Here is a 72,089-nt window from a genome sequence, read left to right as displayed (position 1 = left end):
TTTAAGTCTCACTTACTCATCAATCACCAAGTAGCAACATCACCTCTATACTTTAAGCAAGATCACTCACCCTCTAAAACTTTCTCCTCGAAAGCTTAGATGTAAGCCAAGTGACCCACTTTAGTTTACTTATAATATTGCACTCAAATTTACAGTTCCGCTCTGAACAAATAAAGCGCTCTCTCAATTTCATAAACTAACTTAAACAAGTTGTGTATATAAAAAATAAAATAGGCTTGTTAAGTTACAACCAAATACAATCACTTTTCACATAAGCAACCACATATAAAGGGTTTTCAATTATCTTTATAATGGTTGAGATCTCCTTAATATTAAACATTCATCATGATCCAAACTTTTAAATAAGAGAACTTAGATTTCATGTTAAGATTTTGATTTGATCCTTACTTGATTTGATTTCAACACATTCGAGCTTTAAAATTGGGCCATAAACACTCATCAAGGTCTATAAAACAAAATTCCATAATTTTGCATTTGGTGAGACTTTGTTCTTGGTTATTTTTTACTTTTCTTTTTCCCTCAGCTTTGTGAAGCCCCTACCTTGTCTGTTTGTGAGGTCAACATCTCTCTGGGATTTCGTCGAATCCAAATCTTGGTGGTCGATGGTAACCTCGCACTAGGTCTTTCCCTAATGCCCATCATGGTCGATTTACGGAGGGTACTTTTGACCTTGGCTCCTCTACCATTTGCTTTTTTATCAATGTTGTGGCGATTTCAACCTTTTTTTGGGCTTCACATTGGCACAACCTACATTGGAGATGAACATGTCATTTAAGCTAGTTACAACGACATCTCGGTAGATTCCCCCTTCCTCCATGCTTGGCGATGGTGATAATGAAGTTTGGAGATAGAGTTTCTATAAAGTTGTGTTTTTTGGGCTTGTTTTGTTATATTTATTTGCTATTTGGTCTCATGTTTTCTATAATGGCATTTTTTTTTATGAATGAAACATTTTTTAGCCATAATGACTTATTTGGTCCTCCAACACTATAAAAAATTTATTTTAGCCCTTTCTTTAATATTTTTCTCTTTTAGCTCTTGAACTTGTATTGTTTGTCAAATCACCCCCACAATGGGTGGAAAAGTTAACGTCTGTTAACTTTGTTGATGTGGCATACACGTGGATGTCACGCTAACAATTAATTAATTTTTGTAATATTTAAAAATTTTAAGAAATTCAAAATATTATAAAAATTATTAAATAAATTATCAAAAGGTATAAAAATATAAAAAAATATTTTTTAATTTCTAAAGATTAATGTAACAGACCTAACCAATATCCATTACCAAAAATAGGGTTTCAAAGTATTACCAGAATTTACAGATTAAATACAGACAATTCATATCATTTATACAATCATATCAGGAATCAATCATAAAGTCCCTTACAAGAGCTCTCGAGGCCGAAAACATTCATTAGAAACAAGTCAGGACTAAACTGGGTACTTAGAGAATTTTTTGCAAAATTTTAAAATTTTTCCAAGGTGCGGGAGACACACGCCCGTGTGGTCAGGCCGCGTGGGTATTCAAAAGAAGGCACACCGCTGTGTCCCAGCCCGTGTCCATACCCGTGTAACTCTCTGACTTAGGTCACTCGACCAAGTCACACGCCCGTGTGCTAGGCCGTGTGAACATAATAATTTGCATTAAATAGGTGTAGGGGTCACACGACCAAGCCACATGCCCGTGTGCCAAGTCGTGTGATCAATTATGAGCATTCTGTTTTGAAATTTTAAAGATGCAGGGGACACACAGCCAAACCACACGCCCGTGTGCTAGGCCGTGTGTCACACACGCTGAGACACACGCCCGTGTCTCTGCTTATGTGGATGAAATAAGGTCATTTCTAAGCCATATTTCTCACCCAATTTTTGACATAAACCTATCACAATAAATTGCACATTTACAAACCATATCAAATCCCTCAAAACATGCTAAAATCATGTCTTAAACATGACATACTACCACATACAACCAATGTGCTCTTAAGCACCTAAAATTACAATTTATAATTATGTCATCCTAATACTCATATTTACCTAGATACCAAATGCATATATGCATAACCAACTCATATTTCAAGCATGATAAACCTACTTATATATATACATCAAAACATATTGATCATAAGCCATTTCAAATGGCTATTTACAACCAAAACATTTATATGCCAACATTGACCAATTAACCTATACATGCCATTATTACCAAAATTATTTTTATATTTGTACCAAAATGGGCCGATGGATAGTGTGATGATATCTCTGCCAAGCTTCCTGTTAGGGGTGAGCATTCGATCGAATCGAATCGAATCGAATCGAAAATTTTTGAGTTAATCGAGTTTTCGAATCTCATTTTATCATCCTAACTTTATTTGAAGTTTTCTCGAATCGAGTCGAGTGAGATGGAATTCGAATCGAATCGAATCGAATATATTTGTTCGAGTTAAATTTTAAAAAATAATTTTGGGTCCTTGTAACCATTGTCACCCATCGTAATAAAATTTGTCCACCTTAATCAAATTTTTTATTAACTTTCATCACCTCATAATTTATTTATTAATTTTTATATATCTTGGTTAGCTTATTTGTTTGCTTAGTTGATTCAATTATCTTGATTCTTGCCACTATGTATTTTGGAATTAAAATATATTAAATATAAAAATATGATTTTTAATAAAATTTATTTTAAAATAAAATTTGAAATTGATACCAATATAAAATTTTAACACGAATATTTTATGACATAATTAAGAATTCAATTTTAATATAAATATTCAATATGACTAAACAATTTAATAATATAAATAATATAAAATGTGAAATTTAATTTAATAATATAAATAGTATATATAAATAAAATTATTAGTATTTATGTTTAGTGATTTTTTGGATAATTTTGATTTTTATTTGAGAGTAAAGGGTGAGAAGTAAAAGTTTAGGGGAAAATAAAAGTTTTGGGGAATAAAAGTTTGACGGAAAGTAAATAGGGGAGTAAAATTTTGGAGGAAAATATTAAAAAAAAATTTGGAGGGGGGAGGGTTTGGGGTAGATGGGAGGTGGGATGGGAAGAGAATAAAAGTTTTAGGGAAAAGTGGGAGGAGTAAAAATTTTGGGGAAAATAAAAGTTTTGAGGTTTTGAGAGTAAAATTTTGAAAAAAATGAATGGAAGAGTAAAATTTTGATGGGAAATGGATTTTGGGTAGATTGGGGGTTGGGAGGGGAGGGGAGTAAAAGTTTTGGGGGAAAAGTGGGAAGGAGTAAAAGTTTTGAGGAAAAGTAAAAAGTTTGGGATTTAGGGTAAAATCAAAATATTATAGTTTGATATTCGAATTATTCGAATTATTCGAGTTATTCGAATTCGAAAACTCAACTCGATTCGAACTCGAAATTCGAAAAAAAAATTCGAGTTGATTCGAATAACTCGATTAACTCGAATAACTCGATTCGTTTAACTCGAAATTCGAATTTTTTTCGATTTTTTCGAGTCGAATCGAATTTTGCTCACCCCTACTTCCTGTAACAGCCCGTTTTCAGTAAAATCAGAACAGTGGTTTTGGGACCACAAATCTGATGTGAAAATTTTTAATTTTTTATTATTTTAATTTCTACAACATAATAGTAAAGTCATATAAAAATTTCATTAAGAAATTTTATCGTTTGCATGCTTAATTTGATAGAAAGGACTAAATAGAGTAAAATGAAAATGTTGTGTTCTAATAGCTAAAGGTGTCTAATAGCTATAGAACTTTAAAGTGGAGGCCCTTATGTAGTAATTAGACCATTTTTTATTTGAGCGAACAAAGATGGACATTAAATAGGTGAATTTTTAAGTTAAAAACAAAGGTTAAAAATGTAATTTAATAATTAAAAGATAGCAAAATAAGTAAAACAAAGTTATCATCTTTGTTTATTTCCATCCACCACCGAAAATAATAGGAGAAAAACACCATCGATGCATGCTAAGTCGGCCAAGCTTGCAAGCTCAATTGGTGAGTGAATTTTGATCTGTTTTTAATGATTTCTATGTTTTTTGAGTCATTGTAGCTTAACCAAGCTAGCCCGGGGACTAATGTATGAAATTGTTAAAGTATTAAGGTTTTACCATTGATGAATGTGTATGTGTTTTGATGTTTGATGATAGAAAATGAATGGTTGTTGTTAGATAAACAAGTTTTGTAAAGTGATTTTAGTTGAAAATGTCAAATAGGGATTAAATTGATAAAAGTGAAAATTATGTGGTGAAATGTGTGACTTAATGAAATATGTGGGCTGCTATAAGCTTGTATGATATTCGGCTAGCATGGGTTAAAGTTGAATAATTTCATGAATTTGCATATTTATGAGCTAGGGAGTAAATTGTAAAGAAGTCAAAAGTATAAGGGCAAAATAATAATTTTGATAAAACATGAATTTGGATTGAATTGAATAGATTAATGATTAAATGAGTTAAATTTGGTTATATAGATCAAGAAAAACAACGTACAGAATTAAATCAGGGAAAAGATAAAGTTTTGTACTGAACGATCGTTTTCCTTCGTACGAGTTTGAGGTAAGTTCGTATATTAATAAGCTTTAAATTATATGTATGTTCACATACCTAATTGAAATATTGGTTGATACAAAACTACGAAAATTTTTGACGAGATATCGGTAAGTGCATGGATCCCGGTTGAACCTTAGGAATAGATAGGATACAAATGACATGTCATTAGGGGTTATCGTGTTTTGGGTGCTGGTCCCTTACGTTCTATTGTGGCTGAGTTTTTTCGCATGTGCTACGATTACTCGACAGTTTGTGTGAGCAGTACCGTATAGCTACATCTTGACCGTCAGCTTGTGTGAGCAGACCCAGTGATGGCTCGAGAGTGAGCATCTATATGAGATATGAGATAGAGATGATTTCGACCATGTATTTGCACTTAGTGTACGAGATACCCAAGTATCTGATATTATTCCAAATGGTTCAATGGGCACAGTGATGTTATGAGAGTATATTATTTCGATATGATCCAGTACATGTATGTATGTGAATCATGTGAGAATTGAATCTATGAGATTTGTGATTTCATGTCTAACCTTGTGGATGAATATGTGTTCGGCTTGTGCATCAAATTGAGTTGCATTATGCTATGTTTAATCACTTAAATTGTGATTAAATGGTAACCTTAGTTTTATGTTATACGAACTTACTAAGCTTAATTGCTTACTCTGTTTAATTTTTTGTGTTTTATAGTGATTCGGAAGCTCGCTCGGTTTGGAAGTTGTCGGAGATTGCATCGCACTATCAAGCTCTCATTTTGGTACTTTTAGACTTTATGTATTTTGGTTATATGGCATGTATAGGTCATTTGGCTAATGAAAGCCTACATGTTTTGTTATGTAATTAGCCATTTGATTTGGCTTGTTTTGGTATATATTGGTTTGTATATATATGTGTAGCTAGCCTCATTTTGTAGTATGTATGATTGCCATGGGAATGCCTTGATTTTTCTTTGGTAACTTGGTAAATAATAGATGAATTTGATAAGTGGTAAGCATGTTATGTTTAGGCAAGATAGTGCATATATGCAATTGACCATTTAGGTAGCTTTTGGAGGTGATTTTGGCATGTATTTAAATGATCATTTGAGATGCCTAAGAGCTTATGATTGTTGGTAATGAAATTGTATGATTTAGACTTGGTTGTGATTGGTTTGAATACCTATTGATGATATGGTTATATGCTATTTGGTATATGTATAGGTTATCATAAAAATTTTGGGTGAGGAATGTGGCTTGAAACATAGCCTATTTTCTCCACACGGGCAGAGACATGGGCGTGTGCCTTAGCCGTGTGTGACACACGGCCAGGTGACATGGTTGTGTGTCCCCTGTAACTTCTAAAGGAAGCAAGTAGGTAGCCTCACACGACCTAGCACACGGGCATGTGGTTGGCCATGTGACCCAAGTAAGTGAGTTACACGGGGTCGGACACGGGTTGGGACAAGGCCATGTGATCCCATTTCAAATGCCCACACGGCCTGAGACACAGGCATGTCTCTTGACTGTGTGCAACACACGGCCTGGTCATACGGGCGTGTGTCCCCTGTACTTTAAAATTTTTCAATGTTTTCCCAAAATTTCCTTGAGTTCACAATTTAGTCCCGAATTGTTTTTAATGATTGTTTTGGGCCTCGAGGGCTCGTGTTAGGGACTATATGATTGAATTTGAATGATTATTGCTTGGATATGAGAAATGAACATGAAAATGTATAATTGTTTAAGTGATAAGTCTTGTAATGCTTTGTAACCCTATTTAAACTATGGATACGTGTTAAGGGTGTTACATTTATTGGTATAAGAACTACGATTTAGTCGATTCTTAGACTAACGTAGCGTGTGTGAGTCTAGTTATACATGCCTTATTTAACCTGTGATAGTGTGATATCTCTTGACAATTTTTAAATCATGTTTTCATATAGTAATGGATTGTAATCGAGCAAAATCCGATGATGTAGAAAGTAATGCGCCAATCTCCATTCACAGAACAGTGCCGTCTGGCTCGAGACCGTATTTGAGGGTCATGGAGGAGAGGCCAAAGAATTCTTCTTCCAAATGATGAATGAATGGTTCTTTGAGTTTGTCCGAACAAATTTGGTTGCTCAGCAACCTCCACCCCCTACCTTTTTCCCAACCGATTCCTGTAGCTCCTCAAGGTTTGGCATCTTTGTGCATGAGTAAGCCGCCTGTTGATAAAATTTGAAAATATGGGGCCGAAGATTTTAGAGCTACAGTTGATAATGACCCTGAGAGAGCCGAGTTTTAGCTTTAGAATACGATTCAGGTTTTTGATGAATTATCTTGTACACCAACGAAATCTGTTAAATGCGATGTATATCTTCTAAAAGATGCTGCATATCAGTGGTGGAGCACTTTAATTTCTGTGATACTAAGGGAACGTGTTACATGGGAATTCTTTTAGATGAAATTCCAAAAGAAGTATATAAATCAGCGGTTTTTTATCAAAAGTGTAAAGAATTTCTAGAATTTAAACAGGGTCGTATGACCATAGCCGTGTTTGAAAGAGAACTCGTTAGACTGAGCAAGTATGCCTGAGATTGCATTCCAACTAAAGAGATTATGTGTAAACATTTTGAAGATGAATTGAATGAGGATATCAAACTTTTAGTCAGAATTCTAGAATTGAAAGAATTTGTTGTTTTGGTCGATAAATCACTCAAAGCCGAGGAGCTTAGTAAAGAAAGGAGAAAAGTTGATTCTGAGGCTAGAGATTTAAGAAAGAGGTTAATGGGTAAATCAAATCATTCTTTGCCTGAGAAATTGAAGGATTTTATAACCGTTCGACTGCTTCAGTGGGGTATTCCAACAGAAATCATGGAAAGCATCACGTAAGTACAAAAACTCAAGCCACTTCAGTAGCGAGTGTAGGTAGTGTCAGGGCAAACAAACCGAAGTATCAACAATGTGGAAGACGGCATTTTGGAGATTGTTGGATGAATAATAGAGCTTGTTTCAAATGTGGCTCATAAGAGCATTTTATTTGTGATTGCCCTGAGTTGCCCGAGAAAGACAAACTTTCAACTACAAGGTCGAGTAATACAGTTGCTAGAGGGAGACCACCTCGAAATACTGGAAATGTGAATAGTAGCAAAGGTGCAACAAAAGATTCTGCTATGAGATCTGAGGCACGAGCACTAGCCAGAGCTTATGCAATTTGCACTCATCAGGATGCATCAACGCCAGATATTATCACCGGTACTTTTTCTATTTATAACACTGATGTAACAGCTTTGATTGATTCTAGATCGACATATTCATATGTCTGTAAGAATTTAGTGTCTAGTAAGAGTTTACCGGTTAAATCTACTAAATTTATGGTTAAAGCATCGAACCCCTTAGGTCAGTATGTCTTAGTTGATAAAGTTTGCAAAAATTGTCCTTTGATGACTCGGGTTACTGTTTCTCGGCCGATAGACGAAAGACTATTGAGTTGAAATGTTAGAATGGTAAGACTCTTCGTATTGAATCTGATGATTCCAGTGGGTTGCCTATTGTGATATCAGCTATGCTAGCTCAGAAGTATGTGAGGAAAGGTTGCAATGCTTACCTTCCTTATGTACTGGATACAAAAGTGTCTAAATCGAAGATTGTATTAGTGCAAGTGGTTTGTGAATATCCAAATGTGTTTCCAGAAGAGTTACCTAGGTTGCCACCAGTTAGAGAAGTTGAGTTTGCTATTCAGTTAGTACCGAGAACATTGCCAATATCGATAGCTCCGTATAGAATGGCTCCTACAGAGTTGAAAAAGTTGAAAGCTCACTTGCAAGAGTTAACAGATAGAGGATTTGCGCGACCTAGTTTTTTGCCCTGGGGTGCACTAGTTCTGTTCGTTAAGAAGAAAGATGGGTTAATGAGATTGTGTATCGATTATCGACAGCTCAACAAAGTTACAATAAAAAAAAATATCATTTATCGCGAATTGATGATTTGTTTGATCAGTTGAAAAGTGCAATGGTATTTTCAAAGATTGATTTACGATCTGGTTATTATTAGTTGCAGGTTAAAGATTTTGATGTACCGAAGACTGTGTTCAGAACCAGGTACGGACACTATGAATTTCTTATTATGCCATTTGTGTTAACTAACGCTCCTGTAGTATTTATGGACTTGATGAATGGAATTTTTAGACCGTATTTAGATAGATTCGTTGTTGTATACATTGATGATATTCTGATCTATTCTCGAGATGAGTCTGAACACACTGAGCATTTGAGGATTGTGTTACAAATGTTGAGAGATAAGCAACTGTTTGCTAAATTCAGCAAATGCGAGTTTTGGCTCCGAGAAGTTGGATTTCTAGGACACATTATTTTAGCAGAAGGCATCCAAGTAGATCCGAGTAAGATTTCAACTATTATTGACTGGAAATCGCTCAGAAACATATCCAAAGTCAGAAGTTTTTTGGGATTAGCTGGTTATTACCAGAGATTTGTAAAAGGGTTTTCGATGATAGCTACACTGATGACGCAGTTGTTACAGAAAGATGTAAAGTTTGAATGGTCTAAGAAATGTCAACAGAGTTTTGATTAGTTGAAAGCACTGTTAACCAAAGCATTAGTATTGGTTCAGCCTGAGTCGAGTAAAGAATTTTTGATTTTCAGTGATGCGTCATTAAGCGGTTTGGGATGTGTTTTAATGTAAGAAGGGAAAGTGATAGTTTATTCTTCCAGACAGTTAAAACCGTATGAAAAGAATTATCCGATACATGACTTAGAGTTGGTCGTTATTGTATTTGAGTTGAAAATTTGGCGACACTATTTGTTTGGTCAAAAATGCCACATATTTACGAATCATAAGAGTTTGAAGTATTTGATGTCACAGAAAGATCTGAATTTGAGACAGTGAAGATGGCTCGAATTGCTAAAAGATGATGAGTTAGTCATTAATTACCATCCGGGGAAAGCAAATGTAGTCGCGAATGCTTTGAGTAGAAAATATTTGTTTTCTTTGATAGTGATGAATACACAGTTGACTTTGTCTGATAATGGCTCGATTTTAGCTGAGTTAAAAGCTAAACAGATGTTTCTCCAGCAAATTTGTGAAGCTCAAAAATTTGACAATGAATTGAAAGATAAACAAGTACAGTGTGAGTTGACTCCTGATCCAGAGTTTCAGATTGGAACCGATGATTGTTTGTTGTTTTGAGGTAGAGTTTGCGTGCCAAGAAATCCTAAGCTTATATAGAAAATTTTGCAAGAAACTCACAATGGTAACTTGTCTGTTCATTCGAGGAGTAATAAGATGTACAATGATTTGAAGCCGTTGTTCTGGTGGTCGGGTATGAATCGTGATATTTCTGACTTTGTAACGAAATGTTTGATTTTCAGCAAGCTAAAGCTAAACAACAAGTACCTTCAAGACTATTGCAGCCAGTGATAATACCTGAGTGAAAGTGGGATAGAGTTACGATGGATTTTGTATCGGGATTACCCCTATCTCTAAAAAAAATGCTATCTGGGTTATTGTTGATTGTTTGATGAAGTCTGCACATTTTATTCCAATACGTACAAACTTCTCACTTGACAGATTAGCTGAATTATATGTTTCAGAGATTGTCAGATTGCACGGAGTGCCAGTCTCTATTATTTTGAATACGAATTTGAGGTTTACATCACGATTTTGGAAGAAATTACAAGAAGCTTTGGGTACACGGTTACATTTTAGTACTGCATTTCATCTTCAAACCGATGGTCAATCTGAGAGAGTGATTCAGATTCTCGAAGATATGCTTCGTTGCTATGTTTTAGAGTTTGAAGGAAACTAGGAAAAATATTTATTGTTGGTTGAGTTTGCATATAATAATAATTTTTAGTCGAGCATAAAGATGGCACCATATGAAGCTTTATATGGTCGTAAATGCCGAACTCCATTGTACTGGACTGAGCTTAGTGATAAAAAGATTCACGGGGTGGATTTGATCTGAGAAACCAAAGAGAAAGTGAAAGTAATTCATGATAGTTTGAAAGCAGCTTCAGATCGTCAGAAATCGTATGCAGATTTGAAATGTAAAGATATTCAATTTCAGATTGGCGACAGAGTGTTTCTAAAAGTATCACCCTAGAAGAAAATTATTTGATTTGGTCGTAAAGGAAAGTTAAGTTCGCGATGTATCGGGCCGTATGAGATTATCGAGAGAACAGGGCCAGTGGCATATCGTCTAGCCTTATCGTCAGAACTAGGAAAGATTCATAATGTATTTCATGTGTCCATGTTACACCAATATCGATTAGATCCCTCGCAAATAATTTCTCCGGCAGAAGTTGAAATTCAATCTGACATGTCGTATAACGAATAATCGATCAGAATTTTGTCCCGAGAGATTAACTAGTTAAGAAACAACAACATAGCTTTAGTGAAGGTTCATTGGCAACGTCACGGCATTGAAGAGGCTGCATGGGAACTCGAAGAAGCTATGAGAAAACAATACCCTAACCTATTTTCTAGTAAGATTTTCGAGGACGAAAATTCCAAATGGGGGAGAGTTGTAACAGCCCGTTTTTAGTGAAATCAGAACAATTATTTTGGGACAACAAATCTGATGTGAAAATATTTATTATTTTATTATTTTAATATCTACAGCATGATAGTAGAGTCATATAAAAATTTCGTTAAGAAATTTTATTGTTTGCATGCTTAATTTGTTAAAAAGGACTAAATCGCATAAAATGAAAAAGTTGTGTTCTAATAGCTACAGGTGTCTAATAGCTATAGAAATTTAAAGTGGAGGTCCTTATGTAGTAATTAGGTTTAATTGAGTGGACAAAGATGGACATTAAATAGGTGAATTTTTAAGTTAAAAACAAAGGTTAAAAATGTAATTTAATAATTAAAAGATAGTAAAATAAGTAAAATAAAGTCATCATCTTTGTTTATTTCCATCCACCACAGAAAATAAAAGAAGAAAAACACCATGGATGCATGCTAAGCTCGGCCAAGCTTGCAAGCTCAATTGGTGAGTGAATTTTGATATGTGTTTAATGATTTCTATATTTTTGGAGTCGTTGTAGCTTAATCTAGCTAGCCTAGGGACTAATTTGAGAAACTGTTAAAGTATTAGGGTTTTTCCATTTATGAATGTGTATGTGTTTTGATGTTTGATGATAGAAAATGAATGGTTGTTGTTAGATAAAGAAGTTTTGTAAAGTGATTTTGGTTGAAAATGTCAAATAGGGATTAAATTGATAAAATTGAAAATTATGTGGTGAAATGTGTGAATTAATGAAATATGTGGCTATTATAAGCTTGTATGATATTCGACTAGCATGGGTTGAAGTTGAATTTCATGAATTTGAATTTTTATGAGCTGAGGACTAAATTATAAAGAAGTTAAAAGTATAGGGGTAAAATAATAATTTTGCCAAAACATGAATTTGGATTGAATTGAATAGATTAATGATTAAATAAGTTAAATTTGATTATATATATCACGAAAAACAATGTACGAAATTAGATCGGGGAAAATATAAAGTTTTAAACTGAACGATCGTTTTCTTTCGTCCGAGTTTGAGGTAAGTTCGTATATTAATAAGCTTTAAATTATATATATGTATACATGCCTAATTGAAATATTGGTTAATACAAAACTATGAAAATTCTCGACAAGATATCGGCAAGTGTATAGATCCCGGTTGAACCTTAGGAATAGATAGGATACAAATGACATGTCATTAGGGGTTACCGTGTTTTGGGTGCTAGTCCCGTACGTTCTACCGATGGCTGAGTCTTTCGGCATGTGTTCCTGTTACTCAACAGCTTGTGTGAGCAACACCGTGTAGCTACGTCTTAACCGTCAGCTTGTGTGAGCAGACCCAGTGATGGCTCGAGAGTGAGCATTTATATGAGATATGAGATAGAGATGGTTTCGACCATGTATTGGCACTTAGTGTGCAAGATACCCAAGTTTCCGATATTATTCCAAATGGTTCAATGGGCACGGTGATGTTACGAGAGTGTATAAGTTTGATATGAACCAATACATGTATGTACGTGAATCTTGTGAGAATTGAATTTATGAGATTTGTGATTTCATGTCTAACCTTGTAGATGAATATGTGTTAGGCTTGTGGATCAAATTGAGTTGCATTATGCTATGTTTAATTACTTAAATTGTGATTAAATGGTAACCTAAGTTTTATGTTATACGAACTTATTAAGCTTAATTGCTTACTCTGTTTAATTTTTCGTATTTTATAGTGATTCGAAGGCTTGCTCGGTTTGGAAGTTGTCGGAGATTGCATCGCACTATCAAGCTCTCATTTTGGTACTTTTAAACTTTATGTATTTTGGTTATATGGCATGTATAGGTCATTTGGCTAATGAAAGCCTATATGTTTTGTTATGTAATTAGCCATTTGATTTGGCTTGTTTTGGTATATGTTGGTTTCTATATATATGTGTAGCTAGCCTCATTTTGTAGTATATATGATTGCCATGGGAGTGCCTTGATTTGTTTTGGTAGCTTGGTAAATAATAGATGAATTTGATAAGTAGTAAGCATGTTATGTTTAGGCAAGATAGTGCATATACGCAATTAACCATTTAGGTAGCTTTGGGAAGTGATTTTGGCATGTATTTAAATGATCATTTGAGATTCCTAAGAGCTTATGATTGTTGGTAATGAAATTGCATGATTTAGACTTGGTTGTGGTTGGTTTGAATACCTACTGATGATATGGTTATATGCTATTTGGTATATGTGTAGGTTATCGTAAAAATTTTGGGTGAGGAATGCGGCTTGGAACATAGCCTATTTTGTCCACACGGGTAGAGACACGAGCGTGTGCCTTAGCTGTCTGTGACACACGGCCAAGTGACATGGTTGTGTGCCCCCTGTAACTTCTAAATGAAGCAAGTAGGTAGCCTGACACAGCCTAGCACACAGGTGTGTGGCTTGGCCGTGTGGCACAAGTCAGTATACTATATATTTTTCACACGGCCTAGTACACGAGCATGTGGTTGGCCATGTGACCCAAGTCAGTGAGTTACACATGGTCAGAAATGGGTTAGGACACGATCATATGATACCATTTCGAATGCCCATACAGCCTGAGACACAGACGTGTCTCTTAACCGTGTGAGACAAATGACCTGGTTACACGGGTGTGTGTTCTCTGCACTTTGAAAATTTTCAATAGTTTTCTAAAATTTCCTTGAATTCTCAATTTAGTCCTGAATTGTTTTTAATGCTTATTTGGGCCTCAAGGGATCATGTTAGGGACTATATGATTGAATTTGAATGACTATTGCTTGGATATGAGAAATGAACATGCACATGTATGATTGTTTATGTGGTAAGTCTAATATTGCTTCGTAACCCTATTCCGGCAATGGATACGGGTTAGATGTGTTACACTTCCAACCCAACGAGCCTCCGAATTACTAAAAAAACAAAGGAAAATAAAACAGAGTAAGCTTTTAAGCTTAGTAAGTTCGTATAACATTGAATTTAACTTACCAATTAATTCACATTTAAGGTAAGCAACTAAACATGCTCAAACCAATTTGACCAAATGTCTAAACATATATCCTTATCAAACATGTTGGTCATATAATTCATATAATAACTCATAATCACAATGTATCTTTCAGCTCATTTTTCAACATATCAAGTAATATCGTTTTCATGTATTTCAGGCAGATACGGGTAATAATTCATTTCGTACTTATATTGTTTCATATCAGAATTTTTCCTGTTGAATCATTTAAAATATCGATGGATACACGGGTAGTACACACTAAGTGTACAAAGCTTTAAATCCATCAATTCATATTATATCCGTCAATTCATATTCAGGAATGTTTATGTGAGCATATAAACAAGTAGCTCTTTCGAGCCATATAACGGGAAGCTCATATGAGTTGTATATTGGGAAGCTCATAAGAGCCATAAATCAGGAAGCTCATGCGAGCCAATTATCGGGAATGTCAAGAGAGCCATTAATCGGGAAGCTCATGAAAGAGCTTTTAATTAGGAAACTCGTAAGAGCCATATGTTGGGATGGTCCTTAGAGCTAAATAACGGGAAGCTCATGAGAGCCAAATATCAGAAAGCTCAAGAGAGCCAATGTCGAGATGCTCATGAGAGCTAATAACGGGACGCTCTTGTGAGTTGCAGTGTGTCCGCAACACATGCAGGACCACAACCAATTGGGAACCCTTAATGACAATGTCATTTATATCCATCGAATTTCCAAGTTTCAAACGGGACTTTGTACTTGTCAGATATGTGATCAATAATATACATGGCATTTTCTACAAATCACACACACAACAATATTAATTTCAAATCATACAAATATACAATTTAGTTACTCGAACTTACCTCGGTAATTATTCGTGTATGCAAAATCTACTAGTCCGACACTTTTTCTTTTCCTCGATCTAACTCCGTATTTGGTCTATCCGGATCTAACTGAGCCAAATAAGTTTGCTCAAAATCCAAATTTCATAGCTAGGGTTTCCATATATTTTTATTTGGGAAAGATGATGAAAGAAGATGATATTAGATTTTTTATCATCTTTAATTATTTCTCTTTCCTATTTAGTCCTTTTCTTTTCTTAAATTTCCAATGATGAATCATCACACTTATCTACTAACTCCATTAATTTGTCTATTTACCATACAAGGACCTCAAATTTTGAATTCCATAGCTATTTGATACCTATAGCTACTAGAATCCTGCACTTTATGCAATTTGGTCCTTTCTATTAAATTAAACATGTAATCGGTAAAAATTCTTTACGAATTTTTATACGATATTTCAATCATAATGCAGACTATGAAATAATATTAAAATAATTTTTTTTGGACTCAAATTTGTGGTCCCGAAACCGCTGTTCCTATTTCACTGAAAACGGGTTGTTACAATTAATTAATTGCTGATGTGGCATATATGCAGATGACATATCAACAAACTTAATAGATGTTAACTTTTCCATCCATTTTGAGGTGATTTGACAAAAAATACAAATTCAAGTGCTAAAAGAGGTAAAAAAAATAAATGAATGGTTAAAATGACTTTTTTTGTAATGCTAAAGGGCCAAATAAGTCATTATGATTTTTTATTCAGTGAGCAATAAAAGAAAGTGTTTGCGACTAAAATTAGAAAAAAAAACTGCTTTTTAAAGTTAACTAGGGATTTAGGGGTTTTTTTCAAATTGAGGGAAATAAGTCGATTTTGGAGAGAGAAATAGAAAATGCACCCTGTAGGAAACACACACCTTTCACCTTCCATGCGGCGAGTGTATAATCACACTCGAGGACATAGCACTATAACTCGGTCTGCCAGCCGATGAGCCAATCATCACGGGATCAACGGTCATTCCAGGTAAAGTGGACCTCTGCAGAGCACTGTTAGGGAAGGTCCCGAACAAGTTTAAATGTGGTTGGACATCGATCAACTGGATGGAGAATAATTTTGACGAGCTCCCTAAAGTTCGAATGAAGGAGGTCATAGAACAATATGCTCGAGCATTCATCATTAGGTTAATCGAAGGCATTTAATGCCCAACAAATCTTGAAATTTGGTGCACGTAAGGTGGCTACTGCATCTAATAGACTTCAATGAATGTGGAAAACTAAGTTGGGGATCAGCCATCTTGTCCACGTTATGTCAGGAGATGTGTTGCTCCACTGTACCGAATAAGATATCGATCAATGGTTACCTACTCCTACTGCAGTCGTGGGCCTGGTGGCGACTACTGTTTCTACGTCTTAGAGCGACCGACCCATACATGTTCCCGTTGGTGACAAAGTAAACATCATTTATTAATAAATACGTAGTTTGTACAATAATTTTATTTATTATAGGTTTCGACTAACATATCGCTTGTACAGGTGGAACCATGAGCCAAGTTATATGGAACTGCCCGAAGAGATGGAAGACTTTAGGCTAGTATTAGTCCAACACTCAGAAGCCGGTGCTAGTTACTTATTCTTTCGAACTTATATTAAATACATAATGATTCGTAAAAAAAATTCGTACATAACACTATTTACAATTTTGCTTTTTAATTTGAATGGATGTCGCACGCCAACACCAATATCATTTATTACATCCTGCTGGAACTGTTGGAAAATCCGGAGATGTGGGACACCAAGGTGTTGTTGGTAGTTGGAAACACGAAAATATACACACTTTTTCATGCCCTTTTTGACTCAAATTCATGCAAATTCGTAGTAATTCTTATCGAAAAATATATAATAATTATAAAATAATTAATTTGTACTTAATTTATTAACATGTTGAATTTTAATTAATTTTATACTAAATTTTGATTAATTTTGATCATTTTCGACAAATTTGCACAAATGGAGAAAATTGGCTCGGCAGACACTACTAGAAGCTCAAAACTGAGAAGCAACTTTTGAAGCATCAAGGTGAATTAATTTTTTAGCCGAAGACGGTCCAAATTATGAATATTAATTCATAATATTATTAATTTTAATTTTAATCCAATTTATTTTGGGTTAAATAATAATTATTAATTAATTATGAAAAGAGGCCCACTTGAGTTGAACCGAGAAAGCTGATACAACCGAGCACTGGGCTACCAAAACCGTCCCACATGCTAACCCAATCAGCTTGTTTGGCTTGCAAAACAGCCCTTGAAGTCTCCTTGAATTTACATTCAAACCCCTCCACTTATCATGCCTTCCTAGATTTGCCTCTACCTTAAAATAGCAAGTTTGAAACCTTTAAACTTGCCACATGTGTGGCCGGCCATGGGGGACTCTATGGCTGCTGGTTTTTTTTATTTTTAGTAGCCTACTCAACCTATAAATACCCCCTTGGCTGCTTATTTCAAACACATCTCAAACCCATTCATTTCTTCACTTTCTCACTTTTCTCTCTTCATTCCCTTCCGTTGTTCTTCATTTTCTTCCCCTATTCCTTTGCCGATTTCACCTCTTGAAAAAAATTCATTCAACCTCCATTTGGAGCAGCATTCAAGTGTTCGTGGAAGCCTTGGTTCAACAAGAACAAGCGAAAAAGGAGGAACGGAGCAAACTAGTCAAGCCTCGAGAAACACTGGATTTGATTCTTACTCCTTATCCTTATCCTTTTAATTTTATTGTTGTTATGAACATGTCTATAAATATTTGTGATGTTGATATGTTTAATTTAATTAATATGACTTAAATTTATTTCGTGTTAGGCTGATTGCATTTCATCTACTTGAGTTATTAAAATTGTGTTTGTGTTGTTATAGGCCTCGGTAAGATGTTTGATTAAGTAAAACCATGACTAAATTATTCTTGCATTACAATTTTAAGCTAACTAATGAATTAATTATTTAAACGGATTGAAATTGTAATTAATTGACACGATACTTAATCAGTGCATGTTTAATCATCTAAGGTAGCAGAGGGTTAAATTAGCAACGGTATCTAACGATACATTAGCCTTGCATAACTTGCAAGATTATTGTGATTAAACTGTTTGAAGGTAGAAATACATTGTTACCTCACGTAATCTTTTATGTGCTTATGAGATTGAATTAATTGTTTGAATTGGCATAGAGATATGTACAAGAGATTATTTTAATTTCATATATATGTATGTGCATTAACACATTTGCTTATTGAAATTTGCTTAATCAGTTGAATTGATATAGAGATATAGTCAAAAGATAAATAAATTTTTGGTAAGTATGTTCATAAGTTAGCAAATTATTGAGTTGTCATGAATTTATTCATAACAACATAAACATGAGTTTAATAATTGAAGTTAAGAAATGTAATTAATCTAGCACAATTATGTTATCTTGATTAAAATCATTTTTTAAAATCGTGCATTGGAACTTTTATTTTATTTTTATTTATTTTACTTAGTTAAATTCCTAGTTTTTAATCACCTCCTCAAATCAAAATATTTTTCTTCACCAAAGTGTTTTTAAATTGTATTCATAAATAATTCTTTTCACAGTCCCTGTGGGTACGATAACTCGACATTTACTTGTCACTTTATTACTTGTTGCGATTGTGTACACTTACACATTTTCGTCGTTCTACTAGTATACGTGCGGTGGAAATGCACGAGTTGGACTGGGTGTTACAGCAGTTCGGGTAGAGGCAACGAATTCTGCCACCACTGCGAGACCTGAAACAGCTGCACAAGGTGGACATGCGGGGGAAGAACGACAATGACTGAGCGCAGTGACACATGGAGCACATCGAGGCTTGGGAGCATAGGATGCAATCCTTACCCATCTGCGAATGATTTTTCTTAATAGACACAACGGTGGATGTCGAGTACCTGCTATGGTTCAGACTCACCGGTAAGTCATATCTGCTATCGTCAGATGAGAGAAGAAGAAAATTTTGGTGCAAGAGGAAAGAACGACAGCCACAGTAGTAGCATAGAAGAGGACGCGGTCACATGATGGGATCGTCATCGGCCCTGCCAGAAGAAGCGTCGCCTGTGTGTACGTAATATACAGGTCAGTTCACTCCACTTATTCTAGTTCATTACACTAACCCCATATTTTTTTCACAAGCACCACCACATTACGGACCACAGTCGAAAGTGGTCAGTTATTCTATTCTCGCAAGTATGTATTTCCCTACACCGACGTCTCTCGCATACTTCACCCCCTACCAACCCAGATGTCGAGGCATGCACCACTACCGATAACAATGCCCAGGGCAATACCGACGTACTCGAAATTTGGGGCACCTTACGTTTACTCGCTTATAGTGACTCAAACATTGCCCACATCACTATCTTACCAGTGTGGGTCATCGGCGCAACCATCACCCGCTAGAGTGACGGATACATTATGAGAGGCTAGGACCACATAGCAATTGACCACGGAGGACGAAGATGAAACTGGCGAACCCGAAGACGAAAACTAGGGGGCATTGGTAGGTGGGAGTCCCAGCGGCGATGACACTGAGGAGGAAGTCTACAGGCCCGCCCATTCGGATGTACGCAGAAATCCTTTATGCGACCATCATCCACCATCTTGCAGTACACATTCTTCTCGACGACACGGTTGATGTATTTTTGTTGTTCTTAATATTGCGATGTAAATATATACAAAAGTAAATAAATAAATAAATAAACTGTTTCGTTCGAACATTACGTTTGTCTTTGTTTCTGTATAATGTGAGTCATGTGTAAGTTAACAATACATAACAAATTTCAATTTCCTGATAAAAGAAGCATTGCATCCACAATAATATTTGGAAGAAAATAATCCTATCAATGTTGAGGCTTCAATGTATCTCTGTACAAATAACATGTTCTCTTCGTATGTCTTGGGTTTCTATAATACCCGTATAATATTTGTTGACTGTTCATATCCCGAATATACATGTTGTTCCTTATCCTTGTGGAACTCGGGTGACTTTTCGTGGCCGGCGGTGGTTGGTCTTCGGCGGTTGAACAATGGAAGAGTTACACTCTTACTAAGACTCTGCTAGAGAATTTGATTTCAGATTAACTATTACAAAAATAATATTATTTTAATAGTTTAATATCAAATTTAATTTAATAATTATCTTGATAGTATTTTATTAATTTAATATTTAAGTGATTATCCTAATATTTAATTTAATTTAATTTTTATCTTGTAGATAAACATTTTATTATTTTAATAAGATATAATATTAAATTTAATCTAATATTTATCTTGATAAATATTATATTAATTTAATATTAAAATGATTAAGTTTAATCATAGTTGAACTCTCTAAACTCTCCTTATATAAAGAAAGCCTTGGGTCATTATTTTACACACACTTAAATTTAAGAGAAAGTTGTAGAGAGAAAATTCTTTGAAGAGATTATTTCAGAAAATTTCTAGAGATATTTTTCTGATTTACAACTTGACTCAAAATTTTAGAGAAATTGTGAAATTAACCTATTGGTAATTTTTGTGAAAAAAAATTTCAATTCGAAGCGAGCCTACACTCGACAAATGTGAGCTTAAGGATAGTGGAGAAGACTACTCGGTTGAAGAGCTCATCCTAGACGAATAAAAAAGGTATAATTTTGATTAAGTGTTTATTTCTTTAGATATCACAATTAAGATTTTGTTTTGAAAATATTTTTAAAACTTTATTTTGCCCAAAATTATTTTTCGCTGTGTTTTTCAAACCCATTTTTTTCCAACATAAAGGCGATGCACAATAACTACAACCACTATCGCGCCAACCCGAGTTTGACCTCTACTATGCCAGAACATTCGCTCTTCACTTGAGAGCACTCGTATGTCCACCTCGGTGTCAGCCTTCGGATAAAAATGAAATGGAAAAGATACCAACTGCTTGGAAATAGAGAAAAAAAATTATATTATTTACACCAGAAGTCGTCAGAGTTTTTTTGTATAATTATGACTTCAATCTTATGTATGGTATATATAAGGCATTGTTTGCGGGTATCCAAAAAGCTTATTACCCCGAATCTTATTACCGCATCACGGTCGCTGACTGGACCTCCACCTAGATTTCGACCCCTGATCGTATCAAGCATTATTACCCCGAAACCATATTTCCCCACGATGAGTTTCTGAGGTAATGTCATGACATATGAAATGCATGTGTTCTAAGACGCGTTATCACATCCCCAACCCCTCAAATCTACCTATGAACTTTTGCAGTTTCAGTTAAAACCCTAAATCCTCCCAAAACCCTAAATCTTAAAATACACACCAAGCATTAAACCTTAACTCTAAAAAATTAAAAATGGTTAGGGTTTTTAGGAGAGAGAAAAGAAAAACGCCCCCAACTGGACAAACTTTCCTTCCACCTGGCCAGAAAGTGCATCTAACTGAACGCACTTTCCCTTTCTCTCTTCTAAAAATAATATATTTTCTAAATTAGAAAAACAGCCCAAAGACCTAATTAAAGAAATCATCGTTTTGGGCTAAATTTGTCCCCTTTCCAAACTATTTTCCTAAATTTAGAAGAAGAAAAAAACTTAAATCCCTAATTAATTTTTAAAAACTGCAATTTTTTTCTAATTTAGCCCGGCTTGCCCTTAAAACACTTTCCTTGTTTTAATTAAGAGTTGGAAAGACAAATATCCAAACATAACGTCGAATTCCACGGCTCTCTATCTATCCGCTCCGAGCGAGAAATTGAACCCTCGCGCCGATAGATATTATATAATCCGAAGCGCCATTCCAAATTTCCAATCCAAATAGCCATGAATTTGTAAACCCATTTTCATTTCCATTTCACCTCAAAATATATTCTCATCTCTCCCCTTTTCAATGGCTACCCACAGAATCTCGTCTCTCCCCATTGCAATTTCCACTTCCCTTTGTCTTCCCTCTAAACGCCGCGATTATCGTCTCGCTCTTCCTTTCACCTCTCTCTATGGCACTCGCCTTTTACTTAAACCCTTCAATTTGAGCTGTTTCGTCACCAAACACCATTCTTCAACCACCGCTACCGTCTCACTTAGCCTCCCAACCGCGTAAGTTTGACGTTTAAACCAAAAATTTCTGCAATTTTACTTTTTTTAACTTATAGATTTACTTATTATTTGAGAACTTCTTTTCTTATGGGTTTTATTTTGCAGGAAACCGGAGAGGGCGACTTCCGAGAAATCCCCAATGTGAGTATATACTATCAAATATACTATGCGGGTTTGCGTATGTTTACATATTATGCATGTAATTATAGCGTATGTTTGAGGATTTATGTGAAACTCGATAGTCTATTGTACATTGATGGTCGGGGTTCTGTTTGTGAGTAATTACTTGGAATTGGGTCATTGTGGTGGTTAGATGGTCGGCAAGATCAATAAAGTCCTTTGCAATGGCGGAATTGGAAGCAAGGAAGCTTAAGTATCCGAATACCGGAACAGAAGCACTTCTTATGGGAATTCTGGTCGAGGGTTAGTTTTTCTTTGCCATTTTTGTTCACTAATTGCTGTTGCACCATCATATAACACACTTGGAAATGTATTTTAGAAAGATTTCTTATGGACTTCTATGAAACACCTGTTTTTGTTTAGGGAATTGTGGTGAACAAGTGTTACTTTGTAGCAGCCCTGTTTGTAATTGATTCCCATAAGAATTTACATAGTTCAAATGGTGATTTACTCTTTTTGAAAAGTAGGTGGACGCTATTTTGAATAATTTTAGCAATTGCTTCCACAATTCAATTAGCAATGGTGTCAAACAAATGAAACCATCAATTTCAGGCTTTTGCTGCTGCATTTACTTTTAATTGTTTGGGATCCTCGCTTATGCATTGTGAAGCTGAATCTTCTAATTCTATATAAATAAGTAGGTGATTTAATGCCTCAGAATATTCATGTAAGAAGTGTGAAATCTTCTGTTTTGACATGTTACCTTTGATGTTCTGATTAGGAGAGAAGGGAAAAGATACTTGAACTTGAGCAAACAATGAACGTATCTTTTCTGTTAACCTAGAAGATGATTTCATGAAATGAAGTCATACTGTCTCCTTTTCAATCTCTTTGATGTTAGAAAAATTTTTGAATGTTTGCATTGTACGTTTGTAATTCCTCTTTTTCATCTAAAGGAACAAGCCATGCTGCAAAATTTTTAAGGGCTAATGGAATTACACTTTTCAAAGTGCGAGAGGAAACAGTGAACTTACTTGGAAAGTCAGATATGTATTTTTTCAGTCCTGAACATCCCCCATTAACTGAACAAGCTCAGAAGGTCCTTGACTGGGCTGTTGATGAAAAGCTAAAGTCAGGTAAAAGAAAATTTTTCTGATTCTCCATTTGGTATATTTATCATGTCATACAAAAGTTTAGACAGTGGTTGAGTTGGTTGTTTTATGTGTAGGGACAGATGAAAACATGGTGTAACATGATAAATATTGTGGTGGAGTTGATCTAATTCATATAGGGGTTTATTTTTTCTACCTTGAGAGGGAATTGGTTTAAAAGGGAATTATATTTGAATTGATTAGAAGATTACTTATTTGAAAATTAAAACTAATACTTAAGTATGAATCTGCAAATCTCATACAACTAAATGTAATACTAGTCACTATGTGGGGGTGGAAATTATATTTGAATTGATTAGAAGATTACTTATTTGAAAATTAAAACTAATACTTAAGCATGAATCTGCAAATCTCATACAACTAAATGTAATACTAGTCATTATGTGGGGGTGGAAATTCTTTTCTCGGGTTTCTTAGGTGACAGTTGGTCAGTCATGAATATGATTTTTGACATTTTCAGATGAAATGAGGAGAATGCTGTAAAATCTTCAGTTTCTTTTTAAGGAAGTTACTAGGTAGCAAAAATTAATTGTCAAGCTAGAAAAATGACCCATGGTTCTTGTTTTCCAGTTTAGTGGAATCTAAGTCTCAAAAGAAAGCAAATTATGATTTTTAGGATTGACTGTTCTAATATTAAAATTTAGTGATGGCACTTTCACTAGTGTAACCTTTTGCAGAATGTGTTTGACTGGGACGTTTATTGTATTTTTTAAGTTCATGATGTACATATTTTTAAAACATTATCTACCTGCCACAGTAAGATCGCTACAAGAGCCACATGTTTTACCTGTGCCAACCTCCACAATTCTTCAACAGCTTCTTTCTCCTTCCTATATGTTTCTAAATGTTTGAGATTTGGTATCAACTGAGCAAGTTGTTATTAATATTATATATATGGATATGTTTTTCCTTATTACAATCATTCCATCATCTCATATCTTTGAATTGTTTTTCCTTGATATTTAATTAAGATCATTGTGTGCAGGTGAAAGTGGGGAAATAACCACAACGTACTTGCTTCTTGGTATTTGGTCAGAGAAAGAATCAGCAGGCCACAAGATCTTGGCCACTTTTGGTTTTAACGACGAGAAAGCCAAAGAACTTGCAAAATTCGTAGGTCCCTTATCTTCTATATCAGCAATAGCTTCTCGGTTCAGTCATTGACAGGTTATTGTTTTTTTTCATGCAGCTCAACAACGATATTGTTTTGAACTATAAGTAGGTAAAAAATTTCTGCAATTTCCAACTTTGTAACAGCTTCCTGATTCTTCTTGGTGGAGCAGATAATGTACCTTATGAGGGTTTTCCTTTTTAATGGTTTAAAGTTCAAACATTGATAGGTACCCATTGTTTTTCTTTTTTGTGAAATAACTGCAAATGTTGGGAGCTTTAGTTTCGGCGTGAATGCATAAGTAGATTTCCTTAACTTGAATGACTTGGTGGATGGAAATTACCTTTGAAGCTATGGAAGGAATGACCTTTTTTATCCATCAAGGTGAATTCCCCCTATTTACGTAAGTATTCCAAACATTGATTCTGTAGGTTCAAGTTTGACCCTTCTTAATTTACTCCCATTTGTTTTTCTGTTGTCTATTTCTGCCCTTTTTTATTTTTTATTTTAAAATAATTAATATGTTTTAAGGGCTAATTGGATGAGAGTTGTCATTTAGTTAGTCACCTACTTTTTCTTTATTAATGATAATTGTTACACGGTTTCTATTTTTATATTGATTTGTACTTAGCATAAGATTCTTTTCAATCATTTCTCTTATATGTTTGATTCTTTCAAGGGTTAATTTCATTAAATGCCCTGTATCATGTTCTTAAATTGCTTAATTTTTATTTACCCTAATTTGGGAATTAGGGAAAAGCAAAGGAAAGGAAAGTTTACTTTAAAATGTGAAATATCATTTGTATTTGGTTAATCTTTTACCTAAAATATTTTATTAAAAGATATAATTGGAAAAAATTTATAAACAATCATTTTCATTTTCTTAATTTTTCACACTTTAACAATTTTTTTTTACTAATTTTAACTATCGTATACCGTTAATCTTCTTTATAGTAGTTTTATTTGTCTCTTTAAATTTTGCCTATTATAGAGAGGTAGTTGATAGACACTTATACCCGTTATAGAGAGAATATGTTCAAAAATAGAAAGAAGGAGAGATAATATGTTCAAAAATAAAAGAAAGAAAGTAATAATTAAATCAACAAAATTAAAAGATATAGCAGGGCATGTATTATTATTTTATATATTTTTATTTTATATTCTTTTATATGATTATTTATAAAGTTTATAAATCTAACAAGTTCAATTAATTTATATGAGTTATTTAATTTAATTAATTAATTTATCATGAGTTATTAAATTCAAGTAATCAATTTATAAATTTATGATGTTCAAAATTCAAGGTAGAATATTTAATTAGAAAACTTAATAATTGCTTAAATTGATGTCTTTAGTTTCACTCATTGAAGATTATTTTCATTTAATAAAATATGATTAATAAATTTCTTCACGTGAAATTTAATCATTTTATTGAAATAATACTTTAAATGAGATAACTTTTATGAAATAACTATAAATTTACTTAAAAATTTAGTCCATATGTTGTTATAGAAAATTAATTTAATAAAGAATGTACTTCATGACTATGTGACAAGTTATTATAGAAAGTTAAAATAAAACATAAAAAATTGAATCTTCTAGAAACTTGGTTGTTAGAGTGAAATGTTATTCTTAGTAGATGGTTGTTATAGAAAGGGCTAATGGGGCAATTAGGCAAATATGCTTGTTTTGAAACGAAATTAGGGTTATAGGCCATTTTTTCGAAATTTATGAAAATAAGTCGTTTCTGGAGAGAGAAAATGAAAATGTGCTTTCAGTGTCCTGTTGCCACATCAACTGAAAACCTCTCATGTTGGAGGCAGTTTTGCCCCAACAGTAATCATCCAACAGTCTAATTTTCCTAACGACTATTTTTTTCAACGGTCAAAAACGGATAATTTCTTTTTTCTCCCAACGACTATTTCATTTCCAATATATACCCGATTTGTTTTCTTTTTTCTTCATTTAATCCTCTTCTCTCAATTCTCTTAAACCTATTCTATTTTAAATTTTTTCATTCAATTTCTCTAAAATTCTTCTTATCTTAATATTATATTTCGTAATTTCTTTAATTTTATTTTATTTTCATAAAATTAAAAATGTTGATGCATCTTATTCATTTGGACCACAAATACATTTCTGACATCCTATTACAAATGGTAAGAAAATATTATTACATTTCTGACGTCAATTAATATAATTATTAAGTTGTTAATGTAATTAATTTTTTATGTTCATATAATCAGATCGAAGATTGGATTGTCAAGATGTATATACACAATTTAAGTGTGAGGGCATCGCTTGTCATTGAACAACACTTACAAGAGGCGGGATTCTTGAATGTGTCTTGTATGCTCAGGGGGACTAAATTGGAGTCCTGGAAAGATGGAGACCTGAGACACACTTTCCATCTTCCGTTCAGTGAATGTACATTACACTCGAAGATGTAGTATTACAACTCGGTTTACCAATTGATGGGTTGGTCGTTACGGGGGTAGTGCGCATTGGCGATTGGAACGCAATTTACTACCAACTATTAAGTAAGGTGTTGGACAAATTTAGTGGTAGTCGAATAGAAATGAAATTGTTAGAATACAATTTCTCATATCTCGACAACTCCTCTAATGCGGTTGAAAGACAACATTTCGCGTGAGCATTCATATTGAGGTTAATCGGTGGTCTTTTAATGCCAGATAAATTTCGAAATTTGGTACATTTAAGGTGACTCCTACAACTAGTCGACTTAAATGAAGCCGGGCCACTCAGTTGGGGATCAACTGTATTGGCGACATTTATCGAGAGATTTGTCGGGCAACGGAAGCACAAAAAAATAAAACCAGTGGTTGCATACTCCTTCAGTCATGAGCATGGTATCGCTTACCATTTTTATGTCCCCGAGTAAACTTTCGTTATCAATTCTCACTCGTAATAAGGTAAGATTCATTTAATAATATAGTTATCATGTTTTTTTCATTATTATAATTTTGAAATAACATATAATTTGAATAAGTAGAATAATGACAAGAGTCATGTGGGGATATCGAATAAGCTCAAAGATATCTGACTTTTGTTATATCAACAACCAGAAGTCGAGGTTAGTTTTTGAAATTTTCAATTATATAATATTACATAAAGATTTGAAATTTAATATTAGGTACGTTATAAAATTTATAATTTCGTACTGTAGTTTGAATGGATGTCATACTCTAATATGAAAATTCAAGAATGAATCCCGAACGAATTTTTGCAAATCGCAATATCTGACACGTCAAAGGTCCATTGATAATGTTTGCAACGATTGAGATGCATGAATTTGATCAAATGATGCGTCAGTTCGGGTTTATGCAAAGAATTTTGCTGTTACCCTAGGAGTTCGATGACTTCACAAAATCGACTTGCGAGGGAGAACTAATGAAGATTGGCCTAAATTTCATGCCAAATATATTTATATTTGGGAACATAGGTACGATTTCATACCTATACATGAACCAATTGTCTAACTAAATTTGGCAACCTCTTCTGATTACATGACATGGTCTAGATTTCACGGTAAGCCATATCTATTGTTGGAGAAGGAAAGTAATAGACAAGTTCGTCGTAGAAGGCCAACACAACCCTACATGAGGCTGTTATCGGGAATACATGTGTCGAGTTCATCATTATCAGCTCCAACCCCAAATACTATACCAATGGATACACCACCTCCCGGTCAGTATGGTTTATATTTTTTTTGGTGTTTTTAATTAAGTTATCCATGGGTCAGGCCACCTGACCAGGCTTGAAGGCTCGCCCAAAAATTGGAAGGGTTAGACAAAAATATAAGCCCAAAATATTGCTTGGACAAAAAACAAGACCCATTTTCTAAACGAGCCAGGCTTCGGGTAAGCTTTTTTTGGCATAGCTTATCCCGGCCTGGGTACCTTAACAAAGTATCGATACCTTTCACAAAATTATTGATTCATGCCTAGTATTCGAAATCGTTTTAAGGTTCGATGTTTTGAAAATTAAAGAAAAATTACTTGAGTATCGATACCCTTCCCAACGTATTGATACATTGTAGCAAGTATCGATACATTTCCTATTGTATCAATAATATATGCTTTAATACAGGCTGAGTTTGTAACACATTGCCCGGTGGGGTCTTAGTTGGCAGATTGTGTGGGCGGATTGTTGGCTAAGTTTGAGTTTGAGAAGGCAAAATGTGCCCTATCCGCCAGGTTAAGTTAGTGCTGGTTGTCGCGCCATGATTGACGCATTGTTTGGCTAAACAGGTAAGTCTGTAAAAACTTGGTTGAAGATTCATCTTTTGGTGAAGTGTAGACTATTGGTTTATATTTCTTTGCATGGTTAGTGTGGAGAACCCGCCAATCAGCAGATTCTCTTGGACAACTTTGTGTTGGCGAACCCTTCTGTCAGTATCCGTCTAGTGGTTTATTTCATTGGCGTGTAGAATCCACCTGTGGTGGATTGCTGGATCATAAACCCGACAATTTTTTTGTAAGCGCGATGGGTAATACTACAATTGTGAAATAGTTTACCTTGCTTACTTGTGGCACATGGGTATACTGTTCAGTCTTAGTTTGTTCCTTATTAAGATCTAGTTGGAAATCAACTAGAGTGAAAAACTGTTTACTATAGGATTGTCTATAGATTGATATGTCGGCCACCAAAAGGTGTTGAATCAGCTTTGAATTGTTAGCCACGTGTAGGGTTATTGTGAGGTTTGTGGGAGGTTTCCTTTTTGTTTTTTTTTTCTCTTGTATCCCGAGAAATAGGGAGTTATTTAACGGAGAAGAACTTATAAGTGTCCGAGAAGCAAGAGAAGGCTGTGGAGTGTAGCAGAAGACTTTGTGTTGTAACCAGCTTCTTTGAGACCTTCTATGAGTCTACAATATGTGTGAGTATCCAGCTTGTGTGAGTCTTTTGTGAGTCTCCTTCGAGTCCTTGTATACTGTTAGTTCCTGGGTTATCATAGTTAAAGGCTACGAATACAGGTAAAACCGTCTTCTTTGAAACGTGGTAAGCTATTGCATGTAACCATCTACATGTGCATGTAAGTGATAAGAAACAGACACAAATTCCTTGGTGCGCAAGCTCGATATCCAAAAAAGTGATATGGGCCACTGGTAAGGCATGTCAGCTGCTAACAATAATGGCGGATGAGATGGACCACTAGTAGGGCATGTTAGTTGCTAACCAGACTGACGGATAAGGGATCACTAATAGGGCATGTTAGTTGCTAAACAGAATGGCGGATATGTCGGGTCACTGGGAGGGCATGTTATTTGTTAAACCAGTCTAGCGATATAGGTTTTGCCATCGGTAGGGCATGTTAATTGTTAACCATGACAGAACGCTCTGACCTTGTAAGGAAACACGCATATGTTCAAAATAACAAGGATTGAGATATCGATTTTGAAGCGTAAATATGGGATCTGAGGCTAGCACAAGAAAGGGTGTGAAAAAGAGTAAGAAAATGTGAACACTGATATGTTGCACGAGGTGCATGTTATGACAATGTGAATCTGGACTTATTGCATGTAATGCATGTTATGTATATTTAAAGTGAGGAATGAGACTGCCAAAAAGGAATGTTTGATTATGTAGTTGCATTGCATGTAATATTGCATGATAAGTGTTATGTCATAATCTTGTTAATGTGATTTGGACGAAGCATATCCACCAGCCTGTTATATGCTTAGCGTATGGCATCCATTAAGCGAGAGTTATACTCAGTGGTGTATAATATCTGTCAACTAATATGTCTGGAATGATAGTGGTATGAGTTGGTAGTATTTGTGTCCATCAAGGTAAAGTATCAGTTGATGTTAATGAAACTGTTCTCTGGGAAAGTAGTTGCGGACCGTGTTTGCCAGACGATAGTGTCCGCCAAACGATACTATCTACCATTGTTGCATGTAAGAGGGTATACACCTAGTTGTTTCTGCGTGAAGTTTGTTGGCTTATCATTGTTTATTTATATGTTCATTCCGTTCATGAAACCTGATTGGAAAGGGTTGAGTTTTTTTTTTTGGAGCTTACAAGTTCTTTCGAACTTACTCATTTTCTTTCCCTTTTCCAAGTAATACCACGACGTAGAGGGCTCGAGGAAGGGACTCAGCAAAAAAAGCGACAATAATTATGAAAATACCAAATCAAATTAAATATGATCTCTTAATAGGAATAAAATTATTACCTCCAATAATTACGAAAATACCAAACCAAATACAAATAAAATTTAATACCCGAAATTACATTTATTTCTAAGGAAATTCCTACATTAATTGGCTCAAAAATAGAAGCAAATCAAATTGCAAAACACCTTTAATTTAATAAAATTGACCCTTCATCTTTTAGGAATTAAAACTACTTTTAATTTTTGATCAAGGTAAAAAGAAATAATTTTAGTTTAAAAGTTTTAAAAGCCTCTTTCTAATTGTACTATTCTATATTTTTATCTACATTTTTCTTTGTATTTTTGAAAACATTTTATTTTTCTCAATATTTGAGAATATTTAGTTTTCTCAACATTTGAAAATTAGAGAAGAGAAGCAAAGCTTCTTGACAACAAAAAGTGAAAACCCAAAGCTTTTAGTTTTATTTTTTTATTTTCTTATAAGAGATGAAATAAACAGTTTTGCATGTGAATTTTGAGTTTTAGCTCTTCTTCTTTTTTTAGGGCTATTTTTTTAAACTTTAGTTTGTTTTTTCTTCACCAGTGATGCTTGATACACTGATGATACTATTTAAAAATATTTTTATTCCCTGATATACACGTATTTTTTCGGGTATTTTTCCAAAAATACATACTGGTGCCGTCTGACATAATAGCGGCACCAAAAAAAAAATTTTTAAGTAATGATGGTCAAATGATGGGAGGAAAGTAGGGGTGGTGCTACCGGTGTGTCAGGCAACACCGGTAGGCACAATGTATTTTGCCTATTTTCGTATTTAATTTTTAACCTATTCCATTTGGGTAATTATTTATTATTTATATTATTTATGTAAAAAATCCTAATTTATTTAAAATTTTAATTTTAATATTTTATTGACTAGAAAATACTCTCATAGTTCACTTATTCACTATTTCGTTCAAAATTATTTTTAATGCAATAACTCATTTTTAGTGAAACTAAAATAGTAGTTTCGGGACCATAAATCGAACTCGAAAATTTATTATTTTATTATTTTATTACCTATAGTATGATAGAAATCTTGTATAAAAATTTCGTTAAGAAATTTTACCGTTTATATTTAATTTGATAAAAAAACTAAATCGCGTAAAGTGTAAAGTTGAGTTCTAATAGCTAAAGATATTAAATAGCTATAGAACTTTAAAGTGGATGTCTTTATATGGTCCTTAGCCCATTAATGAGATAGTGGAGGATGTTGGCTTGGCATTTAGTGTAAATATGAATGTTTTTAATGGTAAAATAGTAAATAAGTAAATTAATGATAAAATAAATAAAACAATTTAAAGCTTTCATCTTTATTTTCCTTTCTTCAACCGAATGTTCAAACAAAAGGAAGCCATGGATGAAGCTTCATTCGGCCACCTTTGTTTCTTCAATTAGGTATACATTTTTGTCCCTTTTTTTTATGATTTCTACGTTTTCGGGATCGTTGTAGCTTAATTTAGCTAGCTCGAGGACTAATTTGTGAAACTGTTAAAACATTAGGGTTTTACCATTGATGCATGTACATGAGTTTTAAAAGTTTAATTATAAAAAATGAATGGTTGTTGTTAGATAAACAACTTTTGTAAATGAATTTTTGATGAAATTATCAATTAGGGGCTAAATTGAAAAATGAGATAAATTCATGGTGAAATTTGTGATTTTGTGAAATATATGGGTTGCTACTAATATGTATAAAAATTGGCTAGGCTTGGGTAAGGGTTAAATTGCATGGATTCCATTTTCCGAGCCTAAGGACTAAATTGCAAAGAAATTAAAAGTATAGTGGTAAAATGGTAATTTTTTCAAAAATATATGTTTGACTAAGTTGAATATGAAATATATTGAATTGAGTTAAATTTATCTGTATAGATCCAGTCAGACTTCGTATGGAGTTGGATCGAGGCAAAGAGAAAATCTCGGATTAATCTTCTTTGTATCTATGTATACTCGTTGAGGTAAGTTCATGTAATTAAATTGAGTATTTAAATGTTTTAATTGAATTATATGTATATGATTTGTATAATTGCCATGTATAAATACCGATTGCATATCCGACGATGTATGATGATTATCGAGTCCCATTTGAACCTTAGAAATTCGTAGGATACAAGTGACATGTCATTAGGGTTACTGATTTGGTTGAGGTCCTGCATATGTTGTGGACACACCACAGCTAGTATGAGCTTACCGATTTGCAGCTCGTGAGAGTTTACTGATTCTCAGCTCGTATGAGTTTACTGATTCACAACTCGTGAGAGCATATCGATTCATAGCTTGTATGAGCATACATGTACAGGGATTGACGAATTACAGTTTAGCATACAATATATGAGCTATCCCAAGTATCTAACAATATTTTAAATAGTTAAACGAGCAATTTTTGTTATGAGACAATATGAGTTCGATACGAACTATTACAGGTATATACATGGAATACATGGAAATGATATTACATGATATATTGAAACATGAAATGGATGATACATGTATATGAAACTTGCTTAGTGGTTATGTTCATCCATGTTAATTGGCTATTATATGTGTTTTACATGGCTAACATGTTGGTGAATATGTGCTTAGGCATTTGGCCAAATTGAGTTGGGGTATGCTATGTTTACTCACCTAAATTGTGACTAAATGGTAAGTTAAATTCTATGTTATACGAACTTACTAAGATTAAATGCTTACTCTGTGTTATTTTCTGTGTTTGACAGTGAATCAAAAGCTCGTTCGGGTTGGAAGCTTGTCGGAGCTATATCACACTATCCATCGGCTCACTCGGTACTTTTGGTTAGTTTAAGTTTGGTTATAACGACATGTATAGGTTATTTTGGCTAATGTTGGCCTATATGTTTTGTTGTGATTATGGTCACTTATTTGGCTTGTGTTTGGTATATTTTGGACGTGTATAAGTTGTCTTAATATGGTTGATATGTGGTATGAATTGGGGTTGAATTATGAAAAATGAAATAGTTGTTGAATGTGCACATTATGTATGTCATATAGTTTGATGTGAATTGGTGCTTTGTCGTGGAAGACATATGTATATTGATGCTAGTTTAGAATGGTATAATTTGTACCAATTGGGAAGTTTTGGTATGTTATGGTAAGTAAGCTAAGTGGTATGAAATGATGCAAATTGCTTAGAAGGTTGTTGGCTTATTTGGTCAAATTAAGTACATAAATACATGTTATGAAATGTTTGAAATTGCTGTCTGATTGATTTGTGATCTCCGGTAATACTCCGTAACCTTGTTCCAGCGACGGATTTGTGTTAGGGGTGTTACATTTAATTCCTAAAAAAAGTTAATTTTAATCTCACATTAGTTAGAGAGCACTCACATGCTCACATTTACCTTATAAATAAATTTATTCTTTCCTATTTTTAAATAGTTATTTTTAATCCCACATCGACTAGAGAACACCCTCATATCTCATATTTACCTTATAAATAAGACTCAGTTTAGCATTACTTTTCAAAAGCGTTTTTAGATCCATAAACAATACTAAATAGACAACTTAATCAGAAGTGTTTTTGAAAAGCGCTTTTGAACCCAAAAGCAAAACCTTTTTTTTTTAGCTTATGTTTTTGGCAAAACCGCTTTTAGAAACAATGATAATATTATATATTTAAAATTTTTATTAGTTATATTTTAATATTTAAAATATAGTTTATATATTCAATTAAATTTTATAATAAATTAATATTAATTAGTTAAAAATATTTAAAATTTATATTTTATATATTAAAATATTAACAATAAATTATAATAAAATTATTTTTATATTCTTACTAAAATATCATAATATATTTGTGACTTTGTAACACCATATCTAAAATGAACATTATGAACATTTTATTTCTCAAAATCACTTTTCCACACTTTTTAAAAACACTTCTCAAAAGCAATACTAAACTAGCCCTAAATATATTGACTAGAGAATACTCTCATAGCTCACTTCTCAAAGGTAACGCTAAACTAGCCCTAAGCATATTGACTAGAGAATACTCTCATAGCTCACTTCTTTGCTATTTTCATTAAAAAGTTAATTTTAATCCCACATTAATTAGAGAATACTCCACAACTCACTTCTTCACTATTTTCATTAAAAAATTAATTTTAATCTCACATCGATTAGAGAATACTCCATAACTCACTTCTTTACTATTTTCATTAAAAATAATTTTAATAATATAAAAGTTAATTTTAATCCCATTGACTAGAAAATACTCTCATAGCTTACTTATTTACTATAAAATTAATTTTAGAACACTCCAATGCTCACACTTACTCTATAAATAAGTGTCAATTTCTTTATTATTTTCATTACAAAGTTAATTTTAATCCCATATTAACTAGAAAACGCTCTCATATCTCACATTGATCTTATAAATAAGTGATAACTTTTCACCATTTTCATTAAAATTTTAATTTTAATCTTACGTTGACTAGAGAATATTTTCATACCTCATTTTTGTCACTATTTTCATTAAAAAAGTTAATTTTATTCCTATATTGACTAGAGAATATTTTCATAACTCACTTCTTTACTATTTCCATTAAAAATTAATTTTGCTCCTATGCTCATACTTACCCTATAAATTTATTCACTATTTTCATTAAAAAGTAAGTGATAATTTTTCACTTTAAAAGTTAATTTTAATCTCATATTGACTAGAGAAGACTCTCGTAGCTCACTTTTTTCACTATTTTCATTAAAATTAATTTTAATCCCACTTTAGCTAGAGAACACTCTCATGCTTACACTTACCTTATAAAGGTCAATTTCTTCACTATTTTACCCTATAAATTTGTACTATTTTTATTAAAAAGCTAAATTTAAATTTAAATAAATATTAGTATATGCACTTAAATTGTAGTATGTGTAGATATTTTATATATAAAATATGAATCTATTACATATATCTTTTAATTTAAATACATTAAATCAATACATTTATATATAAGTACTAATTTACGTTATTATTAATTAAAGGTGTATTGGTTGTTTTATTATTATAATCAATATTATAATCAATAGCATCATCTGCATATATCAAATTATTTAAATTTACTTATTAAATAATTTATTATTAAACTTAAATATTGATAGATTTTCATAATTCTATGGATTATAATTAATTTATACACTAAGTAAATTCGTGCTTCGCATGGCTAAGAAAACTAGTTTTGTAATAATTTTCTAATATTTTATAAATTTATATCAATTTTCATAATTTTAATCATTTTTATGGGAAAAATATTAGATTAAACCATAAATTACCACGTGTTATTATCGGTTTAGTCTGTCAATTTATTTTAACAGTCATGGTTAATAACAAAATTGTTAACCGAGAGATATAATTGATTATTTTTGTTAATGATAAAACTTAATTTAGTGTAAATTTAATACAGGGGTTTAGTTAATTTTTTTGACTTTAACTAAATACATTTTCTTCATTTTTTTGTTTTTCAGGAAAAAAAGGAAGAAAAAAAAAAAAAGACTTTGGTTCCTTAAGTCAAACTGAGCCTATAACACCAAAGGCAAACTAATTTAAAAATAATATTATATTTCATTTTCTTCTTATGAGTTGAGGTTTTTTTTATTTGTCGCTTTACTTTGGAGCTCAAACTTTGGCTCTTCCGTTCTCAGTCTTACTCCCTAAACTTCTAAACGGCTAAATCCCCCCCTTCTCTCTTTCTCTGAAATCCAGAAACCCTAAAACTCCCCTCGGCTTCCACAATGAGCTACGCGGCCTACAAGATGATGCACTGGCCCACCGGTATCGAGAACTGCGCCTCCGGCTTCGTGACTAACTGCCGTGCCGATTTTACGCCCCAAATTCCTCTCAACCACACCGAAGATCTTGAATCCGACTGGTCCTCTAGGCGCGGCATTGGTCCCGTTCCTAACCTTATCGTCACTGCTGCTAATGTTCTCGAACTCTATGTAGTCAGGGTTCAAGAAGAGGGCACCAGAGAAGCCAGAAATTCCACGGAAGTCAAGCGCGGTGGCATTATGGATGGGGTCTCTGCCGTTTCACTCGAGCTCGTTTGCAGTTATAGGTTTGGCTCCGAATCCATAAGGCCTTTTTAAAATGCACGCATATCCTTTATGTTTAGTTTTGGCCTTTACTTTGATTTCGTAGTACTTTTTTTTTGTTTTTGAATTTATGTGGCAGTTTGCTCAGCGAGTATCGGAAATGAATTGGATAAGTAGCGGGATTTCTTGGTGTTTGGTTCATATTTTGCTTCCATATCTTTTGCTTTCCGAAGCTAAAAGCCAAACACGCATTCGAATGTAAAAAAAAGCAAATTTTTATAAACGGGAATAAGAAAATTAAAAATTGAATTTCATGGAGAGTAAAAACGCATATGATTTTACTTCTATATGGAACCGTTATATTTGTATTGGTGTTACTTGTTAGTCATATAGTATTCATTTTGAATCAACATGGTTCTGCTTTTGTGTTGGTTATATCAAGTAATGAAAATGCCAACCAAAATGCAGCCTGAAAAATTTTCCCTTCTTCCCTTGTGTTGTTTGTAAGGTCTTGTGTGCTTTCTGACTTGCTGTACTTCTCTTTGGGATGTTTTTATGTTTTTTTGGGTGTTAAAAAATTCTACCGCAGATTGCATGGTAATGTTGAATCTATGGCGGTTCTATCAATAGGAGGTGGTGATGTCTCTAGGAGAAGAGATTCAATTATCTTAACATTTCAAGATGCCAAAATTGCGGTCCTGGAGTTTGATGATTCAACCCATAGTCTTCAAACAAGGTAAGGATATATCATGAAAAATGCTATTCATACCATTCTGATTTGTGGATTCTTTGTTGTGCTCCTAGTTTTGATTCTTATCGTAGAACTATTTGTCCAATATATAGCCTGTTCCCCAATTTTGGAAGCCAGACACTTACTCCTTGATGGTGATTTCTTTCCAGCTCAATGCACTGTTTTGAGGGCCCAGAGTGGCTTCATTTGAAAAGGGGGAGAGAATCATTTGCAAGAGGCCCTTTGGTAAAGGCTGATCCTCAAGGCAGATGTAGCGGTGTTCTTGTTTATGGTTTGCAAATGATAATACTTAAAGCTGCTCAGGTCTCTTTTGCTTCCTATTCTTTTGACTATTTCATAGTTCACTTCTCTATATCTAATGGCACTATGAAAATCCTTTTCATGCATAGGCCTGTAGGGAGAAAATGGTAGTGTGTATCACTGTAATTGTTACCTATGTTTTCTAGGTGTGTATTTTTCAGTTAGACTTCAAAAGTTCTGCTGTTTGTTTGACAGCTGCTTGAGAATAGTAATTCCTACAAACCCAATATTCTTGAAGTTGCATATATTTGAACTCCTATTTCTGTGGACGAGGAGTATTACTTCTCCTTCTAATGCTTTAGCTAAGAACTATTTCCATAATACAGAAGAAGAATAACATTTGAATTGTTGGAAATCTAGTATTTCATTTTTTGAAAAAACAGGTTCTTGTTAAAAGATTCATGTTCTTGGTAAATTCTGAACAAAGGTTAATTGTTGGAAATCTCACACTTATTTATACATCTAAAATCACAAAAACCAGTATTCTAAAGTTGAAGTTCTCAAGAAATGGGAGGGTCCTTGTGGTGGCTGATGTTAAAAGGTCATAAGCATTCTTAAGAAGGCCTCAGCAGTTTTCTTCTATTTTTGATATGGAAACTTTATTTTTCAGGCTGGTTCTGGATTTGTTGGTGAGGATGATGCTTTTGGATCTGGAGCCACAGTTTCTGCTCGTGTTGAATCATCTTACATTATTAATTTGCGAGATTTGGATATGAAGCACATAAAAGACTTCATATTTGTGCATGGTAAGGTTGAGCAACTATGTCTCTTATTGATTTTAAGATTTTGTTGGAAGTATTTGCTCTTTAGCAAGTTAGTGTACCTATATTTGGTTTCAATTTGTAGAAAATCATCTATCAGTCTCGAATTTTTTAGCTGGTTATGTGAACCTCTTTCTCCTTGTTGGATTCTAGTTAAATTTAATGACTTTGGGGTCTTTATTAGACTGTCACTCTTATATTGGCTACTTGAAATTGGATTACTTGGAAAACTTGCTAGACTTCATTTTATTACTCATAATGTCACAGTTGAAAAGCATTTCAATCATGTTAATTACAGCTGATATCCATTTAGACGTTGACACTGTTGCTTTTTCTTTCTTTTTCTAAATTTATTTGAGCTACTTTCTTCAATAGTTTCTTATATTTAAAAATAATCTAGGTTATATTGAGCCGGTCATGGTTATACTTCATGAGAGGGAACTTACTTGGGCTGGAAGAGTCTCTTGGAAGCACCATACTTGTATGATTTCTGCTCTTAGTATCAGCACAACATTGAAGCAGCATCCCCTCATATGGTCAGCAGCTGTATGTTCTCAACATGATAGTTATGTTTTATAGCTATTAATAGAAATGCTTTTGATATATACATTACTTGGATTCAGGTGTGAGTGTCGGTTGGGGATATGTGTCTTACATGGGTATAATTAGGGATTTCCAAGTTTTTCCATGAATTTGGAGGATCCTAGGAGGCCATGTCTCCATATCCATGTGTCGGACATGAGTGTGAGATACAAGTACTTAAAAAAAATGAAGGGTCAAAGCAACATGCGCTAAGCTAGAAATGAAATTTGACTAAGATAAATCAATTTCTTCCTTCCTCTCTTCCAATGAAAGGTTGTGGCTGCTAGATATGTGCTGAAGATAGAAGTTTGTGCTTTTGATTGACTACCTATTCTGTGGCTTTTATTGAAAAATGGTGATTTAATGCTTAATTCCTTGCAACGTGAAAATTTGTGTGTCAACCACGTGATCTATTAAAAATTACCAATGAATACTGCAAAAGCATTATTTCAGCTTTTCTATGCTAATCTTTTCTAGCAAATTAAGTGTAAAATTCAGAAACATTGTATTTTTTGATGAGCTGGAGGTTTCTGGGTAGTCCTTCCAAAAGCCAACCTTATGATTATTGGCATGTCTTTATTTCAGAATCTTCCTCATGATGCTTATAAGCTACTTGCTGTTCCATCACCAATTGGAGGCGTTCTTGTGATTAGTGCAAATATGATTCATTATCATAGTCAGGTAGACTTCCATTGTCTAGGCATGAGCTGGTCTGGCATTTTTTTGTAAGATTACTTTCTGTTTAAATTTTGATTTAGTGATATGTGGATCATCTACTTTTTCTAGTTTATCCTTAAGAATCCCATAACTTGCAAGTCTGTTTCTGCAGTCAGCAACATGCGCACTTGCTTTGAACAATTATGCTGCTTCTGTTGATAACAGGTCATTTCTCTCTCTCTCTCTCTGACAGACACATACACAAGTGTTTATTGACCTGATCCTGCTACATCCCTGCACCTACAGCTTGACGCATTCTTATATAAAATCTAATTGAAGAAAATTGGGATCTCCATTCTAATTCAGGCCCTGCATGTAGTCCCAAAAGAATCTTTCTTAATTAAGAGCTTAAATGTGATCATAACTTGAATAAGTTCTAAGCCTTACATGAAATAAAAACCATAATTGAAGAATTCTTGGAATTTAATCTTGACATCTCTATTGTCAACCTCAACTGTTGCAACTTTCAATATGCTTTTACAACAATATGAAAGTGGTAGTGTGTGTGTGGAGTCATTATTGTCAAAGGATGATAGCTTGTTCTGGTATCTTGTCAGTATCACTTATTTCTCTGAGAAAGGTGGTGGATTACAAATTAGTGCCGTAGGGCATTCTTCATTCCAGTGTGAAAATGGTCGGCACTGTGTTATATATGCTTATCTGATCAATCTTGAATAGCTGTTTGAATCATTTGTGTGTTTCAGAAGTTGCCTGTTGGTTTTGACAGTAACGACTGATCTTCACATTAATTGATTGGTATCTCACTTTTTCTTTTTCGCGGTGGTCTATTTTGTTAAAGTGGCTTTCAAGATAATGGTTAAATGTGTTAAGCATCTAATGTTTGTTAATGAGTCTTCTGAAATTTTGCTTTCGATTCTCCCCCCCCCCTTTTTTCTCTGGAGTCCTAGCCTCTCACACTGATTGTGTTTTGTTTTTTATTTTAGTCAAGAACTTCCAAGATCAAGTTTCAACGTAGAACTTGATGCTGCTAATGCAACTTGGTTACTTAATGATGTAGCTTTGCTTTCAGCAAAGACTGGAGAACTACTACTGCTGACCCTTGTTTATGATGGGAGGTAAGTGTTCTTCATTTGGTTGTCATTTTTCTCTTTTATGTTGGTTTCCTTTAAGCTGCAGAACTAGAACTGTCTTTTTTTGTTCTGATGGCATAAATAATTGAATTGGTAGACAGTAATGATATTGCATAGCAATCTTCATCAAGGTGCTGGTAAGGGAATAATTTTAACGAGTATTGGATTCTTGTGTTGGCTGATAGTCAAAATGTTATGATCTTTTGCTCGAAATAGGAAATAAAATTTGCATATAAGTGGCAGTAATGAGGTCCTATTATTCAGAAGGGTTAGGTTGAGGCAGAAGTTCTGCTGCAAGCACGCCCTTATTGATATCAGATATATGATACAATTGGTTTCTTAAGTTTTATTAATTTGTTATATTTTGTCCTAGAAGATGGGTTTTCCTCTTTGAAATCTTTATTCATGACTCGAATTCCCTCATTACTTTACATCATTAGTTTATAAATAAACTGGAACAAATTAAAATTAGTTTTGTTTAAGAAGTAATATAATTTTTCTCTACTAAGGGTGAGTTTGGATGAGCGGTGCGTTTACCTGCGGTTAGTATAAAAACAGCGGTGGCGGTGAGATTAGACACTGTAGCGATACTGTGGCGTGAGACAAAAAGTAAGCTAAACGCACCGCACCGCACCCAATCGCCCATCCAAACCCACCCTAAGTCATTGACCAATTAAGCTAAGAAAACATATGATTCTTGAAGACTGCTTGAGGTTATTCTTTGTTGTATACTCAGACTCGGTGTGACTATTGGATACGTGTATGTATATGACATGGGTATTGTCAGACTTTTCTATGGTTTTCCATGTATTTGGAAGATCCTTGGAGGTCACATCCCAATATCCATTTGTCGGACATGGGTACTCCAAGAAAAATGGAGAGTCCAAGCAGCATACTTTGACATGCTTAGTTTTTTCTTTTTTTACTTTGTAGTCATGAAATTAGTGAAGTTGCTACAGATCTTGGTTTTTAATTGTTTCTTTTCTCCTTTGAAGGGTTGTGCAGAGACTTGACCTCTCCAAGTCTAAGGCTTCAGTACTTACTTCGGTTAGTTAATCGTTAAAATTTTCAAGCTCATGCCGAAATATATTTATTTCCAATTTTTTCTTGTCATTGACTAGTTATGTTGGGAATTTTGCTTTAATTCATTTAGGACATTACAACTATTGGGAATTCATTGGTCTTTTTGGGTAGTCGATTAGGAGATAGTTTACTTGTGCAATTCAGCAGTGGATCGGGAGCATCAACCTTGCCATCTGGCTTGAAGGAAGAGGTGTGTTTGCTATCAGCTTCTATTCTGTAATTTGTATGCTAACATTAAATTATTTTGAGGTATTGTTGTTTTGGATTATGCAACATCCAAGCTATTTTCAATATCTTCTATTCACACTTGACTTTTTAGGCACTATTAGTTTGTTGATAATCCAACACTGAAGGGCTGTTATCTCATATTCCAGGAATATCATGGCAATTTATAAACTAAATTAAATAGTTTTGAGGTATTGTTGTTTCTGGATTGTGCAACATACCCATGCTGTTTTCAGTATCTTCTATGCACACTTGACCTTTTAGGCACTATTAGTTGGTTGATAATCCCACACTGAAGGGCTGTTATCTCACATTCCAGGAATATCTTGGCATCATTTCGGCATAGTTTCATAGTTCATTCTAAAATTGGTCTTCATTAAATTGTTTTCTGTTGGAATGCTATAAAGATTTCTTTCTGGTTTTCTATTCTTCTAGGTTGGAGATATTGAAGGTGACGTCCCTCTGGCCAAGCGCTTGCGAAGGTCATCCTCTGATGCTTTGCAAGATGCAGTTGGCAGTGAAGAGCTTTCCTTGTATGGTTCAACCCCAAATAACAGTGAATCAGCACAGGTGGTGTACCTCTATAATTAATACAGGGCCTTTTGTTGATGCTTTTAAGCTTCATCTTAGGAAGAAATTCTTAAAATAAGGGGACAGAAATCAAACTCTTCTGGGATTTGCAACCAAATAATCAACTAGTAATAAAAAGCTTAGGCTGATTTTGTAGTTTTGCAGTTGAAATAAACTGGACAATTGCTTCATTCCTTTGGAACCAGCTCCTGTGCTTTCTAATTTTGACAGTTCCTGCGTTAAAGTTGTAGTTCTGCAATTTCTTTGTTTAGTAGGTTTGGGAAATTATTTGTTGTACCAATGGTGTCTCACTAGGTAAAATTTGTACTGCAGTTATCATCAAGAGAAGAATGTTTCTGTTATCATTTGCATTTGTTTCATGTATTTTATTCTGCATGGCTCATTATTGTAATGGATATGGTTATTATTTCTCAACTTTTACACCCTATTATGTTTCTCTTTCTCCATGCGTGCAGAAAGCTTTCTTGTTTGCAGTGAGGGACTCGTTAATAAATGTTGGCCCTTTGAAGGACTTCTCATATGGCCTGAGGATTAATGCTGATGCAAATGCAACGGGAATAGCCAAACAAAGTAACTATGAACTGGTTAGTTTTAGCGAGTTAGACACTTATTATCTACTCAGCTTTGACTAATGCATACGGATGTGGGTTTGGGTTTGGGGTTCTGATTTGAATTTGGCACCACTTTTATGAAGGTGTGGCTACCTAAAATTTTCCTATTTATGTATTGGCTATTTTAGCAGTTATTTCATTTTCTTATCCACTGTTTGCATTTTTTCCTCTAAATGATTTGCAGTTATGTTGTGCCTGAAGTCTGTTCTTGGCTAATCTTTCAGGTGTGCTGTTCTGGCCATGGAAAGAATGGTGCCCTCTGCGTTCTTCGGCAGTCGATTCGTCCTGAAATGATTACTGAGGTTCATTCATACTCCAGCTTTGACTGAATTTCACCTGATTAAAATTTTATAATGTTGATATAATCCATGTAAACACATTTTCTGGTTGCTACTGGTAATCTAACTATTGCATTTTCAGTTGTAAACATCACTTCTTAGTGCTAGAACCATCATCTGTGAAACTCTATGCATGCATCATTACATGCACACTTCTGCATCTGCAGGTTGAACTAACTGGTTGTAAAGGAATTTGGACTGTTTACCACAAGAGCACACGCGGTCACAATGCTGATTCTTCTAAACTGGCTGACGATGATGATGAATATCATGCGTATTTGATTATAAGTCTGGAGGCACGAACTATGGTATAATCTCATGCCTAACCTTAGAAGACCTTTTGTTTTATTGGCTTTTCTCTTTGCTAGCTTTCTCTATGACAGATAATGTATTAATTATCTGTCTATTCCAATTTCTTTTATTAGCATCAGAACACCTGAGAATGAGAAATGATTTATCACTTTAATTCTTTATCAGATTCACTTTAGTTTTGCTAATAAAGTAACATTTTGTAAGAAGCTTAAAGAGATGGTTGCAGATAAAAAATGTCTTTCAAATCTCAATGTTTGAAATTGCTGTTTTTGCTAACAAAAAGGGAGAGAATGGCTACTACTAGCTTACAAATTGTACATTTGACTTTCTATGTTGACCACTGCTTAACTCACTATGGTGATCAGGTTCTTGAAACTGCTGATCTTTTGACTGAAGTGACTGAAAGTGTAGACTATTACGTTCAAGGTAGAACAATTGCTGCAGGAAATTTGTTTGGAAGGTGACAACACTAACATGCTCTATATATTTTGATGAAAATATTTTGTCTTGGTTTGTGGTTAGATTTTCAAGAAGAACGATTTCCTTTCTGGTGTTCTATTTTTATTTATAATAGGTGCCAGTAAACGCCGTCTGCTTTTATCATTTCAATGCCACCGTTTCATTTAGCTGATTTGCATACTCACCATACAGTTTATTGATCCTAATTATTTTTTCACTTGAACCTAAACTCTTGGGAGTTTTTACGAATCTCAAGTGAAATGACATTGTTGTTATTCAACAATACCTTGCTTAGAATAACTTGAAGAGTTTTCTTGCTTGACAAGTTTGAAACCTGCCTTAGAAAATTTTGTTTCTTTTTTGCTTTCTATGTCCGTTTAGCCATGTAATAGATTAGATACCATGCTTCTAACTATAGTATTTACAAGTTAAATATCATTGGGCATGCATGACTTATGGATGTGTTACTTTAAAGATCAGGATTCGTTTGCACGCTCATGTTTAGAGGTGCTTACATTCACATACAAAATTCTAAATACTTCTCTCATCATGTTCTTTTAGGCGTCGTGTTATCCAGGTTTTTGAACGTGGTGCTCGAATTCTGGATGGTTCTTTTATGACTCAAGAACTGAGTATTCCATTGCCAAACTCTGAAACTAGCTCTGGTTCTGATAATTCTACGGTTATGTCTGTTTCTATTGCGGATCCGTATGTGTTGCTAAGAATGACTGATGGAAGCATTTTGCTCCTTGTTGGAGGTATGGTTTGTCATAGATGATATTTATGCATGTGTTTGTTAACTTGCATCTCTCTTTACTTGCCATGAACCTTCATAACTTGTCTTTACTGTGTTACAAAACCATGCAGCAATGTGGCATCCTGTTGCTTCTGTTACTGGATTTCTTGATGGTTTTATGTTTAACTTTGAATTACAGATCCTGCTACGTGCACTGTTTCTATAAACAGTCCAGCTGCCTTTGAAGGCTCAAAGAAAAGGGTATCTGCTTGTTCATTGTATCATGATAAAGGTCCAGAGCCATGGCTCCGCAAAGCAAGTAGTGATGCGTGGCTTTCCACTGGCATTGGGGAGTCCATTGACAGTGCTGATGGAGGGCCACATGATCAAGGGGATATATATTGTGTCATTTGCTATGAGAATGGTGCTCTTGAAATATTTGATGTGCCTAATTTCAATTGTGTTTTCTCTGTTGAAAAATTCGCATCTGGAAGAGCCCACCTTGTTGATGCCTATTCACAGGAGTCTTCTGAAGGTTCTGAGAAACCTATTAACAAAAGTTCTGAAGAATTGGCTGGACAAAGCAGGAAGGAAAATGTACACAACTTGAAGGTTGTTGAGTTGGCCATGCAGAGGTGGTCTGGAAATCACAGTCGCCCATTTATTTTTGGTATATTAACAGATGGAACAATTCTTTGTTATCATGCTTACCTGTTTGAAGGTCCAGATAATGCTTCGAAAGTTGAAGGTTCAGCTTCTGCACAAAATTCTGTTGGCTTGAGCAATGTCAATGCTTCTAGGCTTAGGAATTTGAGATTTATTCGTGTTTCCTTGGATGCATACACAAGGGAGGAGACATCAAATGGAACATTATCCCAAAGGATTACAATTTTTAAGAACATTAGTGGTTATCAAGGGTTTTTCCTCTCTGGGTTAAGACCAGCTTGGTTTATGGTGTTTAGGCAACGCCTTCGCATTCATCCACAGGTCTGAAATCAAGTTTCTCATGCAATAGGATATAAATAATTTAATGGTCTAAAGTTAGATACAGTTTTCTATAAATTTTTGCACAAACTTTAATGTGATTTCAATAGTTGCAAATTGATAAAATAACTGATAAAATTTGGACCGAGTATACATGATAATTATTTTCTTCTTGTCTACTGCACCATTGTAACATTATAGTTAGAAACTCTCGGCCTATTTGAGAATCTATGTTTTTCTCATTTGCTACATTGACTTAAATCTTCTTTCTCAAATTAATTTTTTTATGGATATGGTCTCAATGCCATTTAAAATTTGCCCAGTTCAGGAAGGATTCTGCTAGATATTTTATGTGGGTGCCTATAAATAATGAATGAAATCTTTAATTGAATATTGTCAACTTTTGACAATTACATCTTTAATTGTTTCATCATATTATGTAAGGATGTGTGCGCTCTTCTCATATTGTTTCTTTGTTTTTCAGATATGTGATGGATCTATTGTAGCTTTCACTGTTCTTCATAATGTAAACTGTAATCATGGGTTCATATATGTTACATCACAGGTTAGATTTTACTTCAGCTTTTATATTTTTAAGCAATAAGCTTTTGCATAATGGCTAAAACAGAAAATTCTTTTTGGTATCTTTAATCCTAGGGTATTCTGAAGATCTGCCAAATGCCATCTACATCGAACTATGACAACTATTGGCCTGTGCAAAAGGTGATTTCTAACCTATCTTACCAGTAGAAATTATTCACATAATTTATTTTTTTGTCAGTGTACTTAATAGAAACTTCTTCTCTGGGTTAGATTCCACTGAGGGGCACTCCACATCAAGTTACTTACTTTGCTGAGAGGAATCTGTACCCACTTATAGTTTCAGTTCCTGTAAGCATATTCCTTCTTTTCTCTACTATTTATTTTTGGTATGATATTAATATCTACAATGCCTGTTGCTATATAAACCTTTACAATGTAATGTAGCCTACATATGGCTGGGGACCCATGCTGGCTGTCTTTTCTGGCTTCTAATGGTTTGAAAATGAACTTCAAATATTGAGAACAATTCATTCTCGCAAACTTTCTGCTATTGAATTCTGCAAACATGCATGCATGTTGTTAGTGCTAGGCTGCTGGTTTGTAATTAATTCCTGCTGAATTGTTTAGATTTATTAACATTTTAGAAGATTGGTAGATGTTGGTTTCTCAATTTCTTCTTAAAGTAGCTACAATAATTAAGCATTTTATCAGAGCATATACTTGCATTCAATGGAAATTTAGTTAGGAAGAATTTGCCTAGCCCCGTCTACTGCATACATAATTCAAGTTTTACTATGAAGTTGCTGCTTTATTCCTATGTGTAAGTTACAAGAAGTATGGCGGATCTAGGAGGGTGGAGGGGGTTGGGACTGTTTCCCAAAGTTCTGTACTGATCACTATAATTGCAGGTTCATAAGCCAGTTAATCAAGTGCTATCATCATTGGTTGATCAAGAAGCTGGCCATCAGATGGACAATCTTAATTTAAGTTCTGATGAATTGCACCGAACTTATACTGTGGAGGAGTTTGAGGTTCGGATTTTGGAACCTGAAAAATCTGGTGGTCCTTGGGAAACTAAGGCAACTATTCCAATGCAGAGTTCTGAAAATGCTTTAACTGTGAGAGTGGTCACTTTGTTTGTAAGTTCTTTTTTCTTTTGTTGTTCTGGTTGTTTTAGTCTTGGCTTATGTGCTTTCATGGTTCTGGAAGAGGGCTGATTTGAAGGATGATAGAATGCATGTCTTTGTGTTAGTCTTTTATAGAGAGCATGATAGAAGATCATGCTTGATGTATCACGCTTCATAGCTTAATTTAATCTTTACAAAATGTGAGGGGCAACTCTGTAAGTATTGGGTCACATTTCATAGCTTAATTTAATCTTTACAAAATGTGAGGGGACAACTCTGTAAGTATTGGGTTGAATGGTAATTAAGATATTGGATGGAGTCTGGCCTGGATACTTTCGAATTGGATCATTTATGTTATTGTCATGTCTTTCTGGGGATAGGCATTCTTTGTTCTGTTTAGGGGAAAAAAGCTGTATTTAGACAGTGCTTTATTGCAGAATACCACCACAAAAGAGAATGAAACCCTTTTGGCTATTGGGACTGCTTACGTTCAAGGAGAGGATGTTGCAGCACGAGGACGCGTGCTTTTGTTTTCTATTGGAAGGAGCACTGATAATAATCAGAATCTGGTATTTTCTGATTCTCTAATTTTTCATGTCCAAAATGTTTAATCCAAATCTATTCTATATTTGCTTCATATCTGATTTGAACCTATGAATTGATTTTTATATTTTATAGGTTTCAGAGGTCTATTCAAAGGAACTAAAAGGTGCTATATCTGCTTTAGCCTCCCTTCAAGGTCATCTGTTGATAGCTTCTGGTCCTAAAATTATTCTACATATTTGGACTGGTAGTGAGTTGAATGGCATTGCATTTTATGATGCTCCACCATTATATGTTGTGAGCTTAAATATTGTAAGTGTTACTTACCTTGACTATCTTAATGAAATGCTCTAGGTGTAAGGGCCTTGAATACCAGTCTGACTTTATTTTATTCCATCTGATATGATGTGATCTATTTTATTTTACCTTCTATAGATGATGTTTTGAACTCTCTGTTGACTGCAAATAGTTCTTAGTGGCCCTTTTGCATTTATTTATTTATTATTTTAATGAATTCTTTAGTTAATACCTACAATGAACTGCAGGTCAAGAATTTCATTCTACTTGGTGATGTTCACAAGAGCATATATTTCCTTAGTTGGAAGGAACAGGGTGCTCAACTTAGCTTATTGGCCAAGGATTTTGGCTCCCTTGATTGTTTTGCAACAGAATTTTTGATTGATGGAAGTACCTTAAGTCTTATGGTTTCTGATGATCAAAAGAATATTCAGGTTATCGCATCCATCTTTTCTGCCATTTTGTATTTAAACTTGTGTATATGGTGTTTTTTTCCATTTATAATATGTATTTGATATCATGAAATTTTACTGTACCATTCCCCAGACATAGGCGTAGCTAGGGACACAAAGAAATCATGGATGATACAACTTGAGAAGGAAGTGGTTATTTTGAATACTTGGCTATTAACAATTTAACATTCATAGGCATCTTGTAGACACTGCCCTCCTATTTCTTGCACTAAAGGCCTTAATTCATCCAGCTGAAGTTTGCTTCATCATTTGCCATTAGGATCTACACCGTTTGAACTATTTGTTGAACTATGTTCATTTCTCATTTAGTTTGATTGTTTATTATCAATTTTGACAATTTTGATGCTACTGTCTGCCATTCAGGTATTTTATTATGCACCAAAGATGTCTGAAAGTTGGAGGGGACAGAAGCTTCTTTCAAGGGCTGAATTCCATGTTGGTGCCCGTGTAACTAAGTTCTTGCGGCTCCAGATGCTTTCTACTTCTGGTCGAACTAGTGCCACTGCTGGCCCTGATAAAACCAATCGATTTGCTTTGTTATTTGGTACTCTGGATGGCAGCATTGGCTGTATAGCTCCTCTTGATGAACTTACATTTCGTAGGTTGCAGTCTCTACAGAAAAAGCTTGTTGATGCTGTTCCACATGTAGCTGGTTTAAACCCAAGATCTTTTCGCCATTTTCGTTCAAATGGAAAGGCTCATAGGCCTGGTCCTGACAGCATAGTTGATTGTGAACTGCTTTGCCAGTAAGTAACATCTTTTTTTGTCTCTGAAAGAATTTTCATCTTATAATATCAAATTGAGTGCCAGAACTTGCATTTCTTTTAGTTCAACCCCATGTTGTACTGCTCGTGATATAAGAATTAATGACATTACGACTTTCCTTCTTCTCCAAGCATAACATTTGCATTTTCAAGTTTTTGGTGGGCATGCCTGACCGTGTATTAGAATGTATTACTCCACTAAAGCCCAAGAGAAAAATTTCCTTATGAAAATATAACATATATCATTTGCTTTCTTTGTTTAAACTAATATCCCATGCAAATTTGTGAGGTGAGAAATGCTGATAATAACATTGGCTAGAATTATTTAAATCAATAGATCATTTAGCGTATGTGATCAATGGGAACCGTGTATTAACGGCTGCACATTTTGAAATTGTTTTGCAGTTATGAAATGCTTCCATTGGAGGAACAACTTGAAATTGCTCATCAGATTGGAACGACCCGTTCCCAAATTTTGTCTAATTTAAATGATCTTACTTTGGGAACAAGCTTCTTGTAAAGCAGCAGATATCAAGGCAGGTAGGTTATGGAAAATATTTAACAACTTGTACGGAACAATTCATGAGGAGCGATGCCTGTTGTAGGATGAATGACAGCATTTAAAAGCTTATTCAGATCAGGTTTGGTGTCTTTAGTTCATATGATATTGAGAAAGGAAAACAAATGTTGTATAGTGGATTGTTTTTTATCTGTATGGTGTAGAATCTTGTATCTTGGGGCTAGTAAACAGGACTATAATAGCAGCGCAGTAAATTTTGAAGAAGAGAACAGTTAGCATAGTCTCCAATTTCTGTAATCTTTTGTTAGAAGCCACTACTGAGGCTGTAAACTGCTGATTGCTTTTGAACTTGTGTAGCTGATTAAATAAATGTTTGCACCTGTTTTCTTTTAACATTCCAGGTAAATTTGCTGTCTTTGCTTGTGCCCAGTTGTTCAATCATGTTTGGTAAAACGTCATCAGCCATCTGAATTTATTTTCAAACTGTGGCTCCAACAATGGCTTATTATTGTTTGACATAATAGAGTTCTGTTACAACAACAATTATGAATGTAGGTAAATGTTATTATGATGACAAAAAGAAAAAAAAAAGGTTAAAATACTGAATAGACAGCCTACCAATTTATGATGAAGTTTTGAAAAAGAAGTGTATGTAAGGGTAAAACATCATTTTTTTTATTTTGATGTTTAAGTCAAAACCCAATTATAATCCTACAGCCCCACCTCCGTCCCCAGTTTTATAATGAGCATGCACCCAACTTGTATCCTACCTTTGTTCAGTAGAATCAATACCGGCTATAAGATGAACTATCTTGGCACTTCCACTTCAATCTTCTCATTATTAGTATGTACGTTCTTAAATTAAATTTAAACCACTGGTGATTAAACACATTACACGATATCATAATCTACTGATTTACTAGTGTTAACCTCCATTACCGTTAGGTTAAGGCAGATAATTCAATCGCTCCATGACCATAAAGAAATGAATTTAGGTTTACTGTATCGTAACACGTGTGTGTGGGTGAATAACGTGTTGGTACAATGATGACAACACACGTGCACATGACATGGTTCATCATGTTATTCTTTTAAGTGTTAACAGATGTTTCTGAAGTGTACAGGTATGGTCTATGGGTGCATTTTTCTTTTAAGGAATGTCCTGCAAAAGTGGAACAATGCTCCTTCATTTCATATCCATTGGCGACCCGATGCTCTGAATAGGGCTAGGCAATCAATATGCCCTTCTGATGTATGTGAATTTGTTTTTTTTACATTGGAGAGATCTATTTACATCAGTGTAAAATTATTTTTTAATTTACATATTTTCAAATATTTTTGTACGATTAATATTTTAACAAACTAATTGTCATATTTTATATTCTATTTATATAAATAATGCATGTTAAATCTAACATAAATTAAAAATTTCTAACTATTATAAAAACTTTTTACTGTTCAATAAATATTAATATATATATTTTAGATCAACATGATAGATAAATTAAATTGGTTTGAAAATTTATATGTATGACAAATACAGTTATATCGATAAATTTAGTAATTAGATTATTAAAATATTAATGGTACAAAAGCATGCTGAAAAATACAAAGATTCAAATGAATTCTTCCCATAGGATTTAATTTAAAAGATTAATATTATGTTTATTTATGAAAAAGTGTTTCAAGGACTTTTAGATACGTTTATTAACATCATTTTAGTATAATTTTACATCCAATATCTCAAAACTAAACCATTCTCTCTCCTTATTTCTTAATTCAAAGCATTCAAAAACAATCTCGAGTACAACACAAGTTCAATTGAAATTTGATCTTGAATTTAATCCTGGATAATTCGTACTCTACCTTTTATAAAAATATATCTCTTAAAGTTGAATTCCTTAACATTTAAAAAGAAAAAAAAGGTCCATTTACGTCATAATGCCTAAACCATTATCATAAAAAAAGAGGTTTCTGGGTCTCACATATGTTTATTGGTTTGATTTCTCCATCGGTAGCATTAGTCAAAAGCAATATTGTAGGACAAGTAATAATGCAAACCTATAATATGGTCCAATCAATATGCAAGACTCGGCTCAATTAATTAATAGAAGTCTTGGAATGGGTCCTATTAATAGAATAGATAGCCATGGTCTGACCCGGATTGACTCCTTGGTTGGGTGGGAGCCAAATATCCAACACTCCATTCTCATGATCATTAGATAGGGTTCCATATTTTTTTATGTTATTACATAATGTACTTTGTATAAATTCAATTTGATAAATTTTAGTTTTTGTATTTTTGAATTAATTTATTTTAATTTTTATATTTTTAAATTTAAAATTTTAATTCTAACTAAACAGTTGCAGATTAAAATTTATTTGGTTAAATTATGTTATTAGTCATGTATTGTGTATAAAGTTGTAGATTTAGACTGTGTTTTCCAACTGGATCATTTTTAGTCACTATATTTTTGAATTTCAAAATTTTAGTCTTGATGCAAATGATAGTTATTCAACCTATTAACTGGTATTTTTTGTGAGTAATATGTGAAAATAATAAGCATGACATTACACATATGATAATATATTTGCTACATCAACATTTAAAATACTAGAACTTAATGAATTTAATAGCTACTATTTACTTAGAATTAAAATTTTAAAATTCTAAAAGTATAAAGATTGAAATGACTAAACTAAAATATAGGGACTAAATTCACAACTTATATATAGTCCATGGATTAATAATAGAATTTAAGGCTAAAAAGTGGGTATACAGGTTTAGACCCACCACCAACTAGTTTTGAAGTCCTTATGGTTGGATTTCCTATATTTATAGCTTTAATTTGGGTTTTGAAGTGGGAAGAAAGGCATATTGTCAAATGTGAATGTCCCTAGAAAATATATGTGGTGGCAACCAAATTGTTTTAAAGCTAATTTTCTCTCAAAAAGAGAAAAAAGAAAAAGAAGAAGAAGAAAAGGAAAATAGGTAAGCGCCATGACAAGTGGGGATTATATTCACAACATTTGTTGCCGGTGAAAGACAACCAAACTTATTGGATGTAATTGATTATGAGTTGACTATATAATATAATATAATATAATATAATATAATATAATATAATATAATATAATATAATATAATATAATATAGTGGTTCTGGAGACCAATTATTCATGAAAATTATTTTTAAAAATTTCTTTCATGACTAAATTTTGGATATATCCTAAGGTTATTTCCTTTCATAGTAGGAAGTTTTATGTAATTAATGCCTGAAATGCTTGGTGCTGAAAAAAAGAGATTTTTTTAATAAAAACAAATTAATTTTGAATATAAAACAAAACAAATTATTTTAAACTGGAGAAAATTTCCAAACTAGTATACATTCTTGCAATGGATAGGAAAATCGAATTTTCTGAAAATTGATTTTCATATTTTCTTATCTCTCAACCTTCAATCATTCAATTAGCTGAAAACTGATAAAATAAAAGAAAAATCGATTTTATAAAATTGATTTTCTAATTTCGATGTAATCATAAACCAATTCAAATAAAATTTTTAAACAATTTTTATTTTAGAGTTTGAGTTTACCTATCCTCCCTAATTCAGCTTGAACTTTAAAATTTTCTCTTTAAATTTTTAATTAAGTTTTACATCATAATTTGTATTATAATTTATAAATAAAAATTAAAATGATATTATAAAATAATTCAATAATTTATGTTATAAATTATAAATTACTTCAAAAATTATAAATAATGTCATAAATTATAAATTACTTCAATAATTTTATAAATAAAAATTATATTGATAAATTAAAATATTAAACTTATATTATAAATTAAAAATAAAATTTAAATTTTAAAATAAAAATTATTTAAATATTATAAAAATAACTTTACAATTTATAAATAACAAAAATTTCTCTCTCACGTATGTGTGAGTGTTAAATGAACTCGATTAAAAGTGATCATATGTTTGATTAAACACATAATAAGAGTCTTATATGTGAGTGATTACCTAATGATTCACTGTGTAAGTTGAACCTTTATAATTTAGTTATGAAAAATGAATATGTTAGAAAGGCTAATCAATGCATAAATGAACATAAGAAAATTTTATTAACGGCTTAACATTAATCATGGGATAGGATAAGTATCATTTATTGAGCTTATTGCGCATAGACGTTAGTTGTTTAAACGTGTAGGTTCAAGACTTGATTGAGAAACTTGAGATTTATGGTTTGAGAGTATTGCATCATCATTGAGATTTTGAGGTGGTAGTTCATTTATTTGGTTCATTTATTTGGTTATCAATTGTATTATGACTCTATACATAAATACTTAAATTGAACTAAGAAATTTTGTAAATTTATTTTGTGTTTGGCTATGTACATAAATATTTAGGGTACGTTTGGTTCACTGTAATGGAATAGAACTGTAACTGAATAGAGCTGTAATGGAATAAAGCTATAATCAATAATTCAATTATTTGGTTGAATGAAATGGAATAGAACTGTAATAGTATTCTTGTGTTTGGTTGAATGGAATGATGTTGTAATAACATAAGAAAAAACTAAAATGACTAGAATACCCTTAGTAGAATTTTTTAGGTAGATGATTATTGTTATTGTTATTAAATTTTAATAAGATTATTATTAAAATAATTTAATAAAAATAATAAATAATTTAACCATATTTTAACATAATAATTATTAAATATAATTTAATAAAATAAAATAAAATATAATTTAATAAAATAATATATAATTTAATAAAATTCTTAATATAATTATTATTATATGAATTAAAAATCATAATATATACAATAAAAATAATATATAATCTACTTTATTATTTTTAAATTGCAATACATATTTAATGTGCTAAAATATCATTAGTGAAACAAATAATTTAATTATTTTACAATAAAAACAAAATATTAGAAGTAATAAATAACTTGAGAATTATATTTCACATCCAAACATAATATTCATATATTAACAAAAGTTCCATGATTTCATTAGTTTATATGTCATAATCCATATGTTATAAAATTTTACAACATCAAAAAGTTGCAACATTGTAATGACATTCTATCATGTCATTATACCATACAAATATTACAAACACAAAAAGTTACCAAAATATCATCAACACAACCATGATTTTTAATGGTTAGCAAGAAATCTTTTGACCCATTCCAATCGCACAAAAGAAGGTAAACTAAAGAAAATGAGCATTTGCGTTGGATGATTTAGAATTTTGCTCAATGCGCGATAGCGCTCATCCTCAGTTAAACCTTCTACTTCACATAATGTTGAATATAATTTTAGAGCTCTTTCTTGAATGGTCATTTCTGACTTTTGTTGAAGACACATTTAACACATAATGGTTCCAACTAAAAAATCCAAATAAAAATAAACTTAACAAAAAACCAAAGGCAAAATGGATGGAAAACATGAAAATATCCTTAGCAACCATGTAAATGCCAGATAAAATCTGCAACTTTTGGATCAATCAAAATAGAAAGTTACCTTCAAAATGTAGGGACGGACTAATAACAAGAAAAACCAATAGAAAGTTACAACTACAAACTTAAATATTAAATATTTGAGATTCATTGTGCCAATTTGATATTAAAAAAATTGAAACTTTGAAATTATAAATGAACGAAGCAGATCAAATTAGATTTAAATTAAATATAATATCACTGACTCACTGTGGTAAGCAATCACCAATGATTTGAGCACACATATATGCATAATATATATTTGAAGTCAATATGGTAAGATGGTCCATCCTCATGCAAATGTTATCAATACAAATCAACAATGATTAAAAAAACCATCCCACATTAGCTGCAATCTCAGAGTCAGATCATACAAACAATTGACTATCAAATGATTAAGATGGACTAAGATTCATGCTTGTGTTAAGCAAGAATTGCAAAAGCACAAAGCCTGAACCAGATTCATGCTTGTGTTAACTTAGTAGTATTGGATTTGATTTACATGAGACTATTGCATAATTTTAAATCAAAAGGTAAGGCATCAAAGATAAATTTATTTGTCAAACAAAGCAAGTAAATCATAATAGAAATTGTGAACAAAGCAATCAAGACAGTGACAAACTCCTAATATTAGCATTAGATAGGTTTATTTCACATTTTAGCATGGCTACCTACGACCCTAATTGGATACATAAGAACTGCCTAAATCAATATATACCAGAAACCTTATGACTCAAAAATGTTAATTACTAGGAAGGAAACAACTTCAAAAGGTAACCAACAGTCAAACAAAGAACTGAGATATGAAGCTATGTTACATGAACTCAAAGGTATTAGTCCAATATGGGTAAGCTCAATCTTTTTTTAAGTTGTTCCATATATTTGAAGAATCATTTCCCCATAGCCATGTTCGAATATGTGTCAGATATGGGTGTTGGACATTGGTACTACAAGGGAAATAAAGAGTTGGCGTACAATAGCTTTGAAGCCTTGAATCTCTTATTTAATTTAGTTAATAAAAACTGGCAGAAGGGCAAGAAAATATAAAATCTCAAGAAAAAAGCTGAAGTTATTCAAGAAAAGATAACTAGTACTAAGTTCTGAGACAACTAACTGGAAAGGAAAAAAATGTCATGGCTTAGTGAAATCAAACAAAACGGCATAGTTACTATAATAATAAAAGTTAAGCAATAGCATATTTCATATTTCAAATTCTTATTAGGCACAACCTGAAAAGTCCTAGGCAATAGGAATAGAGAGGAAAACAAAGTTCACGAACTAGCCAACTATTCACCATATCCTAGAGCATAAACAATTTAAACACATCTTGGTTTGGCATGAATCGAGCAAAAACAAAGATCTGACAAAGCAAGTAGAGAGCCAGGACACTCAGTAAAGTAAGAAATATTGAAGGCATTTTCTTGCCTTGTCCTATTGCACAGTTTCTTGGGGACTAACAGAATCAAACCAAAAAGAGACCATACACACACACACACAACCATAAACTTCTTCATAAAATTTTTATAAAAAAAATCTCCCAAATCAACATTTCAAACAAAATCAACCAAAGGGGAAAGATCTAGTACTTAGTGACAAAAAGCTCTGCAAGTTACTTCCTTTTTACATTATTTTCTCATAAAAAAACAAAACCCCAAATTGAATTCCTAATAACCAAAAAGTTGTAGACGATAAAAACTTTCTAATTAAGAAAGGTATACTTCCACCTAACTCCTAAATAGCCAAATTTACAATCCAAATCACAGAAACAAAGCATATCGTCATCCCACTTCTCACAAGAGATAGATAAAATGAAGGAGATTTGTACAAAGAAACATATATTCCTGAGCTTAATAAGCTCATTTAAAGTCTCATTTCTACATAGAGTCCTAAATATAATATTCATCACTCTGAATATATTCCACTTACATCTTGATTTTTTCCAAAAACAAACCAAAAGAGAGTAACTATTTTTTGGTTTAAAAAATCAAAGCCTTCCAATTTTAACAACAAGAACTAAAGAAGCAAATTTACGGGCTAAAATCATAAAAACAAAAATACCCGGATTGACATTTGGAGTAAAAATCAAGAAAATGGGAAAGATCTGATGGAAAAAGCAGCGATTTGTGATGTTATGTAGGAGTAGAAGAAACCAGTAGGAAGAAAAGAGTTAACAAAAAAGATGGCAATAAATGTTAAAGAAAAAAAGAAAAATAAAGACACAAACATACCTGAAGAGAAAGAAGAAAGAGTAGGAGAGAAAATGAGGAGATTTGAAGCTAATTTCTAGGGTTCACTTTGGGGTTTGGCTGGGTCAAATTTGCGTCATCTTGATTGGTCTACATGCATCTTGGTTCTCGGGGTTCCACCGGGAAAAATATTACAAAATTCTTATATTTGTTTCCGACTCACATATTTTATTCTAAAATAATTAAAATTAATCCTACATGGAGATGATAGTCCACGATCTAAAATATACATGCCCGAGAAAATAATAAATTGCATTTATTTTCTAGGAATCACAACTTTGGAAAAATTACTTTATCATCCATAGCAATAAAATAATTACATACATTCATTCGCATACATTCCCCTAAACATGCATACAATTACAAGAATGTTGCATCTTACCAAATAGAATCATACATGAAGAAAAGAGAGAATTATGGTCTCAATTTACACTATAAACATTACACAACCTGACTCTGATACCAATTGTTGGGAAAAAATCCAGTTTAAAAATGGTTTTCTAGCATTGCGAAAAATAAAAATTTTAAAAATTGACCCGTTGTGATATTTATAGCAATAAACCCTGGACCGAATTTGTACCTATATTTTCGAATAGACGGATCCTTATCGTTCTTGGCTTTTGACCAAACGATCTTTTTCGCTATTCTCATATCACAATCTACTTCAAGTGTGAGCTCGAACAAATTGAATCAAATACAAAATCAGAAATATTTCCTTTACTCAGTGGGAAAGTAAAACTCACTTAAATAGAAACTAGTAGAATTGAAATTCCCAGAATATATAATTTATTCTTAAAATAAATTTTCACTACTATTTGTCAAAATAGCAATATTGAAAACTTCACAGAAACTTGTTTTTTTCTCACTTTTTGTTGGTGTGATTTGAAGCCTACCAATGCCATCTATTTATAGTAAGAGTTGGTAAAATCCTGGTTGAAGTGGTAGAATACAAATAATATTATCTTTATAGAAAAATCCTCCAACTCCTTATTATTTAGGTAGAGGGGTAGCAACTCTAGATAGGAATACTAGGGTTTGTCATCCAATGTATTCCATATAAGGGGAGTTAGGTCAATTATATGTGCTTCTTGGACTTTAACGCAACACTTTATCATTTATTTCAACCTAGTATGTATCTTTTTCTATTTCCCAAATTAAATATGATTTGCTCAATTAATTTAAATAAATTAATTTCTCAATTAAATAATTTTCTCAACTCAATTCTAATTCGTTAAAATCATGACAACTTTACCATAAAAGAATTTATGAAAAATATATTTAATTTTCCTACATTCAATTGGATTCACAATGTCCAATTAATTTAAATTCATTTTTGTACTTTAATTATTTAATTAATTAAATAATAATTTGAAAAACCATAAATTAATTCTCAGGTCATTTTCATACTTAGTAAGAAAACCACATTCATTTCTGAGTGTAATTCATTTCTCTAACTTTATCATTCTATATATTTGTTTATTTGATTTATCCTGCAATTCATTTTTGGTTTCAACTAGCTGGCGAAGGGACCAATTAGACATATGCAATTGAGGCTCAAATGATTTATAATTAAGTTCCGGTTTTTTGCCTATTAATTATAAACTCATCTAGTCACGAAGTCATTCCACTACAATATCATGATTGAGCTCTCTCCAACAACATACCATTATGAAAGTAACTTAATCAATGCTCATCGAATGACCTTAGTGTTTATGTACAAAATTTACATACTAATCTAAATATTTATGTACATACCAAATACTTACCTTATCTCATTATTATTGTTCAGCCCTTAGTAAAATTTTCTTATGTTCATTTATGCATTGATTTAACCCTTCTAACATATTCATTTTTCATACCAATCTAACACTGTGTTTGGTTCGATGGAATTGCTATTCCATTTCGTCCCTATTCCGTGCGCTACATCTACACACATGTTTGGTTCACCGTTTAAGTGATTCCACAGAATTGCTATTCCATCCCTATTCCCTCAACTCTTGTAATAGGAATTTAGGGGTTGGGGGTCTGAATTTCTATTCAAAACCACCCGTAATAGTATTTTCCCTTTTTTGGACCAAAATAGCCTGCATCTTTCATCGTTTATTCATTTCTTCAACTCTTTCCAGCAGATTTCAACTCTTTCACTTCAGCAGAATTCTCTTTCACTTCAGTAGATTTCTTCCTCGACATTTATCCCCAGCGGTGGTTCGACAACAGGAGGCTGCCAGTGGTTCGATGGTGATTGGTGGCGGTGACAACTTGAAAACAGTAGCAAAAAGATGACGATGACAAAAACGTGAACCGGTATCGCAACAGAAGTTCGTAGTGAGAAAATTGAAAACCCAAAGTATGGTTTGGGGTGAATTTTTTTAATTTTATTTTTCTAGGATGGAATCATGGAAATTTTGGCTGGTTAGAGTAATTTTTTTTATACTTATATATTCATGAGATAAGCATGATGATATTTATATGACTACGAATGTATGTTCATGCATATATTAATCATTCATGATTGAAACCGAGTATTAAAAACTTTGCATATTTTTAAAATATTGAGTGAGAGAAAGTCCCTAACAAGACCTACGACTTCAATCAATGGTATTTTATGATAGGATTGTCATGTGGATCTCAGCGAGTAGATTTCCTTAAAGTAAGTAGAAATCTCTTCTATTCCTATGATAATTGGACTGACCTCTGTGGTAGGTATTGTCATACGATATAGCAACAAGTTTTGTCTTCAAAGAGAAAAACTAGTCACAGCACGCCACTCAATGAGATTGTCCTATGATGACTTATTTGTTGTGCATGATGCGGTAAGTGTTGAGTTGATAGTTATACAATCAATATTTCCTAGTTAAGTAACTCCCCACGGAGCTCTAGTTAAGTTAGAAAGATGGCTAAAAGTTACATGACTTGTGTGAATGCCTAAGGAGTTAGGTTCATGTGCTAATTGGATGGAAATCCTTATTCTTACTATTAATTAAATAATTGAAGTTAAAAAATGAATTTAAATTAATTGGCCACTGTGAATCTAATTGAATGTAGAAAAATTAAATATATTTTCTCATAGATTCTTTTACGGTAAAGTTGTCATAAATTTAATGGAATTAGAATTAGGTTGAGAAAATTATTTAACTGAGAAATTAATTTATTTAAATTAATTAAGAAAATAATATTTAATTTGGGAAATTAAAAAATATTTACTAGGTTGAAATAAATTATAAAGTGCTGGGTTAAAATCCATGAAGCATATATAATTGGACTTAGTAGAGGAGAGGCCCAACTGCCCTTATATGGAATACATGGGACGACAAACCCTAGTATTCCTATCTAGGGTTGTTGCCCTTTTATCTAAATAATAGGGAGTTGGAGATTTTTTCTATCAAAATAATATTATTTGTATTCTACCACGTCAACTAAGATTTTATCAACTCTCATTATAAATAGATGACACTAGTAGGCTTCAAATCACACCAACAGAAAGAGAAAAACACAAGTTTCTCTGAAGTTCTCAATATTGCTATTCTGATAGAAAGTAGTGGAAATTTATTTTAAGAATAAATTCTATTATCTAGGAATTACAATTCTACTGGTTTCTATTTAAGAGAGTTTTACTTTCCCACTGAGTAAAGGAAATATTCCTGATTTTGTATTTGGTTCGATTTGTTCAAGCCGACACTCGAAGTAGATCATGATATGAGAATAGCAGAAAAGATCGTTTGGTCAAAAGTCGAGAACGACAAGGATCCGCCTATTTGAAAACACTTGTACAAATTTAGTCTAGGATTTATGCTATAAATATCATAGATCGAGTCAGTTTTTAAAATTTTTATTTTTTGTTGTGCTAAAAAATCGTTTTTAAATCAAAATTTTCCAACAATCAGTATCAGAGCCAGATTGTACTATGTTTATAGTGTAAATTGAGACTAAAATTCTCTCTTTTCTTCATGTATGAGTATATTTGATAAGATGTGACATTCTTGTAATTGTATGCATGTTTCGAGAAATGTATGCGAATGAATGTATGTAATTAATTTATTGCTATGGATGATAAAGTAATTTTTCCGAATTTGTGATTCATTGAAAATAAATGTAATTTAGTGTAAACTTAGACCAAAATTCTCTATTCTTTATGTATGATTATATTTGATAAAATGTAACATTCTTGTAATTGTATACATGTTTCGAGGAATGTATGAGAATGAATGTATGTAATTAGTTTATTGCTATGGATGATAAAGTAAAATTTCCAAATTTATGATTCCTAGAGAATAAATGTAATTTAGTGTAAACCGAGACCAAAATTCTCTCTTCTTTATGTTTGATTATATTTGATAAGATGTGACATTCTTGTAATTGTATGCATGTTTGAGGAATGCATGCGAATGAATGTATGTAATTATTTTATTGCCGTGGATGATAAAGTAAATTTTCCAAAATTGTGATTTTTAGAAATAAATGTAATTTATTATTATCTCGGGCATATATATTTTAGATCATGGACAATCATCTCCATGTATGATTAATTTCATTATTTTAGAATAAAATATGTGAGTTGAAAATAGATATAGAAATTTTGTAATATTTTTCCCAGTGGAACTTGTAGAACCAAGATGCATGTAGATCAATCAAGATGACACAAACTTGACCCAATCAAACCGGTAAATAATTGACGGTGGTTCAACAACAAGAGGCTACTGGTGGTCGGCGGTGATGAAAACACGAAAACGACTGTAGAAAGATTATGATAATAGAAATATGAACCAATATTGTAACAGAAGTTTGTGGTGACAAAATTGAAGACCCAAAGTATGGTTTGGGGTGAATTTTTGTAATTTTGCAATTTTATTTTTCTAGGATGGAATCATGGAAACTTTGGTTGGCTAGAGTAATTTAAAATTTTTATACTTTTATATTCATGAGATAAGCATGATGATATTTATATGACTGCGAATGTATGTTCACGCATATATAAGGAAAACATGCCATATATATTAGGAAAGAATGCCACATGCACTTGTCATGCATATATTAATCATTCATGATTGAAACTGAACATTAAAAACCTTGCATGTTTTTAAAATATTGAGTGGGGAAAGGCCCCTAAACAAGACCTAGAACCTCCATCAATGGTCTCTTATGATAACATGACAATTTAACTACCCCACAATAGGATTGTCATGTGGATCTCACTGAGGAGATTTCCTTAAAGTAAGTAGAACTCTCTTCTATTCCTATGATAATTAGACCGGCCTCTATGGTAGGTATTGTCATACGATATAGCAAGAAGTTCTGTCTTCAAAGAGAATAACTATTCACAGCATGCCACTCGATGAGATTTTCCCACGGTGACTTATTTTTTGTGCATGATGCGATAGGTGTTGAGTTGATGGTTATACATTTAAGATCTTCTTGTTAGGTAACTCTCCACGGAGCTCTACTTAAGTTAGAAAGATGGCCAAACGTTACACGATTATTATTACACGACTATAAAATCATTTTTATGCATGCGCATTGGCGGTCGTACGAAAGTGGAGAAACAACTAGGTTTACCCATAAAGATACTTCAATCTGATCAAAGGAGGGAATATTTATCTAATGAGTTATTAGGATTCCTCATAGAGAATGAGATTCTATCCCAATTGATTACGCTGAGTACTCCACAATAGAATGGCATGGCAGATAAAAAGATTCAAACATTATTAGACATGGTACGTTCGGTGTTAAGTTATTTGAAGCTGTCAATCTCTTTTTAGGGATATGCGCTACAAATGATTGCTATATTCTGAATCATGTGCCAATTAAGACAACATCAAAAACTCTTTATGAATTGTGGCGTGACAAGAAGCCGAATCTTAATCATTTAAGAATTTGGGGATGCTAGGCCCACGTATTGGATAAAGATGCGAGAAAGCTAGACCTACATAAAGAACTGTGCATGTTTGTTGGATATAAAAGGGAATAAAGGGTGGTTTGTTTTATAACCCAAAAGAGCAAACTATAATAGTGTCAACTCATGCTGCTTTCCTTGAAGAAATTTACATGAATGAATTCAAACCTTGGAGTAAAAAGGTTCTCGAGGAACTTTCGGGAAATATACAAAACCCTATGGAAATGATTCCAAAACCAACTCCTAATAGTAAACTTACAAATGATCAGCAGCGTAGAGTGCTTTGTCATAGTGGGATGGTCTCTGGTAGGCCTGAGTTTTTTCCAATTTGGTGGAAGTGTTTTTTAACATTGAGCCTGCTGAACAGGAAGATAATGACCTACTCATGTATGACAAAGTGATGCAGAGTGCTGATTTCAGGCTTTGGGAAATAGCTATGAAAGTTGAGATAGATTCTATGGATTTCAACTCATTGTGGGAAGTTGTAGACTTACCAGAAGGGATAAAACCCATAGGGTGTAAGCAGATCTACAAGAGTAAAAGAAATGCGGATGGAAAACTAGAAAGTTATAAGGCCAGACTTGTAGCAAAATGTTATACTAAAAAAGAAGGTATCGATTACGAAAAAACCTTCTCTCCGGTTGCCATGCTCAAGTCAATCCGCAATTGCTATCCATTGTGAAAACTCTCGAATATGAGATATGACAAATAGATGTTAAGAGAAAAGTTTTGAACGATTATCTTAAAGAGAACATCTATATTGTGCAACCCATCGGATATATAACTAAAGGAAACGAGTATAAAGCTTGCAAAATGCTTAGATCGATATATGAACTTAAGCAAGTATCTCGCTCATAGGATCAAAGATTTGATCAAATGATCAATTTTTTTTGGATTTGAGCAAAATGTAGATAAACCTTGTGTTTATAAAAATTTAAGGGATGGAAATGTGGTCTTTCTCGTTCTATATGTCGATGACATTCTATTCATTGGGAATGATGTAGGAACATTGTCATCAATTAAACTATGGTTAACCCAATAGTTTAGCATGAATGACTTGGGAGAAGCTATTTTTTTTCTAGGCATTCGAATCCTAAAAGATGGAAAGAACAAAATGATAGCACTATCTCAAGCTTCATACATAGACAAGATATCGAAGCATTATTAAATAACTGATTTGAAAAAGGGTAATCAACCCTCTGTATTGGGATTTCATCTCTCTTTAGAGGATTGTCCTAAGACAACGGAAGAAAGAGAGAACATGAGAAAGGTTCTTTATGCTTCTTAGTAGGAAGTCTCATGTTTGCTATGTTATGCACAGACCCAAATATCTATTTTGCAGTGGGGTTGGTGAGTCGTTATCACACAAATATAGGACCAAGACACTGGTAATGAATTAAGTATATACTCAAGTATTTACGGAGAACGAGAGATTATATTCTTGTATATTCTAGAGGAAATGTTACTCCTATAAGATATGTAGATTCTGACTTCCAAACATGTTGCGATTCGAGGAAATCGACATCAATCTGTGTTTTTGTCCTAGGCAACGAGTCCATTGTGTGGAAAGACATAAACCAAATCTTTACTACTGATTCCACTATGGAGGCCAAATATGTGGCTGCTTCTAAGGCTACCAAAGAAGCAATATGGCTTCAAAAGTTGCTTACAGATCTTAAAGTAGTTCCTTGCATGGGAAAAGCTATCACACTGTATTGTGACAACACTGCGACAATAATTAATACCAAGGAGACAAGAAACGACAATTGGACAAAACATATAGATCGAAAGTCTCATATCATAAGGGAGGCAATTGTAGATAGAATCGTGGATGTAGTCAAGGTTGCATCCGAGAACAGCCTTGCAGACTCATTTACCAAGACTCTAGTAGCTAGGAGTTTTAAGAAACATGTGGAGAGCATGAGAATGAAAAATATGACTCATCTACTTCACTAGGGAAAGTGGGAGACTGTTGGATCTAGTGTCTTGAGTGTAGTATATTCGTTTGTAAACTTGTAATTTTTTCGAACATATAGGTTAATAAAAAAAATCATTGATTACATTAATATAATTTGTATGAATGTCCTCATATAGTTTTTTCACACAAAGAAATATGGAAGCAAGTGTTTCTTATCGGTTATCTAATGTTTAAACTAATACTAAGTGATATTACATGGTCGGATCGTAATACGAAAAGATAGCTTATATTAGTAGACAAACCTAAACATGTCCTTAGTCTAATAAAAAATGAGCAAACCGATTGAAAGACTAATATGTCGTCTATCAAAGTCCAATTAGGGAGATGCTTTGTCTTGGAAATTGGAGCGGATGACTCCCAGAAGATAGAGATATATATGTGACTGACTGGACTGACAGTACATTGGATTGGACCCAAGATGAATAGATCCTAAATCCATTTATGAGTTTATTCACTTGTAACATTCATACCTAAATCTCGAGTGGATAACAAACTATTTATATGTGTCTCGTACACTTTGATACAAGTAAAAGCTTGAGTTCGAAAAGATAAGAAAATGAAAGCTGGTGCATTGGGTGTATGACTTCTACAATATGTAACGTCATTCAAAAAAATGGAAGTTATAGGCTGAGACATGGGTAAATGATATCCTCTCATTAGTATTACATGGTTGATGAAAAGTAAACATGACCACGTGTTGTTTGTCTTTGTGATGAATGACTTGATTACTATTTGATAGTAATTGACTTTTCATGAAAGAAGATGTAATGGTTATCATGAGATAAAATAGAATCATATTGGGAGAAAAAATATTTTCCCAAAGAGATTAAGGATATCCTATAAAGGTAACACACTTATGACAAGGTGATTGAACGAGCATTGATCAAGTTGAGTTCGTAATGATATGTTGTTGGAGAGAGCTTAGTCACAATACTTTAGTGGAATGACATCGTGACTAGATGAGTTTATAATTAATAGGAAAAGTCTGAAATTGAATTATAAGTAATTTGAGCCTCAATTGCATATGTTTAATCGATCCCTTTGCTAGCTCGATGAAACTAGAAATGAATAGCAGGGTAAATCAAATAAACAAAAATGGATAGAAATAATAAAGTTAGAGAAATGAGTTACATTTGGAAATGAATGTGGTCTTCTTACTAAGTATGAAAATGACCGAGAATTAATATATTGTTTTTGAATTATTAATTAATTGAAGTTAAAAATGAATTTAAATTAATTAGTTATTGTGAATCCACTAGAATGTAGAAAAGATTAAATATATTTTATATAGATTCTTTTATGGTAAAGTTGTCATGATTTTAATGGAATTAGAATTGAGTTGAGAAAATCATTTAATTGAGAAATTAATTTATTTAAATTTATTGAGAAAATAATATTTAATTTGGGAAATATAAAAAAACATGTATTGAGTTGGAATAAATTATAAAGTGCCAGTTTAAAGTCCAAGAAGCACATATAATTTTACCTAGTAGAGGAGAGGCTCAACTCCCCTTATATGGAATACATGGGATGTCAAGTCATAGTATTCCTTTTTATGGTTGAATAATAGGGAGTTGGAGATTTTTTCTATCAAAATAATATTATTTGTATTCTATCAATTCAACCAGGATTTTACGAACTCTTACTATAAATAGATAGCACTGGTAGGCTTCATATCACACCAACAGAAAGAGAAAAATACTAGTTTCTCTGAAGTTTTCAATATTTCTATTTCGACAAAAAGTAGTAGAAATTTATTTTAAGAATAAATTATATATTCTTGGAAGGTCAGTTCTATCGGTTTCTATTTAAGAGAGTTTTACTTTCCCCCTGAAAGGAAAGTAAAGAAAATATTTCTGGTTCATTGTTTAATTCAATTTTTTTGAGACCACACTCGAAGCATATCGTGGTATGAGAATAGTGGAGCAGATCGTTTGGTTGAAAGCTGAGAACGATAAGGATCCACCTATCCAAAAACATATGTACACATTCAGTTTAGGGTTTATTGCTATAAATATCACAAATCTGGTAGGTTTTCAAAATTTTTATTTTTCGTTGTGCAAGAAAACCGTTTTCAAACTTGATATTTTCCAACAATTAGTATCAGATCCAGGTTGTGCTATGTTTATAGTGTAAACTGAGACCAGAATTCTTTCTCTTCTTCATGAATGATTATATTTGATAAAATTTGGCATTCTTGTAATTGTATGCATGTTTAGGGGAATGTATGTGAATGAATGTATGTAATTATTTTATTGCTATGAATGATAAAATAATTTTTCTAAAGTTGTGATTCCTAGAAAATAACTGAATATTTTGAAACATTTTCCTATACAAAGATATTAATAAATGAATATTTTATTTTCCAATTCAAAAATGGCACTTACTCCCTTATTGAACATACTCACTAAAAACAAATTGAACGAAAATAACTAAATAGAATGTAAAAGGAACCTGATGATTATCTTGAGTTGTGAGAAACTAGGAACAATTCTTGATAATAAGTGCCCTTTGACCACTCAAGCTAAGGCTAAAAAATGCTAGGAGGAGTCTGATGAGATAACTCGTTGTTATATGTTGGCAAGTGTGATCAACACCTTATATAAGCAATTGGAGAGATGTAAGATTGCCAAAGGATTTTGGATAAGTTAGAAGGCATGTTCAAAAGCCAAGCTACCTTGGCTCGACAGTTTGCTATAATTAGCTTGATGAATGTCTAGCAAAATCTCGACACTTCGGTCAAAGACCATATGATAACTCTTATGGGATACATTGCCGAAGCCACAGACAATGAGGACAATTTGGACCAGAACACTCAAATTGAGAAGGTGTCTAAAAGCTTGTCCAAGGATTTTGTAAGCTTTCAGGATGCATATAACCTTGGGAACAAGAATTTGATGCTTATACAACTCATGAAGAAATGACAATACTATGAGTTGATGTTGAATGGCGGTTAGCCGGTCCAAAGAGAGGAAGCAAACTTAGCTGTCACTTCTTCCTCAAAAGGGAATGGAAAGCATGCTAAGAAAACCAAGATTAAGTTATCTGGGCCACCATAAATGGAAAGGAAGAGAACCAAGAAGGCTAAACCTAAGTCTAAATGCTTCTTCTGTAGTAAGAAAGGACATTTCAAGGAAAACTGCAGAGAGTGGAAGGAGTACCTGACCATCAAAGGCAAAGGTATGAAACTCTTTATGATATAATTTTTATAGTGGAAGATTTAATAGACCACTAGGTCATTGATTCTGGATCCACTAAACATGTGTGTGTTTCTCTATAGGGGTTCGATGAGACAAAAAATATTAGAGATAAGAGTGTATCGTTTCTTACTAAGTATGCAAATGACTTGAGATTAAATTAAGTTTTTTTAAATTACTATTTGATTAAATAATTGAAGTTTGAAAATAAAATTAAATTAATTAGTCATTATGAAATTCGTTGACTATAGAAATTAAATTTATTTTCTCAGTCTATCAGTAAAATGAAGTAAACGTCATTCTCCATACTTAAGCCATTACCATCTACTTTTGAAATGTATGAAATGATATGATCTGATATGTGATGAAGGAGAAGTGGAGATATGTTTGTGTAGTTGCCGGTAGGACGGATTGGTAGATCATGATAAAAAATGCTATTCTGAATGAAAATGATATGAGAAGTTAAAGAGAGAATGAATATGAATAAGTCTGAAAGATATGCTTCTGATCCTAACTTATTGGTATGTGGCTGGCATGAAGATGGATCTGTATGAGTTGTGTTAAGTTGGCGCCAAGTGGTATGAGTTGGCGTAATGAGTCTGTCTGTGTCTTGTATATGCTAGGGGGTGTACTCAATGTTATATGTGTATGATCTCTGAAAACATTTGGATAATGTATTAAATAATGTATTGTATGATTTCTTTTTGGAACTCAATAAGTTCATTTGAACTTACTCTGTTATCCTTTTTCCTTCTCAGGATTTGCTGACTGAAGGAATATTTTATTCAAGGACAATACCAGAGTGCTGTTAAGATTGTGATATGACTGCTTTGTATTTGTACCATGCATGTTGATCGGCTGTTTAATGTCAAAGTAATAATGTGCAAATGTACACTATCAATGCAAGTATAGTATATAGATGTGAGTCTATCGGATATCGATCCCACAGGGATGGTAGTCTTTTGTCTATTAATGTCGGTGCAACAACTAGATAGAAATGAGATAAATTGTGGGAATTGTTGTCAATGCAATAACTTGAAAACAATAAAATAAAATATGATAATGATAAACTGGGATCCCCAACATGAATCTTCAACATAATACTAAGTGCTCACAAGGTATAAAAAGATAGGTGATTTTCGAGGCAATAAAATTCAATGTATATCATACCTAGCATCACTCCTCTATTTATTTTGAGAAGTAAACGTGCATACTAATCTCACCTTCCGTTGATGGCAATGTGACACTATTAAGAACAAGTGGACTAAATTCCTCTAATCCCCACTCAACTTCTGTTGTAATGCTTGTTGGCTTTAACTGTCACTGCACTTTCTAATGTCAGTGACTGCAATAACACTTTCGTGTTAAGAAAAATTCAAACCCTAAGATTAAACAATAAAAGCAAGACTGAATAAGATAACATTTAACTAAGAATTCATGTGTACTTCCGTACAAACAAAAAACAGAGAACAATCACTAGCATTTAGAAAGAAATAAGAAAGAACCGAGTGGAGAATACTATCCCTAAACAACTCGACTGAATCTCTCTATTCCCTCTTGTCTCGCACTTAGGTCTCCTCGTCAGAAGCTAGTCTGCATTTGGTTTTCACGTTGGCTCACCCGTGAGAGGCTGAAGCTGCCATGGCCGTAAGCTTCAAGGTAGGATGATGAAGATGATGATCCGGCTAAAAAGCTTCCTTTTCTTCTCACGTCCACCTTTTATGTCCTCCTCCAACAGTACATGTGTTCTTTCCTTAGAATTATTCTATCCTTGTACGTACAGGTTGGTTATACCAGACTGGACAGCTCACACAATTTTGGTTCTTATCCTGACAGATGTCAGGTGCAGTGACAATTTTGGGGGGAAATCTGGAATTAACTCATGCAACGACATTAATGCAAAAAGATAGAAAAATTAAGGATAAAATAGGCTAGGATTCACTGAGTTATAAAATGCAGTTTACTGAACTGAAAATGCTAAAACGTATGCTAAGGATAACTAAATGGGAAAAATTTAACCAGTAAGTAAGGGGAAAAACCTATGTTCTTTCTAGTGCTATTACATGTCTTATGGGGGTGGCGCATAGGTGTATTCTGAAAATGATGTGTAGAAAGAACTCCTGTTCATTAAAACTCTGTTTTGATGTGGGTTTAGGTCAATACATTCTGTTTATGAATTTACCATATTTGAATTTACACACCATATGAATTGTATATTATTTTCAAATTGATGATATTTCCTTCACCTTAATAAAATAACAACTAAAATATAGTTATATTTATAACTTTGTAAGAATTCTTCAAACCTTCTGCCAAAATGTTTTTAAATCAGTTTGTTTTCAAGTAGTAGTACACCATTCTCGAATCCTATTATAGGGTTGAGTTTGGCGTGTTACAAACCAATCCAATTCGGATCTAACAACACTAAAACTTATAAGACAACGTTGACTCACTTTAACTTTTATTAAGCAATCAATTTAGTATCACTTGTAACAGCCCGAATTTGGGGCTAGTCGGAATAGTGGTTTCGGGACCAAAAATTGGACGAGAAAAAAATTATTTTCGTTATATTTTTATGGTTTATGATTTCAAAAAATGATTTCGTGAAAACTTCGTTCGAAAATTTTGACGTTTGGGCACTCAATTTAGTCAAAAGGACTAAATTGTAAAAAGTGTAAAAGTTGAGTTCTATATGTTAGAGGTGTCCAATTGTTATGAAAATTTAAATTGGAGGTATTTATATGGTAATTAGACAATTGGTTAAGTTTGTGGACAAAAATGAGTATGGTTAGGCATGTTTCCAAAGTTTTTCATTAAGGG

General features: G+C 33.1%; 2 protein-coding genes and 2 long non-coding RNA genes across 6 annotated transcripts; 3 read left to right on the top strand and 1 right to left on the bottom strand.

Annotated features, from left to right (window-relative positions):
- Positions 1–21,599: 21,599 nt before the first annotated feature.
- Positions 21,600–25,026, top strand: LOC105798720 (ATP-dependent Clp protease ATP-binding subunit CLPT1, chloroplastic). 2 transcript variants are annotated; one of them, XM_012628913.2, is made up of 7 exons: positions 21,600–22,009; positions 22,115–22,150; positions 22,323–22,432; positions 23,086–23,265; positions 24,287–24,414; positions 24,491–24,523; positions 24,642–25,026. In XM_012628913.2, exons 1-6 carry the CDS (start codon positions 21,804–21,806, stop codon positions 24,521–24,523), a joined length of 693 nt encoding a protein of 230 aa, XP_012484367.1. In that variant the 5' UTR covers positions 21,600–21,803; the 3' UTR covers positions 24,642–25,026. The 2 variants fall into 2 exon arrangements, with proteins under 2 accessions (XP_012484367.1, XP_012484366.1); XM_012628912.2 differs by having other exon boundaries at positions 21,601–22,009; positions 24,491–25,026.
- Positions 25,027–26,657: 1,631 nt separating this feature from the next.
- On the top strand, positions 26,658–30,628 carry LOC128032488 (uncharacterized). The gene is made up of 3 exons (XR_008188712.1): positions 26,658–27,875; positions 27,954–28,120; positions 28,523–30,628. It is a non-coding gene; the product is annotated as an uncharacterized LOC128032488 (long non-coding RNA).
- Positions 30,629–36,177: 5,549 nt separating this feature from the next.
- On the top strand, positions 36,178–50,837 carry LOC105798721 (cleavage and polyadenylation specificity factor subunit 1). Of its 2 annotated transcripts, XM_012628914.2 has the most exons (26): positions 36,178–36,659; positions 37,226–37,372; positions 37,537–37,690; positions 38,298–38,433; positions 38,849–38,994; positions 39,616–39,711; positions 39,860–39,912; positions 40,692–40,823; positions 41,834–41,885; positions 41,992–42,111; positions 42,582–42,716; positions 43,193–43,321; positions 43,573–43,650; positions 43,854–43,994; positions 44,364–44,458; positions 45,019–45,215; positions 45,393–46,180; positions 46,662–46,742; positions 46,835–46,900; positions 46,991–47,068; positions 47,629–47,859; positions 48,285–48,416; positions 48,526–48,702; positions 48,936–49,121; positions 49,524–49,906; positions 50,330–50,837. In XM_012628914.2, the coding sequence occupies exons 1-26, from the start codon at positions 36,337–36,339 to the stop codon at positions 50,442–50,444; spliced, it is 4,371 nt and encodes a 1,456-aa protein (XP_012484368.1). In that variant the 5' UTR covers positions 36,178–36,336; the 3' UTR covers positions 50,445–50,837. The 2 variants fall into 2 exon arrangements, with proteins under 2 accessions (XP_012484368.1, XP_052476710.1); XM_052620750.1 differs by lacking the exon at positions 36,178–36,659 and having other exon boundaries at positions 37,232–37,372; positions 37,480–37,690.
- Positions 50,838–55,448: 4,611 nt separating this feature from the next.
- LOC105798722 (uncharacterized) lies at positions 55,449–58,315 on the bottom strand. Its single transcript, XR_008189112.1, has 2 exons — positions 58,187–58,315; positions 55,449–55,847 (listed from the first exon to the last, which is right to left on the bottom strand). It is a non-coding gene; the product is annotated as an uncharacterized LOC105798722 (long non-coding RNA).
- Positions 58,316–72,089: the final 13,774 nt, after the last annotated feature.

Source organism: Gossypium raimondii, chromosome 9, assembly GCF_025698545.1.
Source record: "Gossypium raimondii isolate GPD5lz chromosome 9, ASM2569854v1, whole genome shotgun sequence".
Classification (NCBI taxonomy): domain Eukaryota; kingdom Viridiplantae; phylum Streptophyta; class Magnoliopsida; order Malvales; family Malvaceae; genus Gossypium; species Gossypium raimondii.
This window is presented reverse-complemented; position numbering and strand designations above follow the sequence as displayed.

Coding starts and splice junctions, on each gene's coding strand:
- LOC105798720 (XM_012628913.2), top strand. CDS start 21,804: ATGGCTACCCACAGAATCTCGTCTCTCCCCATTGCAATTTCCACTTCC. Junction 23,266..24,286: donor TGATGAAAAGCTAAAGTCAG/GTAAAAGAAAAT, acceptor CATTGTGTGCAG/GTGAAAGTGGGGAAATAACC. Junction 24,415..24,490: donor CCAAAGAACTTGCAAAATTC/GTAGGTCCCTTA, acceptor TTTTTCATGCAG/CTCAACAACGATATTGTTTT.
- LOC105798721 (XM_012628914.2), top strand. CDS start 36,337: ATGAGCTACGCGGCCTACAAGATGATGCACTGGCCCACCGGTATCGAG. Junction 39,913..40,691: donor GCTGCTTCTGTTGATAACAG/GTCATTTCTCTC, acceptor TTTTTATTTTAG/TCAAGAACTTCCAAGATCAA. Junction 45,216..45,392: donor CATTTTGCTCCTTGTTGGAG/GTATGGTTTGTC, acceptor TTTGAATTACAG/ATCCTGCTACGTGCACTGTT.